The sequence below is a fragment of the Amblyomma americanum genome, chromosome 9 (assembly GCF_052857255.1).
Source record: "Amblyomma americanum isolate KBUSLIRL-KWMA chromosome 9, ASM5285725v1, whole genome shotgun sequence".
Classification (NCBI taxonomy): domain Eukaryota; kingdom Metazoa; phylum Arthropoda; class Arachnida; order Ixodida; family Ixodidae; genus Amblyomma; species Amblyomma americanum.
The window spans coordinates 61,408,189-61,479,860 of NC_135505.1; the positions used below are offsets into that span (position 1 = coordinate 61,408,189).

Genomic DNA, 71,672 nt, shown 5'->3' on the forward strand with positions numbered 1-71,672 from the left:
ATGGGCTTGGGCAGGGCATGTAATGCGAAGGCAGGATAACCGCTGGTCTGTAAGGGTAACGGAGTGGGTTCCAAGAGAAAGTAAGCGTAGCAGGGGGCGGCAGAAGGTTAGGTGGGCGAATGAGATTAAGAAGTTTGCAGGCAAAGGGTGGATGCAGCTGGCAAAGGATAGGGTTAATTGGAGAGACATGGGAGAGGCCTTTGCCCTGCAGTGGGTGTAGTAAGGCTGATGATGATGATGATGATGATCAAGCCTTTGCAAGCATCTCTCTTCCTTAAGTTTGTCTTCGGCTTAAGGTTTAAGTCACTATGTGTTCGGCTTGTTCAACAGGCAAATGCGCTGTTAGAACAGACTGCATATCTTCCAATATCGCTGCGAAGTTTTCGTGCCATCCATCTCTCTTCAGAATGGAACAAGTAATTTAAGTTGCGTTTGTGCGCCTGTGATGGTTCACATCTTTAACGTAGACGCATCAACGAGCACTAGCGGGGCACTGGACAAGAAATCGTGAGCAAAGACGCAACTGGTGAAGAGAGCCCGGGGTCCCGGGTGCAACACTATCGCTGAGCACGAAAGCCAATCGGCGAACAGTGTGTTCACATGTTCGCGTTTCGCGTCGCTGTGAAGTCCAGTGTTTCGCGGTTTCTAAGCAGCAATACATGTGCCTTATTTTGTCATCTTAGCTCATAAGTGGTGTAAGAGACAAGAATCGCGTTCTTAAGCGCTGAACAAAGGTTCCTTAAGCTGCCAGTGGCAGTGGCCGCTGCGTCCACTGGCTGCAATGCGATTCTTTCGAAGCCGTGTAAACGCTGAATGTCAGGTGGCGGTGTTTTCCAAATGCAGTGGTTATTTAACTCTTCCTCCCATGAGCCGGCTATGAGGCTGTCTTGCTCATTGTGCCACCTCTCTTCATTTTGTTATTTTTTCCTTAGCGATACAATTTAAACAGACACGCACTGACCCACTCGGGCGACGACGGCGGGAAAACCTTCATACAGCGGCAGCAACTCGTCAACTACATGATGGTTCACTAAGGGGAGCAGCCGTACAAGTGCTCTGACTGGAGAAGGTATTTGAACAGTGCTTCCAGCCTGAATCCTCCCCGCACAGAGTGGCATACTTTCGGTGGCACGTCTGCCATTTGTTGGTCGTCACTGCGGAAAGGGCTTTTCCCGGAAGCATTCCTTAAGAGACACGTGAAAACACACACGGAAGTAAGACCCCCCCCCCCCCCTCCCCCCTGGATTGCATGCAACTTCGGTACAGATTCCCGCACCGCAGTCGATCGAAATGCAAGAGCTGGATGTGCAGCCTCCGGTATCCTTGCACAGGACGCACTGCGATTTCTCCGCGGCTCCATCGAAAAAAAAAAGAAATCCCAACGCAACAATCGGCATTGAAGAAGCAGGTGCATGGGCACCCAGAAGAAATACAGTGCAGAAGTTTGCTGGTTGCAAGGCTGACATGAACGAAAAAAAAAAACAAATGGCGCAATGAAGTTCTGGTATTTTCTTCGTTTTTACGGGAAGTAATTATGCGCTAGTCAAAATCATGTCGACGCCCTGCGGCGATGGAGCGCTCTTTTGCCCGTTGAACCACTCTTCAGGCTTTTTCAAGAAATGAACGACATGGAACCGCTGCTCACTTCCGCTGTGGCAGGCTTGGCGGGCGGGCGAGTTCACGCGCATGCGAGGCGTTTTATCTGTGCATCTTTATTGCAAATGTCTAGCACGGCATAAGGTTGTGAACTATCAGTGTGTACCCTGTGTATCCTGAAAGTAATGGCCAACGGGCATGTGGAAAAGTGATCATCTCCCTTTGCTCTCTGCCCTTTCTATCTCTCCTGCTGTTCCCCAGCCCACGTGTAGAATAGGATGCCGGGCGCTGCCTAGTTAACCTCCCTGCCTTACGGTTCGTCTCTCTCTCTCAAGCACGGCACACTTTTGCACGCATATCGTGCTTGTGGTTCTGTGCGACTAATTCATGAAACGCCGGTCTGGCGTAAAATATTTCCACTTAGTGGCACGTCACACACTGAGCTCAACTACATGACTTAATTAGTTCATAGGCACACGCCTCAATTTTCACTGGAGACAACAACAACTCTGCTGAACAAACCTTCTAATTTATCTTTCACTGAGCAGCATTTTCACCTGGGAATCTCTAGTCAAGCTGATCTCATGGGTTGATCTAGCCAGCATGCAGAACGTACGTTTAAACAGCGGGTACTTTAGCAAGTTGCGTTAGAGCCAGGCTAATAAAAAAGCACGTGCGGGCTATCTGCTGACTTAGATATCCTGTTCGTACTCATTTGAAAACCGGTCTCGTGCGGCTTACCTCTTGAAAAATCAAAGTCTAAGGGAATGTGTCGTGGAACATGCTAGCACATCAGGGATGCTTCACTACGCTTACCTCTACTAAAGTGATGCGGCATTAGATAGCGCTGACAATTTTTTGTCATTGTTTCCCTGATCTCTACACTTTCGATGACCCATGTACGTCAGATGTTAGGCAAACTTGACTGAAGAAATATATGCCTGTTCAATCGAGTTTATTATTTTTTAATCAGAAATGCACATTTCAAAAGAAGGTTTCGGTGGCGCAAAGACTCGAAAAAATTTGCGTTACAGCCTTGTTCTGTATTCTCCCTTGGCCAGGCAGCTGCAGAACTAAATAAATAATTACACACACAAATACATTCTCGAATAAACAACTGACCAGACAACCGGGCTTTTATTAGATTTATTTCTTCCTGCCTACAGCCTATGGTATGGCGTTTATGCACTGCACCCCAGAGCTCGCAAGGCTCCTGTAGTCCGAAGAGGACAGACTTGTTGATGCCGTTTCCTATGTCCGAAATTCATGCTTTTATGTTCGCTGTTTGCTTGCTATTTCCAAGTTCAGAAATTCATGCTTTATAGTATTTTCGTTTTTCGTAACATGGCTATGCCATGTTTGGTTTCGTATTAGTGTTACTCTGTTCGAAAATTGAACATTGACGCTGTTGTTCCTCATAGATTCTGACATTCACGTTATATGTTGTCTTGCTGTCTTCTTCAGGAACTGATTGTTGTTTTCGTTGTTTCCGCGCATAAATTTAGTAGTTTTACAGGAGTCATTGATCGCATTCTGGTGGTTGCTAGTACAGACGCACCACGTTCTAGTCTAATAAAATGACGGGGTAGGATAACCGGTCTTCTGTTTATAACTATTTAGTTCATTATTTCATGAGCCAGCATGGATTCTTAGTTGGTTTGGGCTGTTGTCGCATAAAAGTACATTCAGTATTGCTTCTTGTTTGTGATCTCAGTACGAAACTTGCTGCTGGAGTTTTCGATTCTTACGGTGTTTTCGGTCTGCCTGAGCAAATATTGCTAGTAGGTACACTTCATCGTGAAATTTTGCTGCGATGCCTGCCGCACACCTTTGCGTCGTCGGACCTTTTTTTTAATGCTGCTTATTCTTTGTGGCTGTAAACAATTTTTGGAATTTGTTTTGTGTTTAACCTTGTGATCTCGCCAGTAAGAAGCCAAAGGATCACAGTGTCTATAAATAAGAAAGCTGTGCTCAGTGTCGCAATCATAATATGTATTTTACTATTTATTTCTTTTGTGAAACTTGCAGCCGTAAAGGCATTGTAGTCTTAAAGGAGACGAATGGAATTCGCTTAGCTATGTAACCTCTTAATGTTTATAATTTAACGGAAGTTCAATATAATTTATTTTTTCACATCATTTTTACATCAAATGTAAAAACTATTATCAGTTTTTCTAACAAAGTTACAGGCTGACCTATAATAAAGATATACGAAGGCAGCAGCTGCATGTTGTTATCAATGTGCTTTGCTGAATCTGTCAAAAGTATTTGCGAAAGCAGATATCTTAGATCCGGTATAAGAAACAACTTAATCGCAGATAAGGAGCCATCGAAATTTGGTGTCCCTTAGAACAATTTTTCTGGCTAGTTTAAAATTATGTGGTTCAATCAAATAAGTACCCCTAATGTCGTCGGCTATCCGCCTTTTGAGGAGCAGAATTCCGATAAAAAATAATTATTAGCACAGGCGCGTCTTATGATTGCGGTGGACGTAAACAGACTCGGAGGCATTTAAATCTACGGCAAAGGGCTTCCATTAACCTCTTAGCAATCGCGACTGTTCGACTGACAACAAACGACACGCATTGCAGAGACGAACGCTCTGTTACCCAGATCCTTCAAGAATCTGAATATTTCTCAATTTCTTCGTCACTGAACGTAGCCCAGAACAATGTAAAGAACATAAATTCCACGAAGGGACGTTAAAACTACCTTTTAAGCCCAAAAAACATGAGCATAAGGGCTGCAGAAAAAAAAATAAGAGGACATTTTTCATCCATGTTTTCGGTAGGTGATGCAAGATAAATAAAGAGCATGCTGGAGATAGTGACGACGGGATTCCACTGTTCGACTCATTAAATCCCCAGCCCTTGCTTGTAGCGGCCACCAAAATAGCAAAATAGTGGTATTACATTTGACATACAATCAGTACTATTATACTACTTTGGTTTTTTGCTGACGGTTCTGATGTCCATACAAAACACAGAAAATCAAGCTCTCCCCTTTCCACCTTATCCTCCGGCAAAGACACCACTTTTCAGCACGATGACACCACATTGCGGAGGGATGACATTACTTTTCCGAGCGGACCGGTGGCATTCATATGAGAATCTCTCATCGGGTCTGCAGGCAGAATTCCACCTCATACTCTGGGGGGATGTCGTAGTCGTTGTCCGACGGGTGCCTGAACCACGTTGCGTCTTATTCCCGGTCATCATCCATGGACGACTCTCATAATCATCACAATCTCATCATAATGTATAGATGATGAGAGTATTACTTCATTTTTCGATAAAAGACAAGTTTGTCATTGACCCACGGACTGGTGTATATGGGGTACCGCGTGCCGAAGGAAGCACGACATCGTGTTTTGCCCCTACTGCATGAAACACACCAGCGGTCTTCAGCTATGAAAGCAGTTGCCAGATCATGGTTTTGGTGGCCAGGATTGGACCGCGACATAGAACGACTAGCAGCAACATGTCAGAACTGTGTCCAAAACTTGTCCATGCCAGCCGTAGCACCGCCAGAGAGCTGGCCAACTGCTCGAGAACCGTGGTCCAGGATACATGTTGATTTCGCCGGGTCATAGGCGGGAAGCATGATTCTCGTTGTCATGGATGCGCACAGCAAGTGGATTGAGGCAGTCCCAATGAAGCAAGCTGCTGCTGCAGCTACAGTGAATTGCTCGCGCTGGACATCCAGCACGTTTGGCTTTCCAACTGCTGTGGTCTCTGACAACGGAACTCAGTTCACCAGTCATGAATTCGCTACCTTCATGAAAAATAATAATATAACGCATCTCCGAACGGCTGTCTTTCACCCACAGTCGAATGGGATGGCTGAAAGAGCAGTCAGAACGATAAAGGATGCCCTTAAGAAGATGGGTGCCGGAAGTTAAAATAACGACAGTTTCAGATTGCTTTTTAATTACAGAAGGACACCTTACAGCTCGGACAAGTCTTCTTCAGAGGCGCTTCTTGGCTCTCGTCTCCGGTCTCATCTGGACACATGCTTCCCTCCCATGGTTACAGATTCAGTCTCGGAGCCAGGTGAATGGTCAACACCTATAACTGGAGCTGCAGCGTATGCACGTAAATTTCGCGTAGGAGAAAAATGGCTTCCTGGACCAGTCACGTCTACTGGAGGGTCACCGTACAGACACCAGGCGGACCGGTCAGGTGTCACGTCGACCAGGTACGTGTTCGAGACACAACTCTACCACGTGGGCAGGATCACGACCGAGCGGAAGACAACGCTGTGCAAGCAGAGACGCCATCGTCGGTCTCGCACGACAAAGGAGTGGAGCGCGCGGTCCCTCGAGGAGATACCCCACCTCCAGTGTCTACATCACCGGCGAATTCGTCAGCAGCGCAAGAAGAAAAAGGCCACCCGCAGCGGCAGCAGCAGGAAGAAACTGCATCGGCGTAGTCACCATTCACGCCGTTGCCACTGCGACGTGCGCTTCTTCACCCCCCCCCCTCGATCGCTTCTTCACCAGCTGCGTCTTTGCTTATGATTACTTGTCTGATGACGCGCTAGTGCTCGTTGATGCGTCTGCGTTAAAGACGTGAACCGTCACAGGCGCACAAACGCAGCTTAAATCACTTGTTCTTTCCGAAGAGAGTTGGATACCATGAAAACTTCGCAGCGAAATTGGAACACACGCAATCTGTTCTAACAGCGCATTTGCCACACAGACTTAAGACTTAAGCAGAAGACATGCTTAGGCTTAGTGAAGAGAGACGCTTGCAAACGCTTGATAGTGCGCGTCTATTTACAGATAGCCATTTGGCAAACACCATTGCTGCATGTTTAGTGAAGCGTACATTTTTGCTTGGCCTTAGCACACATTTTTCTGCTGCATCTGGTGAAAAAGTTAGTCCAAAATGCATATAAGTCATTGATATTATGCATATGATATGAAGGTTCCCACTTTCTGCATTTTAAAATCCAACACTGCCTATTTCCGGTGTAGATATATATTTGTACCACGCAGAAACATGTCCGTATCATCTTCATGCTGCGGAGACCGTATGTCCATACCATATGGAAATTCATATAGCTTCCGTATTGTACAGAAATTCATGTTTCTGCATTATATGGAGCTCTATGTAGTTTCGGTATAATATGGAGTCCCTATTCCAATAAGTGCGTTTGAACGAAACTTGCGGAGTCCGTATATGCGGTTTTTTCCAGTAGGGTTATCACGAAAATACTGATATAGTACTATCAGTGTTAATAATAGCAGTCCAGATTCCATAAAAAAGGCCTAGTGTTCATTGTCGTTCTCACAGCAGGCACCTGACCAATAGCCAGTGTAAAGGAAACGAGGAACGAGTGGAGATAGAGCCAGGGGGAAGGAAGATAGGCGTACAAGAACAGAGGATACAGGCTTGCATGAAGAAAAATTACACCAGTAAAGATGCACAAGACCAACCATATCAGTGTGCGCAGAGGGAAACATTTGTCAACCTCATTTATCCTAAAAATGTGTTCTCATATACACTTGTGCTAAAATTGAAATCATTAATGCCATTACTGACTGATTGGAACCAAAACAGGGGCGATGGGCAGCGAATTAGCCCTGCGCATGATGCTTGTGCCTTCCTAATGGGAGGCGAGACAGACTGCTCACTCAGTTGAATATAAGGTCTCAGACACTGATAGTGCAATACTGGCAGAAAAAGAGACGTAGGAACATCCAACTATGCAATGTTAGCAGCTTCACATCGTTTCACGCACTCATCTAAAACATGCGTGCGTGATTTGCTACAGGACCGTGCCTCCTTCACTGGGGGTACGTGCTGGGGCAGTAGAGCACAGTCAGGTCAAAATGAAATGCGAACAGCGCCTATGAACAAAAAAGTATTTTACCTGTGTGATTTTCGCTACAGTGTGCAGGTAGCCTAGTAAATGTTTCAGGGTAAAAAATCTATCGCAGTACACATTTATAATTCCTTCATAAATGAATTTCTCGCTGCAAAGTAGAAAAGTACGCAACATGTGCGTTCGGCCTTTCATTCTGGCCTGACTGTACATGCAGTACAACATGAACTGGTGGGCGAGTTGGTCAGGCATAGTTCTTGTAAACCAGCGCAACGGCTCGAAGCCAAACAGAAAGGGACAAAACACAGCGCTGTGTTTTGTCCCTTTCTGTTTGGCTTCGAGCCGTTGCGCTGGTTTACAAGAACTATATGTGCATGCAGTACGTGTCTGCAATGAATAATTGTCACCAAAGGCTGTTACCTCACAACCCAAGGATATATGTGATACCTCCAAGCCTTCCTGGAAGGCACGAGTGTTTGTAGACAAGATGCTAAACACACTGTGAAGTATGCAGATTTTATATTTATCATGGTAAATAAATACTTCTACATTAATAGTGAGCACTTAGGCTTCTGGGGAATGCAAAAACACGCTAAAGTGCAATCGACAGGCACGACACTGCGTGCGTGCAATTAACGAGATAAAAAGTGAAGGCAATGCTGTAGCGCTCGTTGCGTTATTCAAGACTAAAATGACCAGGCATGCTGACGTAGCTACTTGAACAATATAAAATAGCGACTATTGCTTACTAAGAATAAATGCCTCCTCTGAGCAAGCAATGAAATAGGGATGTCACTCATGCAGCCTCTCGTCATTCCTTCGACGAAAACATCAATTAATAGCTTTAATGCTAGAGTCCCTGCCATAATAGAATTCTCTTGAAACCTGTTTATACAAGCCAAGTCTTTCACAGCATATACTGGAGGCATGTGTTCGTTTTGCAGCATCATCTAGTTGCAGTGACACAAAATATCCACTCCCCGCAGAAGCCGCTCAACTAGCATATCATAGAAGATATTTTTTACACTGAACAGAAATACAACATTATGGTGGCGCGACTGACACACGACAGGCTTTGGTTACAGTGCTGGACTATGATCAGAAATCCTGAACAGCCGAAATTTGACGCTACAGTGGCTAGATCCTTGAAAGCAGTATTATAACCGCAGTCTAAATGCTCTCGCGCGCGACATGTGCGAGCGCTTTACTGCGAGGCAACAGTAAAACTTTGCAGCTGGTTAATCAAAAGTGCGCATCATCGCACGACTTCCACCAAACTTTTTTGCCGCCAGTGGAACGAAGTAAGTACACGGGGGGCTCGAATGGGAAGGGGCCGCGGTGAAGCGTTGTCCGGGCAGTCTCCCGCAACAATAGCTCAGGGTAACTCAGGTTGCGCCTGGGAAGAAGACTGGAACGACGGAAAAGGCGCAATCGCTGGCGTATGCCGGAAAACCACTGGCCACCGCCACCGCCACCGCTTGGCTTAGCTTGGCTCGTTGAACGAACGCGACAGTCGAGGACAGAGGAATAGGCATGGCACGGTCAACCTTGGAAGGCAGTAAGATGGAAAAGCAAAAAAGAATACACAGCACGCACATTAAAGGGTTTCTGAAAAGGAACCCTTGAAGTTCGCTATAAAATGCTGGCTTTATGTTGAGTACAGGCCAACGAGCGTTCATGTCGCGTACAAGACCTCAAAAGCGAGCCGATAATTTCGGTACAATTTTTAAAACACCAGCTTCCGCGCCTAGAGGTGACCTGCGCTGCTGGGCTTTCGTCCGAATCCGCGCTCGTTACGTTAGCATTTGCGCTCGTTACGTCTGCATCCGCGCTCGTTACGCCAGCAGCGGACTGCTAGCATTGGTTCGCGCGTGTCGGCAGCCGTGGGAGGGGGCGAGTGCGAGGGGCCGCGGAGGAGCGCCGACATTTCAGCGTGCAAAAAGTGACGAGAGGAGAGCGAAAGACGCGAAGACGCGAAAATTCAAATTTTGACTACAGATAACTCAGCTTCTACAAAGCTCAACTAAATAATTCTTGCAGGATGATATTTGTGAAGTGGCGTCCTTTAGCATCCTAGGCAGATGGCATATTTGTTGAGATCCCCTTTCATAGCCCCTTTAGCGCCCAGCCGAGGGTGTGAGGATGATGCCCATTCCCGAACAACACGACCGGTGTTCTCTCTGCTCTCCGCTCGGAAGGGTTTCTTCTCACAACGGGCGCAACCCACAGTTCTCACAATCCGCTGCCCTGCGAACACAGCTTCCCCTCAAGGTGAAGCGGAAAGGAACTGGGCGCCCACCTACGAAGCAGTAGCATGCAACTGCGAGAGGCCCCAGAGAACAGTCGTAGTGAGCAATTCTCTGTGTACTGTTTGCCTGCTTTCCAATACGCTATAACTAAATCAGTTGGTAAAGTTTGGCGAGATTTTTAATTAACTGAAGACGAACGAAACATGTTTGCACAGTATTCTACTGCAAAGAACAACATCGTTTTTCGAAAGCTCCCTGGAAGCTGCTGCACTCTGTTCAGAAATCCCTGCGACGCATTAGAGCATTCCGTAGTAAGCGCTAAATGAACGCGAGATGCTTGTGGTCTAGTGGCAACACTTTTGCATACTAGGGACCTGACTAATTGTTTACGCTGGGGCACCGAGCGGTGCGCTCTTGAGAAACGACTGTCTTCGCGGAGAAATGTAAAATAAGTCTCCGGCACGGCAAATCACTCGATGCAGAGCAGTGGAATTACGCTTACCTCTCACACATCAGTCTTGCGTACGTCAAAACATACTTGGCGCCGCCAAGTCGGTGAAGATGGCAAATTGGCGTTGAAAAGAAAGCGAAAGTGGAGCCGGCACCACAGCTGTGCACGCAGTGGCATGGGAATTTAAAGCGAGTATCTCGATGATTTCGACGGAGGGAACGGGGGGGGGGGGGGGGGGGGGTATATGAGCACCAGCACAAGTTGCTCGGCTCTCTTTTTTCGTTTTCAGAGGTCGCAAATGTAGTATAGTCTTTTCCTGCTCCAAATTTTCAAATGAAACGTTGTGCTTAAGCCAACTTTCACATCTGCTATCAGACGGTAATACTTGGTACCCGCCTCAAATAATGGCGGCGTGCAAAAAATGAGTGTAACAAAAAATGTCTTAGCGTTTAAATATAGATTTCAGGGGCAATTTACCATTTTCAGAATTGAAGCCCGATAGTCATGCTGTAACCAAACAACCAATTTAAAAACCTTAGTATGTGCTATGGCCTGGAGTATTTCGGCACCGAAGCGACCGCTTGAGCCGGGGTCAGACTCGCGTGGCGCACCTCCTGTGTGGCGCACTCCAATGCCACCAGCAGCCTGGTAAGGGTGTCTCGATCACAGGGCCGGGCGTTAAGACTTGTGGAACGCGGCATTGTCCCGGCCCTCAACAGGCTCGGATGGCTGCTAACGTGCCCGAGGCTCGTGGGCTCCATGGGGGAGCCCCTCGGCGCGGAGAAGGCTTAGGCGTATCGAAGGAGAGCTCTCTTCGAGCGCCTCAACCGAACCCCTCTCGCAAAAAAACACGCGGCACAAGAATCTCAGGCGGCACCTCTTACGAAGTCACGAGTCAACAAAGACGAGACGACGCGGTGTCGACAGCTGTAGTATGCCGCAGCAGTAGCGGCGTTCTTTCCCTTTTGTTCCAGAGAAAAAAAAATGCGTTCCCGTTGACTGATGAGACGAGTGACGGCGGCGCCTGCACACAGCAGCGCGTGACTGCAGAGAGCTGTTCGCGTGCTAGTAAGAGAGGAGAAATATAGAATTGAACAGTGGTATCTCTTTACCCCCTTCAGGTTGAGGGGGGAGCACCATGGGCCTTGTTGTGGACAGAATTTTTCCCGGCTGAGGCCCACGAAGAACACTTGATCCAGCAAAGGTGAAGGACGGGAGGTCTTCAGTGAGGTGGGAGCTTTTTTTTTTTTGACAGTGTAACAAAAACAAAGTATCCTTCTTCCTCTTTTGCCGAAGGCTGACAGCTGCATGTGGAAAAAGTGAATTCCTTCCTTTGGCCGATACCCTAAAGAAAGCATATGGTCTGTTCGCAAGTGACGGCGGGTACTTCCTCTTAAGTCGGAGATTAAGTGTTCTAGCGTGGCCCCTCTATCCATGCCTCTAGAATTGCGTGGTTCCTTATCAATCAGAACGCCAATATTTTCGCTTTGTTCGTGTGCGCAACCTTCTTGAAGAATAAATGAAGCTTTCTGGAAATGCAATTAAACAATTTACACTGATAAGCCTATTTGCGTACATGTTTTTAGACCGTAACACCTGCTTGTAATGCTTGCGGCCTGTGACACGTTGGGACCTATAGGTATAACCTAGGGCGGAGTCATGGGGAGGATTTCTGGCTGGCGCTATTGATCCTCTGTCTTCCTTCAGGCTTCAGCCATAGGAATATACAGGTCAAGTTGATGAACTGTTAAAACAATTTTGTTTTTTGATATCTGGCGTCCCTCAGAAAAAAATGAATCAAGAAAAGGTAAACACAACAAAAACGGCCGAGGGGGGGCGTCTTGGCAGGAGTTCGCACAGGGCGCTGAATGAGGTAACGCCGGCCTTGCGACCGCGAAAGATCACCTAGGATCAAATGCGCCGTTGCGATCCGATGCCAGCAGCCACAGCATACGACGAACAGGCACCCGCCGACGCTGCGCTGTTCGAGCGCCTCGTGAAAGATCTCGAAACGACGCCGCTCGCCGCAGTGCTCCTACATCTCCCTCCTCGCAAACACGCACCTGGACACAGACCGGCGCACAGGTGCGGTGAACCTTTCCCGATGCCAGGCCCTGAAAGACGACACCATCCTACTCGGGACTACCGTACGCCGTGTAGCCTTCGAAACGCGGCTCAACATCGCCAAGGGCGGCTGCATGTTTCTCTGCTGTTTGCGAGGTTCAGAATCAACGCTTCTCCGCGCGTCAAAATAAGATTCCGGAGTGCCACCTTTTCGCGAGATTCATTTCAATGCATCAATCGCTCAGCGTAAGGACACCGAGTTTGGCGAACAAAATGTCTAATCAGCGGTCTCTAAACACCGCATTTAAAAATAATCTTAGGTGCGTGCGTTATGTCACGACGCGAGGCATGCAGGCTTCAACACGCAAGGCCGAACACCATGCCGAAAACCCGTTCACCACCACCGAGAATCACACTCGGCCACTCGGGCCCCTAGCAACAGCGACGCCGTGCGCCGCTGTTAGTGGCCCGACTTTTAAGCCTAACTTTTGACGTCACTTCCGCCCCATTTTCGCCAATGCAGTGGGAATTCGAAGGACCCTCGTTCCTTCATAATGTGCCTTAACCGCAAGCTCAGGCAGCCGCAACACGCAGCCTCAGCAGACAACCGAAACTGGCGGCTTAAGAGAAAGCGAAAGCGAAAACACGTTTCCTACCCTACGACGCTCTCTTTCCCATTTAGAACATCCGTATGCGGAATAAGGCCGTCAGATGGCGCTACGTGTCCTATCAAACTGTTTATCACCAACTTGGAAAACGACAGCGTCACTGCGCAATTGAGCCTTGTCATTCGGGTGTTGCTGGTGTATGGTGCTTACTGAGCCCCTGGAGTGCGATTGTCTTGCCGTGCAAGGTTCGCAGGAAACAATGTCCAGTGAGTTTGTACAGCCAGCCAACGGTACGTGTGTTGCTACGTTTAAGAGCCCCAGCATGGGCGCGACGTCGAGTGAAACTGGCATGAAACGCGTTCTCCACTACTCCGCGAGTAGGCTTAGGTCTGCGGGCACATTAGCGACTCTTCTTTCACGCGCCGCTTTGAGCTAGAATTTATTACGTTCGCACAGTTCAGTGTGTTCATGTATGAATTAAACTCAGTGACGTGTGCGCGGTTGTTTTGCCTCGAGTGTAGGCAACATTTCTCGTGCTTTATGAACGTCTCCAGTCATGTATTTGAAGTTAGCTGATCCCGGGGTCATCTACTCAATTGCGAACCGATCGTAGAGGAAGCGCCATGCTACTTACGCCGTTGAGGGAGATTTTCGTCAGCCCTGAGCTGCTTCCGCGCCTGCGTTCGCTCATGACTTTGGGGTGTTGGTGTCCTGGTTCGTAAATCTCGTGTTTCCATGGTTATCAGTCCGAACTTTTGAAGATGGCCCCTCACCACCCCCTGGGCTCTTGCATTGCTCGGCTCAGCTGTCCTGTTCGCGTAGAGGAGCCCGTCGGCCGCTCTTGGTGGCGAGCTGCTGCGATCGCGCTGCAGCGTTGTTCAAGGTCTCAGTTTTCATCGCGATTGCTTCGCTGGCCGCTCCATCGGTTGAAGGAGCCGCGTCGGTTGCATGAGCCTGGTTGGAATCGACCGCAGTGAATCAGTGCGAGTAGTAATGTTTGTCATAGCTGCTGTGCCGTTAGATTCCTCTTGCTTTGGTAGCCGAATGTATTGCCTTTCTTCTATATTAACGGGCGTGGCTGGCCTCGGCTGTACACGCCGATCTTGTGGACTTGCAGGAGGAGCGTCGCTATGTTCTTGATTTGACCGTCAACAAACTCTCAGCTCTCTCTTTTCTCACTTTCAAGAGATTTTTGTTTCAATTGCGCCCTGTGAGTATCGAGCGCCCGGAGGTCAGGGTTCGGCGAATGTAGTTTTGTTATGCCATCGAATAAGCTCGACGCCGCCATCATTACCCGCCAGTTTGAAGCAGTGAAATAAGCTGATATTTCCTCTCTACATGACGTAAGAAGGCGACGGCTGTCGCCTACCTTTCGGCACACCGCCGTAGAAAGCGACATGTCTTGGAGGCATGGGTACCAGCGGCTCGTTCCGGTAGTGTCGCTCGGATGCGGCAGCTTCAGTGTTCAGTCAACCCGCACTTTTAGACGGGGAGAACTGTGCGAATTGACGAGTAGTACATTGTGTTAAAGCCATTTAACAGTATCGTGTACAATTAAAACGGTGATGAGAATTCTTTCTTGGTGGTACATTCCATTTCTTAAATGAAATATATATGCCTGGAAGGCAGTGCACACTGGAGCCTGACGATACCTCTGAGCTGCAGAGACTTCCAGTCACTGCGAGACATACCCTACAACAGTCACTTGTGATACCCTCAATTGGCATCACGCATTCATTTGGGCTGGTCGACGCACAGCGAGAGGAAAAGAGGCACCGGATGCGCAAACAAGGAAGAAACTAAATAACTAATCGAGCTGCTGGTGCCTGTGCGACTCACCCAAGAGTGCGGAGGTTCTGCTGGCATGCCCTTCGTACTCGGCAACCACACGATCCAATGTTTTCCTCGGTGAAGGCTGAGAAAGTCTGCAGCAGTAGTGACTGCTACCGGTCAGTTAAGCACTCGATCGGCGGCATTGGCGGACGGGTCAGGCTTCGTCTGGGTCTTAGTCGTACTCGGCTTCGTGGTGGAAGGTGTTCGACTGCTCTCGGGTCTCCCCTACGGCGAGTCGTCACCTCGAAGCGGAGCGAGCTGGAGAGACCTTGCTGGCGTCCCGTGATTGCTTCTTTTTATCCCCTCGTCGAGAGTCGTCATCCTCTATCTCCCATCGGCAAGCGTGGCTGTCTGTTAATTTGGAAGTTTCCCTCTCGCACCGGCATCGCAGCCCTGGCTTGACGCGGCACATGCTGACATGGCACTCCCTAACGCATCCGGAACGCAGGCGGGACCCGATGAGGGATTGATTGCACACACGCGGGTTCTTCCGCTCCGGCTGTTTCCTCACACACGCCGTACCCATGAAGTCGGTCACGCTTGTCCACACTCCTGTGCCACTACTACTGTGCGTCTTTCAGTCCACTGTTTACATGCATCTTTCTTGACGTCGGCAGCTTCTTTGCTGAAACCGCGATAGGAGAGCAAACTTTGCTTGCAAAATTCTTCATAAATAACACACCCGCAATGCCGTCCACATTTGTTTAATTTCCTGGAAATCCAGAATTGAGTGATATCATAGGCGACGGCGGCTCGCACGTCGCGCAGAAGGCTTCGCGTGGCGCGTCGCCGCGCATTATCGCCTCATAGTTGATGTGCTTCATGCGCTTCAGGTTTCGTCAGAACATATGCCTTGAGAACTATAGTGTGGGTTGGCTTGTAGTACAACGCTTTGGTCCAAGACACGTTTACCAAACACTTCAAACCAAGGAAGCCGAGCACCAGGCCGGGGGAAATCGTGTACCGATTAGGAAACCGGTTTGTACCCAGCGGCATTGGGGATCGAACCCAGCTCCGAGTGCTTGGTGGCTCAGAAATGCCTCTGGATTTTTTTCAGGGCACTGAAGGCTCGTGTAGGCACCTCTGTTGCACCATATCCCAAATTCAGGACTGGTGCGTTGGGTTTGCTGTCACACCGCATTGTTCGCGACCTGCTTTCGAGGCGATCGGTCATTGGTCTCCAGCTTTATTCATCGCTAGCGAAATCTTGGAGGAAATATGCGTGTGTTGTTGTCGTCTTTGCAGCTCGCAGCCTCATCTTTGCAGCTTGTGTGTCAGCAATGACAAGATCAAGTCAGGACAATACAGTGGTGCTCATGCAAATATTGTTACTTGAGCGTGTTATGTGACGTCATTTTTCAGTGAGACATTTCTGGGCAAACTAATAGGTGTGTACGTAGTTAAGACGTTTTCTTATTAAACTTTGCCAATGCACTTGCCACTGTGACGTTTCTAGGTAAATTTTTGAATTCGCAGGTCGCTGAGGCTTTTCGGATTAAAATTATGACCGCGCACGTCGCTCAGAAATTTCAATCCAGCCAAAGGCGTTTGCAAACGTTTGAAGCAGTTTCAAAAGGGTTAAAAGCGTCTGTGTTTCGTTGGATCAGAAATTGAGGGTAATTCCGCTCGTGGCACTGCAGTCTGCCAGCCTTCGAATTTAGGCCCAATCAGAGCACCACATTGCGATGCATAGGCCCTATGGGCTGCTTTGCAGGTGGTTTTATCAAGGAGCTGCACCTCTGCTGTGATGTAGGAGCAGTAGAAATTGCGTCGTAATAGAGAGAGGGAAAGAGTGGTACTTTGTTGCATCAAATAACGATTCGGCGGGCCTCATTCAAGACCAGCTGTCTGTCGCTCTGGCTTCTGCCGTTGTGGTATCCAATCACAGCGCAGCGGGAGCGGGAGGGAAAACAGGCATTTGTGAGCATCGTGTTAATGTGTATCAGGTACCTCACGTTTTACTCAAAGCGCGCCGTTTGTTTATCGATTTTAGGTTACTGCTACAGTTGCTGTAAATACTTCGACTGCCGTCGCTGCATTCGAAAACACCAGAGCCAGGCTTCTACTCAGACTGAGAAGCTACATGAGGTAAGCCTTACGAGAAAATTGGCGTTAACTCATTTATAACGCTTTGCAAGACGTACGCTAAGCTGAGTTCATCCGCCAGATTACGGCGTACGATGATAAAAAGAAATGGGGGCTGGTTCTAAAAAGGATGCTGCGGGCAACTCCCATTACATTTCTGGCTGTAGCAGACGGCCTTTTTCTGGCTTCAGTGATGACCGTTCCGAAGCAAAATGCGTATTCATTCGTGACAAGTATGCAGTTGGGAAATGAATCCTTTTCAACCAATTCAAACTAATCTCAATAATTACGGCGTCGTGAGCTTTTAGACCGTGATTATTGCTAGGAAGCCAATTTGCCGTGGCGTGACGTCAGAGATCCGGAAGCAGGAGTACCTCAGATCGCCGCAGTCGCCTTGTAGAAACGACGATCTGGCCTGGAGACCTCTATTTTATTTTCTAGCTTTCCTAGCTAAATAAAGCTCCGCTTTAGTTTGAAGTAGCTTCTTCGCTTGTCATTAGAAGGTCGTAATCAGTCTCTCGAATCCAACCTTCATTTCTCTTCAGTCCCTCTTCCGCCCTTGGCATCAGGAACAGTGCTGTAGAATACTCGTAGCGGGGTAGCGTTCATATAAGAGGGAAGCTTTGGTGTGGAGTAAAATTTTGGCCGTCATGACGCCTTTATGGCGCTGTTCGTGAAAAGTGGAAAGGAGACGGCTGCGCATTCGCTTCACAGCCGCAATCGAATCTACGGCTAAAATCGTTTACGGTACTTGTTGACGAACAAAATTGCCTCTTCAGGAACTCAGAAAAGCGTCTTGCTTGCTTCTGATGTAGCGGCTGCCACCTCTCGACAACCCGTGGCACTGTCACTGCTTGGCGTACATATAATTACAAGCTGACAATTGAGCTTGTCGGTGCGGCAAATCTTGAAGCTTCAACGCGAGAAATGGCAAGGGAGGAGAGCATATGCAATAATAAACACTCGTGCTTAACAGGCCAAAAAAGTCGATTGCTGCACCGGCGGAGATAAGGGCGAGAATGTGTGGCTCCCTTTTAGCTTTTGTTGTTTGTGTAACCAGGTTATTAAGTCGCAGTTAATTTGGTGATGCGACGTCGTTGACAAATTACGATGTAATGTTTACCTCTCTCTTTACTTTCAGTTCTCACTCACAAGATTTCTCAACAGTCAGGACATTGCCGACGTAGAGATCGTCGTGCATTGTGCCCACTTTCCCGGTCAGCGGAGGTCAGCACCGAATGATCTTGGCTCTCCAGAACGACGTCTTCAGAGCCATGTTCTACGGAGACTTCGCCAAGGAAGAACGTGTGATCATCACCGACTTGCACCCGGAGGGCGTTCTTGGCCTCCTTCGGTACGTTCATTCAAGTTATTCTACAGTTGATCCACCGCTATGTGGTGTGACATGCGCCTTGATTATTGTGATGGTAAACTTGCCAATTTCAAGCGATTGTTTTTTTCTCACAAACGGCGCAACCATATCGTTTCTGACTCCACCGCGCAGTTTTTATATGCTTGAAGAATAGTCGCCAACATTAACAAAAGCATGAAGGAAATATAATGCAGAAACAAAGTTTCAGTGGCGTTGTTTTTCCATCGAGCAACCAAGGTTATCGGTTACGGCATCGTGTCAAAAGTTCTGAAACTTGTACAGCGCCGTGGTACTTGCATAGTGTAAAAAAGGTGCGAGAAAGATTGGGTACCCTGTACTTTGAGTCTCACATTTTTGAGACCGGCTGACTAAAGTTGCAGTTTGCCCGGCTTTTTTTTTTTTCAATGGCTACGTGTTGCATGGTACTCGTTGACCTTCAGAAATGAAATGGAAAGGCAGAGTTTAGAGCAATTATGGTGAAAGTTTCAAGCTGGTTCAGAAGTTTAGAACATATAGAAATTTGTTGGAAGGCAGTGGGGATTAGAGCTGGTATGAATGGAAACTACAATGCCTGTGGCAAAACAATTCACTCAAGCATAGTGAGTGGCAGTACAGTTTGCACTGCCGACTACTGTGAAAATCTAACTGCAAGTCTTCTCCAGGCAGCAGGAACAGCATCCTGTTGGGTCCGTCTCATTTTGAAAACGAGTAGAAATATGTCTTGTTTTGAATGGTTTGAATACATTTTAGCACAGAATTCTATAGAGCCAACTTAAAATTCATTTCTGACAGTTTTCATTTGAGGAGACCTCAATTTCAAATTTTTTTTTATCAGGTTATACATCATAGGATCTTTCTCGATAATCCACGAAAAAGACCAAGCAGTGCGTAGGAATCGTCATCAGCAGAGTGGTCAGTTGGACTTGTTGGCCTCAAGAAACAGAAAAGCTGTACCGCGAGTGGTGCACCCAAACTGCGTAATAATAGTATGCAAAAGTAGCTAATTAAGACGGCACTGCGCCGGCCATTTTCCACGTCCACGCACTGGGTTAACGGGTTAACATCCCCACTGTGTAGCTTCAACTAATATAGCCACTTTTCAAAAGATCATTAAGATCGCATACTACGGTGTAGGGTTCTGCAAAAATAAAAATGAAGATTATTTTCGCTCCAAATGTTAGCAAATAGATCCGCTTCTCCGGCCTTCAAGCATATGGGTAATAAATCAGACGACGAGGAACCGGTATTCCTTTTAAGTTACTGATCACAAATGCGCCAGATGAGGAAGGTGTTAATAAATAGAATACCGAAAAAAAGATCACGTAGAATGATTTCATATTTCGAGGAATTGGATTTTCATGCATTGGAAAGAAAGTGGAAGCTGTATATGTTCGAGAAACTGCATGTAATTCATTGTATAACATTTGTAATTCATTGTCTTCAATGCAGGTACTTCTACAGTGGCCATCTTGAAGTGGAAGGAGTGCATCAGGCCCTGTGCACTCGAAGCGCAGCTGTCAAGTACCTGGTGCCGGAACTCGCAGAAAAGTGCATTGCTTACGTGAAGCGTAACATGAAGCCGGAGGACGTGTGCCCGGTCTTGGACTACGCCATCACTATGGGTGAAGATCACAGTGACCTCCCTGTGAAGGATATCCTCCTTTCAGACAGTATCAGCGTGCTATCCTCAGAAGCATTCGCATGCTGTTCGGAGTACACGGCCGATTACGTCGTCGACCACGTAGTCGACGTGCCCGAGATCTGTCTTTCGAGCCCTCCACAGGTGGGCACAGGAGCAGTGGCTTCACACAGCCGCTGCCGTCGACGGAGAGCCAGAGCTCCGAACACTCATGCAGCCGTTCTTCACCAAACTTCGCTTCCTCGCGCTGACTGCGGAGGAGTTCGCTTCTGGACCGAACCTGTGGGGAATCCTGAACGACCACGAGGCTCGCGCAGTCTTCAGCAACTTACTGAAAAGTGGTTCGCTGCCTTTGCCCGATGGCTTCAGCAACGTCGTCTCTCCCCGAGCGAAGGGGAAGATCTTCCCTGAGGTGCGCCCGAGGTAGACGCCCTGCATCGGACGCCTACTGCAAACTTTCAAAGCCATCGCGTCTGACTTGTACATCTACGTGCCACGTTTAAACGCTGCTGCGATTCCGAAGAAAATATCTTCTGTGTTCAGATCGTTTGCCTTTTTGTTTTACTAACAGTTTAGATGACCACGTATTTTTCAGTATTATGTTTGTGGTCCTCTGCATCAGCAAATGCGTGAAGCTTTTCAAGCATTTTTAGGTTGTCATATATTTGTTTGCGGACAGCCAGGAATGAACACAGGCTGGACTGTGGTGGGTCCTTGTGGGTACATGAGCGGAAATAAAGTATTTTCGTGTTTTTCCTTGGTTTACTTTCCAAAAAGACCAGTGCTGGCCAAAAATGAGGACAACGGAGCGACGTGCTGTGCTGACAGGTTCCTTTTTCTTATGCCTTAAAGTAACAATGTGGAGAATATTATGTTGGCTTGTGTCGCTAGAATGCCAGCGCCTGACCACAAAATGACCGCTTTTACTGAAAACAAAGCTTCTGTAAGGTAGAAAAGGGGAAGTACTAACATAAAGGTACCGCCGCTTTCAAATCTCACAGGTTGAAGCCGGGTTACGAATTACCGAAAATCGTACATATCTGTGAGGCTGCCAGGTGAACGTTGCGAGCTTGGATATTGAAGTGTTTTGTTTTGAAACCTCTAGTCCTCTTTTATCACTGAACAATGAAGACTGAGAAAGACAACCTGAGTGCTGTCGGCGGGCTGAATTTCGGTATGTTTTGGTGCTTCGCAGCGTTGCGCTTCACGTGCCCACCTGGTTTCGTTATTGACAGGCCTTGATTTTCAAGTCCGGAATAGCAAAGGAAATTAAGTGCCCCTTTCAGAGCTGCTCGGGCGAAGTTCATGCCTGGGCTCGCACATCGCTTTTGAATCGAACAGCTTTACTACGCCAGCTATTCGAGCCGTCAGCGGGGCCTCAAGTTTGACCTTGAATGTTGTGTTGTGCTGGGTTTTATGGCGCATAGGCAACTAAGGCCATCATGCGCCAGGCTCGAAGTATAGGAGAAATCTCTGGATAATTTTATAGAAATGTGAAAATCGTCGGTGGTGCAGAGTGCTGAAATAGTAAGAATTACCTCATGATGAAGGAAAAGATTCTAGGAATGGGTACTATTAAAAAGTATTCAAGGGGGTCGGGTAACCTCAGCGGCCGTCTTTACCAGGGCAAGGATATCGAGGCTCCCAACCAATCAAAGACCACACTTTTTCTCAGGAATGAGAATGGCTGAGGTGTATCAGACAAAGTGCTGGGTCATGGTTTACACATCTTTAAGAAAACCAGCTTCTGTTAAAAATCTAAAAACGCAAGACATGTCCACAATTTCATTATCACTCAAGAGCAGTGCTGAATGAAAAGGTATGCATTGGTTATAAAACGGAGAAAACCTTTTTCCGTAGCTTTTCCAGTTTAGAGCATGAAATTAAAATGTGATTGACTAACTTCATCTCCGCATGTAGAAACTGGTATGTCTTCTTTAGCAGAAAGTTGTGTGTAATGTGTGAGTGTGACCTATCTGGAGATGGCAGATAATGACCTCCTTGAAACGTTTCTGGTGCACACATGACTTCCATTCACCTAGCACTGGTTTTATTACCCGTGGTTTGTTATTTAGTTCTTTATTCCAAGTGAACTGCCATTTTTTCCTTGCATTACTATGTAGTAAGTTCATGAAATCTCTGCACGGCATATTTATGTTTTTAATCTGCTTGTCGTCACAAGCATGAGCAGCGCACAAATCTGCTCATTCATTGCCGTTTATGCCGACATGACTTGGTACCCAGCAGAGTCTTATGTTCTGTCCTTGAGCTATGGCTGTTGTAATGTGTATGAGGTCGACAAGCAGCGAGGTTATTGCATTTCTAGAATGCAGTGCTGTGAGCACACTTAGCGAGTCTGTGTAAATAATACTGTTGGGGAGCTTCTCATTCACTATATTTTCTATGGCTACACAGATGGCGTAACATTCCGCAGTGAAGATGGAAGCGCACTGTGGAAGTCTTACTATTTTATTCCAATTTCCCTGTACAACTGCGCTTCCAACGTATGCATCTGTTTTTGAACCGTCGGTATAAAATTTTGCGAAAGTAGTGTACTTTTCCTCAAGTGTGAGGAATTCTTGTATTATATGTTGTTGCGGAATTTGTTTCTTACGGAACGTGTAAGAGTGAAATCACAGATTTCAGGAAAATTGTGCCATGGCAGCAGTGGACCTCGCCTTCGGGCAATGTTTGGAAATACGTCTAGTATGACAAGGCTCCGGCACACCTCTTCAAATCGTGAGAGGCCGAGTAGCTTGCGGCTTGCTGTTGAAGAGAGTTCCAGAAAGCCACTTTGTGGCGATAGGGTAACATAAATGTTCATGCAGTGAACGGATTTTTAGAATGTAGTAGCATGTGAGTATGGCTCTTAAACCTGCAAGCGATGGTTCATTGGTTTCTACATGGAGACTGTTTATGGGTGATGTCCTATATGCACCAGTGGAGAGACGCAAACCTAAATTATGTACTGGATCTAGCCGTTTGAGGTACGATGGTCTCGCTGACCCATACACTATGCATCCGTAATACGGGGTAGAGCGTACTACAGAGCGGTATATTTGTAAGGGACATGTCCTCTCGGCTCCGCAGTGTTTTCTCGACAGAAGTTATAGTATGTTCAGGGATCGAGAAGCCTTCTTTTTCAACGCATTTATGTGAGGCATGAAGGTGAGCTTTCTGTCGAATGTTATACCCAGAAATTTATGTTCTTTTTTCACGGCTGAGTCTATTTCGTTCAGGTGTAGGGTGGGATCTATCTGCATGCCTCGTCTGAGTGAGAAAAGAATGGCCACCGATTTCTGTGGAGAGAAACGGAAGCCATTTTGGTCTGCCCATATTGCCAGTTTATTGTTAGCTGTATCTGTCGTTCGCATGTCGATGCATTCGAGGATGTGTAGGCTATCTGGAGATCATATACATAGACAGAATGCATAACTGACCTTGGGATTATTTTCCTGATAGAATTCATTTTTACAGTTGTTGTGTCCCCTGTGCTGTGTCCCCTTCTTTCTTTCTGTTCTGTGTCACCAGTGTTCTTTTCTAACGGCCACTTGCCCCTCTTCGCGCGCCGTCGCAAGATGCCCCCCACGGCGGGCCCCCGCGCCCTCTTGTTCTGGGAAGCCACTCCCTCGTGTGGACGCCGCGCCGTCCCCTCTGTCCTTCGGGCGGCAGTTCGGCTTCCGCCTCGGTCGACGCTGGTCGCACCCTCTTTAGTAGTAAATAAACAATGTGAAATTATCGCGTGTCTTTTGCTGCATTGACAACAACTTCCGGACACGACAGTGGCGACGAGAAAGTGGATTCGACCCGCGCTACGCAACGCTATTGACAAGCCATGGCTACGCGAGGGTTTCCCAACCAAATACCAGAATTCAACGGCTCATCATGGTCATCGTGGGTTGGACGCCTCCAGTTCTACTTTGAAGCTAACATCACAGACCAAGCCTTGAAGAGGGCCAACCTGCTGACGCTGTGCGGGGAGCAGACCTCCGACACTGTCTGCGCCCTTATTCAGCCAAGCACACCAGCGGCAGTGTCTTACGACGACATCGTAGCAGCACTGCAAAAGCACTACAACCCAAGGCCATCCGAGGTCTACAGCCGGGCTCGCTTCCAACGAAGAGATCAACTGGAAGGAGAAAATGTGAGCGCCTACACAGCAGCGCTCAAGAAGCTGGCTGCCCACTGCAATTTTGGGACGCTGACCACAACAGCTACCGGGCAGGAAAGAGACGCAGCTTCTTCTGCTAACCCCACCATGCTTCCCTTGGACGTGATGTTACGTGACAGATTTGTGTGCGGACTGAGTGACGAGTCACTGCAGCAGCGCATGTTCGCCGAGAAGGATCTCACGTTCAACAAAGCTTACGACATCGCCGTACGAGCGGAGAGCGCCGGTCACCAGCAGAGAGAGATTCGACGGAACACCGAGCCGGTACACCAAACAAGCAACCAGGTACGCAAGCATTCTGTTGTTGCAAAATTGGTAAAGAAAGCACAACGCTGCTGGCGGTGTGACGACCAACACAACCCCCAGGAATGCCGATTCCAGTCAGCCACGTGTAATTTTTGCCACAAGCGAGGGCATATCGAGAGAGCTTGCATTAAGAAACGGAAGCTTGTCAAGATAAACTCGCCTTCCCAGCCTAATCACAGCGTATGTGACATGGACATGGTCGCCACGCCATCAACGGTCATTCGACGCCCTGAAAGACCTGCTTCGGAGATGTACAGTCCTCCGCCACTACGACGAAAGGAAGCCTCTGCTTTTGGCTTGTGACGCATCTCCGTACGGAGTCGGCGCAGTTCTGTCGCAGACTGACGACCAAGGAAGGGAAGCCCCTATCGCCTTCGCCTCACGTACGTTGTCGCAAGCAGAGCGCAACTACTCGCAACTTGACAAAGAAGGGCTAGCTGTCGTCTACGCGGCGACACACTTTCGCCAGTACATTGCCGGCCGAAAGGTGACGTTTATAACGGATCACCGACCGCTATTGGGCATTTTGGGACCAATAAAGCCTATGCCGTCGACGTTGTCTCCACGAATGACCCGTTGGTGCATCAAACTCTCAGCGTACGACTACGATCTGGTCTACCGCAGTGGGAATAAACATCAAAATGCCGATGCGCTGAGCCGCCTGCCACTAGACGCAACTGTTGACGAACCACCTCCACCTGGAGACGTTCTCATGTTCGAAGCGCTGCCAGATCCTCCGCTTACAGCAGCCACAGTTGCAGCATCTACGCAGAAGTGCGCAGCTCTCCGGCTGGTTTACACAGCTGTTCAGCAAGGCAACGTGCACAAACTCAAAGGGGACAACTTCGACGCTTACCGCAGGCGAGCTACAGAGTTGAGCACCCATCGCGGCTGCATCATTTTTGGGTCTCGAGTTGTGATTCCGAGAGAACTACGCGCACAAGCCATGTCTCTCATCCACGCTGGCCATAGGGGCATCGTTGCAATGAAAAAGTGTGCCAGAAGCTACATGTGGTGGCCTGGCATTGACCACGACATCCAAACAGTGGTCCGAGATTGCAAGCCTTGCCAGAGCAGCCGCAGCGCCCCGCCTAAAGCTCCTCTCCCAGAATGGCAAAAACCAGACACACCCTGGCACACCTTGCACATTGATTTTGCAGGACCAATTGAGGGCTGCATCTTCCTCGTGGTCGTAGATGCCTACACCAAGTGGCTTGAGATAAGAGAAATGAAACAGACGACTTCGGCAGCAGTCATTGACAACCTGCGATCACTGTTCGCAACGGTCGGCCTGCCTCGCAAGGGAGTGTCGGACAACGGAACACCGTTTGTGCCTGCGGAGATTCTCAAGTTTTATCGTGACAACGGGATCTCATCAGTCACATCAGCCCCCTACCACCCAGCAACAAACGGACAAGCCGAGCGCTACGTAGCCGGGCTAAAACGCGCCCTTGAAAGAGATAAAACAGGGTCGCTGCAGCGCCGCCTTGCGCGCTTTCTCTTCAAGCAGCACACGACGGTTCAGAGCACAACGAACCAGACCCCAGCTAAAATGATGTTTGAGCGCGAAATGCGAACCCAGCTCACAGCCATCCTCCCCGAGCCCAAAGCGGAGACGTTCCGGGAAGAAAAACCAATTCCGCGCTGCGGATTGCTTCATGAGGGGCAGCGCGTCCTCGCCCGGCAGTTTCTCAAAAAGCCACGCTGGGAGGAAGGTACGATTGTCAAACGCATAGGCCTGCGCTCTTGGCTCGTCAACATACATGGAACGGTAGCACGCCGACACCTCAACCAGCTGCGTGGATTTACGACGCCTGCTGACAGCGGTCCGGCATCCGAGAAAACACGAGCACCGTCTAACCACATAGCCTGGCACCTCTCCCCGGAGGAAAAGACCTCGCCCAGGGCAGACCTAGAAGACACAGCGACTAACAGCCAGCCTACAAGTGCTTCTCCCCCGAGCGCACAAAGCCAGCGCGCCTCCACGCGTCCGCGCAGACCCCCTGAACGCTACCAGGCAACTTTCTAAGGGGGAAGGAAGTGTTGTGTCCCCTGTGCTGTGTCCCCTTCTTTCTTTCTGTTCTGTGTCACCAGTGTTCTTTTCTAACGGCCACTTGCCCCTCTTCGCGCGCCGTCGCAAGATGCCCCCCCCCCCCCACGGCGGGCCCCCGCGCCCTCTTGTTCTGGGAAGCCACTCCCTCGTGTGGACGCCGCGCCGTCCCCTCTGTCCTTCGGGCGGCAGTTCGGCTTCCGCCTCGGTCGACGCTGGTCGCACCCTCTTTAGTAGTAAATAAACAATGTGAAATTATCGCGTGTCTTTTGCTGCATTGACAACAACTTCCGGACACGACAACAGTAAAGAGTGTTGTGCTCAAAATACATCCTTGAGGCACTCCGTTTTCTTGGATAAACTTCCTTGAAAGGGTTGAGCTTAGGCGGACATGAAATGTACGGTTAGACAAAAAGTCTTTAAGGCAGTTCAACATCCTGCTGCGGATTCCCAGTCCAGCCAGGTCCTGAATAATCCTAAACCTCCACGTTGTGTCATACGCCTTCTCTAAATCGAAAAAGACAGGGAGACAATGCTGTCTGTGTATAAAAGCCTCACGAACAGTGTTTTCAAGACGAACTAGGTGGTCGGTGGTGGAGCTAGCCTTTTTAGAACCGCATTGATGGGCATCCAGAAGCTCCCGGTCTTCTAACACGAATGATAGTCTGAGATTCAATACACTTTCAAAAGATTTCGCTAGACAGGTTGTCAGAGCTATGGGCCTATAGCTGCTAGGAAGGGTAGAGGGCTTTCCGGGTTTTAATAGAGGAACAATAACGGCCATCTTCCAGGCTTCGGGAAGTTTCCCCGATACCCAAACTTTGTTAAAAAAATTAAAAAGTGCCTCCACAGCGGGTTCAGAGAGATGATCCAGCATTTGATAATGTATTTTATCGGGGCCAGGTGCAGTTTGCTTACCAGCGGACAGTACTTTATTAATTGCTTGGATTGTAAGCAAGTTATTACAGGGTTCATTTGAACTGCCACTTGTCGGCAGTCTTTGTCTTTCAGCTGTGTTTTTGTATTTGAGGAATGATTCTCTGTAGTGAGATGAACTGGAAACTGCAGAAAAATATCCGCCCAAAATATCTGCCTGTTCTTCTAAATTTGTCTGTATGCCAGGGGTTGATAGAAACGGAAATGTGAATGGGGAGTAGCTGCCATTTATCTTCTTTACCATCTCTCACATTTGTTTTGACGTAATTGAGCTGTTTATTGAAGACACGTAACCTTGCCATGAAGTTTTTTCTGCATTATGGAGAATGTATCGAGCTTATGCTCTGAACTTTCTGAACCTAATAAAATTCTGCTGCGTTGGGTACCTACGGAAAATTCCCCAAGCTTTGTTTTGTTTCTTGTTTGCATCACGGCATTGTTGTGTTTACCAAATTTTGTGATTCTGCTTTACTACTCCAAATGACCGAGGAATTGCTAGGCGTGCAGCGGTTAAAATACAGTTTGTGATAACTTCATTCAGTTCATCTATGCTGAGATCATCTGAAACCATTTTATCTAAGCTGGCCCTTTCTCTAAAAAGTGCCCAGTCGGATAAATGTAACTTCCACCGTCGGGGTTTCGTTGGGGTGACTTGCGGTGGGGATGTTAGGCTTATTATTACAGGGAGGTAATTGCTGCCGTACGGGTTATCGATGACATCCCATTTAAAATCACAAAAGAGAGAGGGCGAACTAAAAAACAAATCTATGGAACTCATTTTTCCTGTGCTCGGAGAGCAGTATGTATCTTTGACGGTGTTTAGGAGGCAAACATTACTTAGAATAAAATCTTCTAAAATATGACCTCTTGCATCAGTGTGTGCACTTCCCCAAAAACCAGAGTGGGCATTAAAATCACCAACTAGCAGATATGGCTCTGGTAGCTGTTCCTAAAGGGATTCTAAATCATGAAGTGTTACTGTTAGGTGGGGCTCAAGATATATGGTACATATTGTGAGTGTTTCAAAAATGGATAGTGACTGCGATGGCTTCGTATTTGGTTTTGTTTGATCTCGCCGGTTGCTACACTATTCTGAACGACAATAGCAACACCTCCAGACTGCTTGCTTGCTCTCGGTCACACCGAAAGACATTGTACTTGTTTAAAATATTTTTTGTTTTGTACCTAAGTCCGTCTCCTGTAAGCATAAAGCCACCGGGGACATTGTGTTTAAAAGTTCTTTTATGTCATCGTAGTTATTGATTAGTCCTCGGCAGTTCCACTGTATAAGGAACGCCATGTTTGATGAGTGTAGTTAAACCTTCGGATACCGGTTTTTGGGGTGCCAATAATGGGGTCTTTTTTCTGTTTCGCACCAGGCAGCTGTGCCTCTGCTGCAGCAAAGGCGAGTTGTGTTCATCGCCTCACTAGAGGCTATGGACTTCCGCGGTGAACCCGCGGGTGAACGGTTTGTGGGCTTCTCCCGACTGGGGGAAGCCTTGCGGGCGGCCGACTGAGGGGCCGGCGGGCCCTTGTTCACAGATGGCAGGGCAGCCTTCGCTGCGTCTGCCGGCGGCGGGGGTGGCCCTGCCTCAGGCTATGCCTGGGCAGTGGTCGAAGCCTGGTGTGGTGTGCCGCCCCTGCGCACTGCATCGGCGAAATTTGTTTTTGATGTTAACTGGAAGGCTGAGGGGTCTTTTTTGTGCTTCTTGATAACTTATGTTTTCCTTTGTCTTTATGATTATTATTTCCTTCTCTCTCAGGTCGGGCACGACCTGGAGTACGCCGGGTGATCCCCTTCGCAGTTCGCGCACTGTGGTGAAGCATTGCAGTCCACGGATTCATGATTGTTTGACGAACATTTGGCACATGTTTGGCGGCCACGACTGCTCTGTGAGCCATGGCCAAATGTTTGACACTTGAAGCAGCGTCTGGAGTTTGGGATGTATAGTCTTACATTTATTTTAAGATATCCTACTTGGTTTCGGGAAGTTGGCTCGAGGCAAAGGTCAGGACTATGTCTTTTGTTGGTATTTCCTTGTCGTCTTTTCGTATTTTGATACGATGGACTTCAGTGACGTTCTGGTCTTTCAGACCCTCCAACATCCCTTCTTCAGAAAGCTTCAGGAAATCATGTTCAGATATTACTCCTTTGGCTGTGTTCAGTGATCGGTGGGTAGTTACTGTTACACGTATGTCTCCGAAGGACACTAAGGTTGGGAGTATTGAGTATTGTGCTTTGTCTCGGATTTGGAGGAGGAGGTCGCCACTGGCTAACTTCGTCACCTTGTAGCCAAGGCCCAGGGAGTCAGTAAGAGATTTGGAAACAATTAATGGAGAGATTTTTCTGGCTGGTTGCTCTGCATGTTCACTATTGTACAAAATGATATCTAGGGAAATGTTCTTTAGTTTTTGGAAACACTGGGCAGTTATGTCTTCGGTACGCACTCTTCTTAGAGCGCGATCATTTTGTGAGGGAGGTGGAGCCATAAAGTGTGTTTAATTTTCGGTCATGATGCCAGCCACCCACTATGGAGCCCAACTTGGGGACGGGACAGGAACTTTCAAGGAAGTCTTGCCCACGCCAGCTGTACACCCCAACTATAACCAAATATGACACAACCCATGGTAGCTGGTCACACAAGGTTAACCCTCGCCGCCAGGAAGAAGGAAAAAGTAATTAAGAGAGGAGAAGACAGGATAGTTGTGAGAAAGAAGATAGGAAAGTGAAAGATAGGAGGATAGGAAAAGGCGACTGCCGATTTCCCCCGGTCGGGTCAGGCCGGAGGTGCCGTCTACAGGGAGCTGGGGCCAAAGTGGTGTGTTGCCTCCGCCGAGGAGCCTTAAATGTCCAAACGCTCGGCATCGGCTCAACCACCAGGATCCACTTTTCCCCGGAAACGGCGATGCCACGCACGGCTAGGCGCGGGCGCTCGGGTCCGTGGTGATGCACGGTTCACCATCATCCCCTTGCGGGGATGTCCCTGCGGATGCTCGGGAACCCGTGGTGTCGCCACTCACCAACGCCTGCAAGCTGCAGACGCCCCCTGCGGGGATGACCTTGAATGTAGCTAGAGTTTTAACCATCAGCTTAACTGGTGGTAGTCAGGTTCGACACATGACGGCAGCTACAGTAGCAACACCAGCGGCTGTTACATCAACTATCGCGACTTTGATCTTGACCTTGACCTTTCACGGGAAAGCGTCTGCGCTCAACGCATGCGCAGTTCATGAAAGTGAGTTCGGCATAAAACGGAAACGCAACGGCACGTGTGTGCTGTGCAAAGTCAGTGCACCTAAGATCCCCAGGTGGTCGAAATTATTCCAGAGCCCTCCACTATGGCACCTCTTTCTTCTCTGTCCCGCCTTATCCCTTCCCTTGCGGCGCGGTTCAGGAGTCGCGCCAATATGTGAGACATACTGCGATGTTTCCTTTCCCCCACAGCCAATTCAATTCAAAACACTGGTGCACTTTGACGCGTTAAGCGGAACGCTAGATGTAATCGTTGCGACGCCTGCGGCGGAGAGCAACAGATGTGCGCTCCGTCACCGTGTTGCGCAGAGGTAGAAAAGAGGCATCCCAGGTGTTCTGCCTACTCCCTCCGTGACGTCACACGCCTTGACCGAACGCAGCGGGAAAGCGTCTGCTGGAATGGCATGCGCAGGGCATCAAAGTTGGTTCTGCATAAAACGCCGGTGCACTTGAATGCGTTCAGCCTAACACTAGGTGTGCTCGATGCGACGCCGGCCGTGGAGACCGCCAGTCGGTCGACCACAGTTATATCACCAGCCATTTTTTGTTGGCGTTACCGCACTTTACCCTAAGCAATAGCACAGCGCGTTGCTTTATGCCAGTGGGTGCGCCAATCACGCGCAAGGTACGCGTACTGCGTTGTCGGTTCTCCTTTTGATGGGGAGTTCAGCGCCGTAATATATTGTGACGTGACGGTCAGCCGAAGAATGAGGCGGGTTCAATGGTGGCAATGAGGTTATTTAATGGCCGCCGGCCTATCGCGAGCGCTCCGTCCCGCGCCGCTGCCAAATTCGTCTTCATCGTCACACTACCCGGGGCCACTTAGCAATCGTCCCGATCGGTGACAAAGAGGCGGGCGAAATAGTGATGAGCTTCAGGGGATGGTTCAACAGTAAGGAGAAAGTGGTGAGGTACTGGCCGCCACGATGAAGGAGATGGCTGAATGATTTGAGTAGATGAACATACTTGCCCAAGAACGTGTTCGGCTGAATGACTCCTGGCGCGCTTAGCTTCCGGGCGGCACGTCACCAGGAGCCGACGGCCGAGGCCCCAGGAAGCCCCAAACGGTATGGGCAGGAGAGCGGTGTCTCCACGTGTGGGCTGCGTCTCGGGTCTGTGGGGTCAGCAGGTCGAGTCTTTGCGTCAGGTTCAGTTCGTCGTGTCGAGTGGTCTGGGAGATGGATGGGGCGGGGGAACAACGGCGCGATCGGTTCGGGTCTGAAAGGCTGGTGCACGGCCAGACGACGCAGGCCAGAACTCACGGCCACGGCTGAGGTAGGACGGCGAAGCTCCAGGACCAGGATGGGGATGAACTCCGCACTTCAGACCAAAAGTTACGTGGCAGCCAGGCGAAGAATGAGGAGCAATGAACCATGGCAGTAAGGTGGCTAGAATGGCCACCCTAAGTGCAGTGAGTTGATGTTAATGGCCGCCGGCCTAGCGCGAGCACTCCGTCCCGCGCCACTGCCAGCATCGTCTTCTTCGTCAAACTACCCGAGGCCCTGCCGGGGGAGGGGGAAGAAAGCTGTGCTCAGCACCACCGACGCACTTCGTGCAATGCGAAGAGCACTTCGCGTCTACGGCAGTAACAATATCAACGAAGATGGAAGCTGCTGCAGAAAAAAGGTCGGACGATGTGACGTCGTGGGTTGTCCTAGCCAGAAATTGGCGTCCGTGCACGTCATGAGGATTTCACTGGATGAGGCGAGGGTGAGGGAGGATTAGAGTCCAACAGTTTGTGAGGGAGGGCAGAGGTGGTCAGGTGAGGAAGGAAAAGATGCAGGGCTTGATGGCGAGGGTGTCTGGCAAAGTGCGTGCCTAAGATTGCAAAACACTCGTGGACGCAGCGACAACGACTAGATCCAAAATTATGGATGGCACTCAAGACTATAGTTACGTGCTTTGCATGTGAAATCATCGTTATTTATCTTTATTTTCTTTTATTTTTGTCTTCCTTTCTGACCACGCGCCTACTCATTAGCATACAATCGTAAGGCAAGGCATATACTAGGCTCACCTTTTCTCACGAAAAAGCAGCGCAGTTATGTCGCCTATGGGTTGCGTGCTCGCCTCGCAATATGATAGTTGTGGGTTCAGTTCTCCGAACCTTGGTAAGTATTTTTTTCTTTGATACTGCGGTGACGTCATCTGGGATTTTTACACCATTTCTACGGGTTCCGTTGCCGCTGAACCATACAATGCTTTCGCGTTAAAACAACTGATACAGCTTTAGATATAGAATGAGTACAAATATACTACTTTGGTTTTCCGCTCCCGGTTAGATTTTCTAAATGGAGAAAGAAAATTCTGTCCCCCCTTTGCAACGCAACCTCCGGAGGTAACACCACTTTTCGGCACGAAGACACGAATTCACCGAGCGATGGCAGTACTTTTCCGAGCGCACTCCTGTTATTGATGAGACATTTCTTCATCGGATTCGCAGGCGCATTCCACGCGATACTCTGGGGAGGTGTCGTAGTCGTCCGACGGGTGCCGGGGTCGCGTTGCATCTTATTCCTCGTCGCCTTCCATGGGCTCCCCCGACGCCTTTGGGTCCAACTTGATCTACAATAGCGACGCCATGCGGTGTCGGCCGGGTATGGCCCAATGAATGCACAATGGAAGGTTGACCGACGTGAGCCATGGAGCTGCAGGCGGCTGCACAGGTATAGCAAAAGTGCGTGGCGAGTGTACCAGGAGGAAAAGTTACTCATATCCAGATAAGCGGGCCGGGCGAGCCAAGGTTTCGGTATGGGAACGCGGCGCCGCCAGGAAGGGGTGTGGCGCGAAGGCATCGAGGTAACTCTGTGGAGCAGCAGTGGGGGCAGGTGGAACAGGTCCCTCCAGAACAATGCGGCCTGCCTTAGGCAGCAGGCTAAGCTCGACACTCGCGCCCTAGCCACCAGTGATGGCGTCGATGGGCGGCAGTGCTGAATCGTCATCATTTTCCTTTTACAATGAAAATGTTTAAGCGGTATGCCGATAATTTTTGACATCTAAACAGCAAGCCGTTTTGTTCGCATATATCACTTCCCTCAGTCATTACAAAATTGATATGTGCAGATGAACGATCTAACATTATGCTATGAGGAAGCCTTTTATTTTTAACTTCCAGCCGTCCTTGCAGCGCTCAGATTTTAGAGCAGCGGATGAGATTTTGATGATCCAACAAATGACATAATATAAGACAACACAAGCTGCCTTTAAACAATTTCCAACTGGAAATAAAAAACACGGATGTGTCAAACACTGGAAACTGCAGATATGGTAAAGCACCTCGATCATCTGCTGTTATTTTTGCTACTACGCGTGAGCACTTTTGTTAGTAACTTGATACTGACAACGTTACGAATTATAAAAAGAGGGACGCGGCACTCGCGACCACAGTCGTGCACCTTCTTTCGGGCTTCGTGCGCCTGTGGTGATTGGCCATTAAGAGTGCAGGCTGTGATGGATGAGCAATCAAATATTCCTAGTCCGTTAGATCTTCGTACTCGAGTTCGTAAGCTCTCCGAGAATGGAAACAGTTCACCCGCTTCGCTCACGGTGTTCCCCTGCGATGCGGGCGATAGCCTCTTCTCTAAAAGGAGGTTATGGAAGAGCAGCGGATGAGTGTGCGAGTAAAGTACAGCTGGTCCCTGTGCCCTTACTCCACCGATCGCAGGTGAGCCGAGGTTTGACACTGCATTTGCGCTTTGAAATTCATTTTTCGTATAGGATGCGAACAGTGGTAGCGATAGACTGAAGCGAGCATCGATCAATGATTTGTGCTCTTTGGAACACGTCTACCTATAAATAGGCCCGCAGTACGAAGCGTTTTCAAGAAATTTGCTTCTCTAAGCAGGGACAGGAGTGTGTTAAGTTTGTCTTCTTTTCGTTCGAGAGGCCAATGCACTGTTAAGTATGATTGCATGCCTTGGCATTATACGACGAAGCTCTCGTGCCTTATCTCCCCTTTCAAATGGAACTATTGAATAAAAGAGCGCTTTTACTTCTGCGGCAGTTAACGTCGTTACGGAGACCCATCGACCTGCACTAATTGGGAGATGCGACATGAAACTAAATATTGCAACTAGCAACGCATGTAGTGAAGTGGCGCCCGTTTTGTTGCACAGACTGGCACAACTAGCGTCGCTGCACATGAAAGGGAATCGGCGAATCGTGTTCACTTGTTCGCATTCGCCGTCGGTGCGACGTTCAGTGGTCAGAAATGAAATTACGCGTCCGAGATATTTTATCGGTTTGTAAATATCAATGCATGTGTGTTTCTTATTCTGTCGTTTTATCTCCCGTATAATGTAACATAAGAGAAACGCGTTTTTGAGCGCTGATGACAGCTTCATATTGCTGCACCATAGATGTGGTTTCTGCTCCAACTGGCTGCTATGCTTTCCTTTTACAGCCAAGTAAAGGCTAATACATATATGTCAACCGTCTCGTGCAGTGTTTGTATGAAGGAATGGTTATTTCGCTCTTTTTCCTCTGTGCCGTCGATGAGGCTTTCTTGCTCCGTGTGTGAATTTTCCTCCTGTTTTCTTCCTCTCCCAGAGGCCATTTGAACACGCACGCACTTACCCACATTGGCAAGCGGCCTTTCCCGTGTGACTTATGTGGGAAGTGCTTCACACAGCGTAAGAATCTCGTCGTCCACTAGGTGGTCCACTCGGGGGAGAAACCATACGAGTGCGGCGGCTGCGGAGCTCGTTTCAACCAAGATTCCAACCGGAAGCGTCACTGCAAAGAGCAGCACTGTACTGGTGGCAGCGTTTCACCATTTCTTTCTCCTCGCTGCAGAAAGGGCTTTTCCCGGAAGGACAACCTTAAAGCACACCTTGAGATGCATCCGGAGGAGGGACCTCACACCATAATACATGCCGCTGCGGAACAAGTTCCCGAACTACAGCCAAGCAAAGAAGTATAAATGTTGAAAGTGCAGCCGCTGCTAGCATCTGCATAAGACACACCGTGATATGGGCTTATGTACCATCCAGAATCATTGACGCCATGCACATGTGCTTCCTCCACGGTTCCAATGAAAAATATGAACCCCAATGCAACCAACGACCAGCAACAAGGATAGAGCCGTCTGGAATCCACAAAAAAAAAAGGCAGCGGAGAAGCGCCTTGGTTTCAAAGCAGCATGCATGAAATAAATAAAAGCACAACAAACAACGTGAAGCCCTGCTATTTTCTACGCTGGTACAGGGAGGAATTATAGACGAGTATAAAGCATGTCGGAACCCTGCGGAGTTGGAGCACTCTGTGACCCTTATGTCTGACATATGTACAGGCGTGAGGAAAGGTGGCTACATCACAGAAATAGTGCCAGTATTCTGGAAGGCACATTCTAGCGCAGCGTGCATGTTTTCGAGGGAAACGCACAGTTTACCCTCCCTAATACGGTGGCATGTTCTTACGCGCAGTTCCCTCAGGTACGGCTTTTTAAAGAATTGAGTCACAAGGAAACGCCTCTCACGAGCGTGCTAACGCGCTCCAGGCGTTTTATCAGTATATATATTTAACTTCAAATTCTTAAGCTCCAGCCACCGTTGCACGCATATCTTTGTGACTACGCGCGACTAATCTGTGAAATGCAGGTGTGGCGTAAAGTGTTTGCGCTGTCTGCAACTTTCGAGATTGCTGAACGGCACCACTAAATTAGTTCGCAGGTGGAGGCCTAAATTTTGACAGGAGGCACCAGTCTGCAAGACAAACTGTCAAATTTAGCTTTCACTGAATAGCATTGTTACTTGGGAATAACTCCTGTCAAGTGAGGCCGTTAGTTGCTTTTGACAGAATGCTGAACCTACGCCCAAAGAGGTGCTACTTTAGCTAATTGCGTTACAGCATGACCAATCAAACAGGTCGCGCGTGCTATCTGGGGACATTGACAGCCTGCCGGTGCTGAAGTGAGGACCGGTCCCTGCTGCCTTATCTGTTAAAAATCTGTGTCTAACGGGAACGTGTTGGCGGCCAGGCTAGCACATTAAGGGTGGCTCACTGCTCTCACCTACACTTCTGAGACGCGCTGTCAGATAGAGCTGACAAATAGATGTGGGTGGATTTCTATGGTCTCCACGCTTTTGCAGACTCATGCACGTGAGATGTGATGAACGCATGTCTGATAAAATATGTCCCGCAAGACGGTTTTTCTTTATTGATATTTGCATATTTCATAACAGGTGCAGAGAACGAGCGTTAATTTTTCGGCGGCCTTTTTAGGTAATTGTGGTTTCAAAGGAAGGTATCACTGCAGCACAAAAACTCGGAAAAATTTGTGTTACACCCTTTTACTGCATTCTTCTGGGGGCTAGTGGATGTACATAGATAAATACATTATAATTCAGGGTTGAGTCTCAACGTTTTTACGTGCTGACACGCTCAACCATAAGCTCAAGTGATAATCTTAGGCGTTGTTGTTGTTGTTGCCTCAAAAGCGATGGCACACGTCCACAGAGGGGGATTGGCCAGAGCCGCTGTTCAAGCTTTTACTTGTCTTCTTCATCTTCTGACTGAGATCGCATTCTCTGACGCCGATCTAGCCCATTACCATACCTCCCCGCCGAAAAAGGAGCTATCTGACGACTTCCGGTGCGGAAAGAACGTGCGGGTCAGGGTACAATTTGAGGCGCTCAACATGGACAGGTTTGTGGCCGGGGGGATGAGGTTCCCAAGAAGACACGATGGGCTCGACAATGTAATTCATTGGGGTGGTTTGTTGAATAACACGGTAAAGACCGTTGTAGCGGGAAAGCAGCTTCGTTGATATACCAGGAGTGATAGGGGGGAAGACAAAGGTAGTTGTCATGTGGAGAAGAGGGGGAGAGTCGTTGGGTTTTCTGATGCTTGTCCTCCTCGGGGTTCAGTTTCGAGGTTTCCAGCTGAAACGCTCGCCTGCGATCCCTCAGTGATCCGTCTGAGGCATTCCTCCTCTTGTAATTGTCTCCGTCGGCTTCAAAGTGGGATCGCGTTCTTTGCCGGTCCAGTACATTACAGAATAATTTCACACACAAATACGGGCTTGCATAAGCAACTGCTCAGACAACTGTACTTTCATAAGCTTTGTTCCTGCCTACTCGACTGGTTTGAAATTCATGGTATGACGTCTGAGCGCTAGATCCCAGAGCTCGCAAGGCGCTTGCAGTCCGAAGAGGAACGACTTTTCCTGTTGCTTGCAAATTGTTATGTTCGCAGTTCTCTCGCACTTTTCATATTATAAAATTAATTCTTGATGGTGCTTTCGTTTCTCGTCACAGAAAGCGCTACGTTCGCCTTTGTAACAGTGTTACTCTGTTCGAAAATTGATATTTGACACTGTTACTGTCCATGGATACATTCTTTGATGTTATATGTTCTCTTGCTGTCTTGTTAAGGAAGTGATGTTCTCGTTGCTTTTGGGCTTAAATAGAAGAGTACTGCAGGAGTCTGACCACATTGTAGTAGTTCTATCTCAGGTGCGACAGATTACGGTCAAATAAATCGATGGAGGTTATCACAAGAGACAGTATGAATTTTTAGTTGTTTGGGCTTGTCCAGTACAAATCCTGTCAGTACTGCTTATTTTCTATGATCATAATGTCAAGCCTTTTGTTCAAATTTTTTATTCTTAAGGTGTAAATTTTTTATTAAGGTGTTTTCGGTCTGCCTGCGCAAATATAGCTAATAGGTGTACTTCGCTGTCAAATTTCACAGTGATGCATGCCGCAGGCCTTTGTGTTGATTGACCTTGTTTTAAATGTAGCTTTTTCTTTGGGGCAGTGAACACTTACCTGAGTTTCTTCGGTGTTCGAGCTTCTGACAAAGGCAGTAACAAGGATAAGGCTTTGATTATCAATAAATAACAAAGCGGAGCTGAGTGTAGTAGGTAAAGTAAAAATTTTATTTTTAATTTTCTTATTAACTTGGTAGCAGGGAAATCGTTGCAAACTTTTTTGGTTTATGGTTTAAGGGGATTTAACGTCCCAAGCAACTCAGGCTATGATGTACGCCGTGGTGAAGTGGTCCGGAAATGTCAACCATCTGGGGTTCTTTAACGTGCACTTACATGGCACAGCACAGGAGCCTCCAGAATTACGCCTTCATCGAACTTCGACCGCCCCGGCGGGGATTGAACCCGCGGCTTTCGGCTCACTAGCCGAGCGCCATAACCATAAAATAATAGAGTTCTACGGGAGTCATTCAGCGCATTGTTGTGGTTGCTATCACGGACGCTGCAGATTCCCGTCAAATAAATTGACGGAGGGCAATGCCTGCGGTTCAAGTTGACAACTCTTCAGTTCGCTATTGCAAGTGGCAGTATGAATTTTGAGTTTTTGGGCTCCTTGTTCAATAAAATTCCTGTCAGTACTGCTTCTTGTCTCTGATGGGAATGTGAAAACTTGTGTTCAATTTTTTCATTCTTAAGGTGTTCTCGGTCTTCCTGCGCAAATATAGCTAATGTGTGCACTTCGCTGTGATGCACGCCGTATGCTTTTGTGTTGTTTGACCTTATTTTTAATACTGCTTTTTCTTTTTGGCCGTGTACACTTACTGGAGTTTGGTCGGTGTTCGAGCTTCTGATTAAGACTGTAGCAAGCATAAAGCTTTGATTCTCAAAAATACAAAAGCGGATGTCAGTATCGTAGCCAAATTAATCATTTTATTTTCAATTCCTTATTAAAGCTAGCAGCAGCAAAAACACGCCCGACACGATGCCCGACACGATGGCCCATCGCCGAAAAACTATCGCTGGACCTCTGAGTATAACGGCAGTTAAACTCTGCATAACCTTTTCAGGTTTTCTTGCCGCATTCGCGGTTGGATTTGGAACAGAACTGTCTTCACCCTTTTTTTGCCGGCATTTTTCTCTTCCCCGCATCTGTGCATCTTAACTGGAGCGCGTTGGTTTGTGGCCTCATGCAGCTGTGCTCACAGATGGCTTTCGCTCTCAGAGCCTTCGATGTTTCGTGAGGGCACCTTCCTTAGGCGAAGTTTTTCACGTCTGGCCATTGAGAAGTTCCACATGTTGGGGGTTTCGCCGAATGCATTTGTTGTTTATTTTGTCTTGTTTTGTTTTTTGTTGTTTTTGCTCTTTTTGATCATTCCCCCCCCCCCCCCCATGCAGTGATGTTCTTTGCCGCACTACCCGTTTCGCGCCTCGCTCTACGAAACAAAATGCAAAGTATAAAGTCAGCCCCCGTCTACGTTTCCGCATGTCCTATCTCCTCCACACTGTATCTCTTTGGGAGCTCTAGCTCGAGTGACCGCGCACAGTTCCTGTAGATCGCCTTTCTTTACTACGTGGACACGGCGGCGGGAGAAACGCGAGCCGGATACTTTGCTTTGGAACAGGTCAGTGCCTGCGACCCGTGTGAGGTAAGCAACGGATGTGGCCGGAAAACGAGCCTCCAGACGGCGCCTGATGCGTTGAGTGCGGTAACGGTGGCCGCGAAGATGGTCGAACCAAGCTCACTGCATTCGCGACACCACACAAGCCCGACAGCAAGCATCTGCTGCCCGGCGTCGCATGTTGCGACCGAACGTAGCCACTCCGAAGATAAATTCACCCCGCTCTGTCGAACTCGGTTTATCTCCGTATGGTTAGATCTCTTTACCTCTTTACCTCTCTTGTTGTACTTTAGTACTGCTTCGTTCAACCGGGGAACATTGTGTACGTTTATGCATTTTTTATCAATACGCCATCATTATCCGTCTCTAAACTCCACAATACTGAATCTTTTGTCTCATCTATGCAATGTTGTAATAATAAAGCTGTAAGTTGGGCTAGTTGGTGCGGGCCCATGGCGAACAAAACTTTCCTGCGCTCAAAGGACAAAGACAAACACGCAAAAGGCACGGTATGGACGCACTCTCAGGTGATTTTGTTCGGACATATGTGACGAATATATACAAGAGGCCAAAGAAGTCCACATAAAAACATAGCGGCTTCGACAACAGCAATCAAAACGGTGACGCTGCCGTAACAATTCACGTGTGGTCCAGGTAGGAAAATAGACAGTCTTCAAGTGAAATACAAGCCACCTCATGCACATATCAGCTCTTTCATTGACAAAATAAGCCTCCTTGATTTCTCGTGTTAGGCGAACCTTATGGCCAAAAAGTATGTCATTGCATAAAACCGATGGATGGCACCGGCACCCTTGTTTTTTGTGCTTGTTTTTCCGTTCTTTGCACTCCCTCAAATGCGCCACAACATGTGAATAGGGCCCGTCAGATAAGTCTAAGTCCCCTAAATGATCCTTCACACAAACATTGATACAATGGTCCAACAACATTAACCTTCCCACATATTTAGAGGGAGGGAGGGTATGTGGTTATTTTGGCTTTTCGTGTACTGTATCCCTCGTGCATCATCATGAGCCTGACTACACCCACAGCAGCGCAAAGGCTTCTCCCATGTCTCTCCAATTAACCGTGTCCTACTGCCATCTGATCCCCGCAAACTTCATAATCGCCCACATTTCAGCCGTTCCCTGCTGCGCTTGGCTTCTCTTGGAATCCACTGCGTTACCACTAAGTACCAGCGATTATCATGCCTTCGCATTATACACCCTGCCCAAGACCATTTATTCCTCTTGATTTTCTACTAGGAGGTTGTAGCGCCCCTAGAGCCGCGCTCGGCTCGCAGGCTATGGAACGCAGCGCCGGACCACAAAGAGGAAGTTGGACAATTAAGGCCGCCGCAGCGCGAGCAGCGCAAATGAACAGTTCGAAACTCAACGGTATCGGAGCTGGTTGTTCCTCGCCTTAGCACCAACAGATTGGCGACCCGGCTTCGAACACGCAACCCCATCTTCTTCCATGGATTCCGCTGGCTCTTCCGCCCTGCCTGCCGGCGGCGGCAGACCTCCGAACGCTCAGCCTCTTGGTGTTTCGGTGGTCGCGATCCAGCCAGTCAGCGTTCCGCCTTATTGGCCCAATAGGCCCCGTGCTTGGCTCCTGCAGGTTGAGACGCATTTCCAGCTGCGACGTATCACCAGCCAGGAGACCAAGTTCCTCCACCTCGTGTCGCCCTTGCCTCGTGACGTCGCTGAGGACTTAGTGGACGTCATCAGCGCGCCGGACTCTACTCGACGCTTCGACACGTTGAAGGCAGCTATCATCGACCGCAAGTCAGCGTCCGAGCGGAGCAAACTCCAGCAGCTCCGCAGCGCTACAGAGCTTGGTGACAGCCGCCCTTCGCATCTCTTCCGTCGCATGCACCAGCTTCTGGGAAACTCCGCTGCTCAGCACGACCCACTTCTGCGTGAGTTGTTGCATCTGTGTCTTTCCCAACACATGGTCCCCATCCTCGCAGTTGCGGGTGGTGCTTCATTAAACAAGCTCGCTGAACTCGCTGACCGTGTTGCGGACTACTCACGGCTCCTCAACGTCAACTCTGTGGCCAGTCCGCCTCCAACTACTGCCCCAGACTCGCAGCTTGCCAGCATCGAATGTCGGCTTGATGATTTTGCCAGGCGGCTCGATGTCCTAGCGCGTTTGCCGCGCCGTTCCCCACCGAGGTTCAGGCCCCACCGCCGCTCCCCGGAATCCCAACCATCCGACGTGCAGCCAGCCATCATGTCCTCGGCTGTCTGCTGGTAGCACCGTATTTTCGGCAGTTCTGCCCGCGAATGCACACACCCGTGCTCCTTGTCGGGAAACGCTGCGACCAGCCACTGACGACAATGCCGGCCGCCTCTTTTACGTCTCGGACAAGATTACTGGCACTCGTTTCCTGGTCGACAGGTGAGCACAATTCAGCGTCATAGCGGCCTCTTGGGCAGATCGCCGTCGCAACGAACAGACCTCCCCGCTCCAAGCGATCAACAACTCGGCCATTCGCACGTACGGCCCACGGTCCCTGACGCTTAACCTCGAATTGCGCCGCATGTCTCGCTGGATCTTCATTATTGCTGACGTCTCGCAAGCTGTTCTCGGCGAGGACTTCCTCAGTCTCTTCAAGCTATCCTTCGACATGCATGCTCATCGCCTCATACAGCTCAGCACGCACCTCTTCGTCAATAGCGTACTCTCCACCACTGCGGCGATGCAGCTTCGCGCTCTCGTCCCTGTTTCGCGTATGCGACAGTTATGGCTGATTTTCCCAATCTCATAAAGCCGCATACCAGACAGTCACCGGTGAAGCACTCGATCACTCAGCGCATCGCGACTTCGGGACCTCCGGTGTTTGCTCGCCCTCGCCGTTTGTCTGGAGAATGCCTCGCTATCGCTCGCCGTGAGTTCCAACAAATGCTGGAACTCAGAATAGTACGCCCTTCCTCCAGCAACTGGCATCGCCACTTCAAGTGGTGCCAAAGGAAGATATGGGCGACTGGAGACCATGTGGAGATTACCGCGCCCTCAAAGCTCACAATTCACCAGACCGATATCCACTTCCTCACATACAGGACTTCGCATCAAATCTGGCTGGGTGCACGATGTTCTCAAAAATTGACTTAGTGAAGGCTTATCATCAAATTCCTGTGGAGCCGGCTGATATTCCGAAGACGACCCTTAAGGTGGGTTCAGACGAACGGACCGGATCGCGGATGGTCAGTGCGGTTATCGCGAAACATGACCAAGCATCCGCCAGTCGGTCCGGACGTCGAGCATTCGCACGAATGCAGCGGACAATCCGCGCGTCCGCTCTCCCGCAGCATGCTTGCGCGGCTCCGAAAACTCTGCGACCGAGAGTTTCAACATGGACGCCGAGCGAAAACGTCGTCTCGCTGCGCTGGTTGCAGCCACTGAAGTGTCTGAGGACGACAAGGAAGCCTTTGCGGCTAGAAAGCGGGTATGTTGGACAAGGCCGTGGTTGGAAAATAGCACGAGTAAAAACGCCACTTGCCAGCGCAAACTACGTCGGTGGCCCGGCCGCTGTTCGTCGCTCTCCATTTTTTACGTTCACTTCGATACGTCCGGCGCTTATTTCCAAACAGCGCCTCCAAGAATCCTGCGTAGGGAATCGTAACAAAGTATAATGCATCGCAAGCGCAAGTTCGAGAGCCCACTTTGCTACAAAGATTCAGTAAAATTTAAAAAAAAAACATTACGTACCGCTCGTGTACATGCGCACACGCTCAGACGCACAGTAACGACGCAGTGCAGCAAATGTGGAGTGAACAACGCAGGGGAAGAAACACGCAACGGAGGGAACACAATGTTGCATCGAGCTGCAAATACGGCGAAAAGCGCGCCGAAACGAAAGGCGCCAGCACCGAGCAGAGCCGACGTCATTTCGTATGCCTAGCCAGACGAGCGCTCGAGCCAACGTTGACTGAACTAGAAGCAAAAAAGAGCAAAACAATCCCGGTCCGCCGCCAAGCCCATACAAAAATGTCCTATGGCCGGCTATAGAATTTTGGCCCAAATAGCTATAGACCTTTCCTATTTCTGTCTATGGACCTCCTTCACCCCGCGACGTCACGAAGATGCGGTGGCGCTGATGTTAGCAGCGACTTTCGCATGGTAGGCAAAACAGGTTCCGCTTGCCCGTGCCTACCGCAGCTGCCGCAGCTACCGGCGGCTGCTTCAAGCCTGTGCACTGCAGAAGCAGCATGTATTGACCAGCTGCGTCACTGCTGGATCCGCGTAGTAGCATAAAAAATATTAAATTGGCCTCGATAGGTTTCTCGCGCATAAATTCCGCATTCGGAAACTGGCTAACAGGCATTGGGCCACGGTTGTAAAGCGCGAAGTCTGGGAGTCGATAGGCACTGCCACTCAATGCACTTAATAGCATGCAAGTTACTGCTTTCATTCACCTGAACTTCAGGATAGTAGGCTGATAATTGATCAAGGAAAAAAAAGACATATGTAGCTGCACACGTACTTATCACCTTGAGCCGGAGTGCACGGGGCGCCGACAGGTTCACTCGCCCCCAAGGAATGCGTTTTTTTTGTTAATAGCACACCATGTTTTAATGGTGCGTTTTATGACATTTAATATTTACTTGAAACTGTTTCTTGATATGACGACGTAATTATTTCATTCGAGTAGAAAGAAGTCTGGTAAGTTGTGTCAATCTTGCGCGGTCGCGTTGGTGTGCTTAGAATAGCGTACCTTAAGTGCGCTAAACGCCATATGCTTTTTCATTGCATCATTAATGTGTCATGTTTCATGAGGTAGTGCATGATAGCGAAGCTTGTTTGGAAAGAAGCAGCGGCAGGCGTGCTACTAACAGACATGTGACGAGATTGAGAGGGGACGCGGCAATAAAAAGTGTTTTCGTTATTCATGCATGCGATATGTAACTAAACTTGGTGCAAATATGAAATTCCTACGCTAGTTTCAGTAATTCCATTTATTTATAGCTATACGTGGTGCAGTTCTGGGTAATTATATTTAACACCGTCGTCAAGTCCCCCCAAGGTCTCAAATAATTGAGTAGATAGTGCGCAGTTTTTTTTATGCCAGCATGTACATAAAGCCCTGTTCTGTACGATGACGCGATTAGTTCTTTTAATATATGATCAGTACTTATGCATGCATAGTTACATGAAAACGTTTCTTACAAGAAATAACTAACACAGTACTGCACGTGTAGGGAAAAAAATCGAGAGATTTATTACGCTCCTCAACGTCTCAGGAATAGTTTGCGACAAATGGAATCATTTGATTTTCATGCCAATTACGAAGGTGAGTGATCCAGTCGCAGAAAATGTGAGAGGTCACAAAACGAACCTTAAAGTTTATTCCCTCGTTTATGGCATCTTCGCTTTCGCTTTGGTCAAAGAAATGCGGCACTGAAATCAAAGAAATTACCTCACAATTTTTGACGACCACACTTCTAAAAAGCGTAATTTATAAATTTATACTCAATATTTTGCTATAATTTTTCGTCACGAAACTAGACTTCAGGGCTAGGAAAGAAAATAATTCTAGAAATCAAAAATTTTCACCAAATCGACCAGCTTAACAAGACGACAAGTCGGCCTGGCTGGTGTGTGGTCATGCGGCTAAAAACAGCGCTAAGCGAGACAGGAGATCAGGGACACGACTCTGTCCCCACTTTTCGCACAGCGCGTCACGTCCGTATGTCAGCAGACGATGAGCGCATGTCTGCTCCGACGAAACAAGGCCAGCACTTCCCCTCACTATTGTCCCGAAGTAAAATCATTCCGGCTAGTGCAGAGTGTCAAAACTTGTTTTATTCAATGCCTAGCGCATAAATAAACGGTAGGAACGCTTTCTACATGTTTACTACTAACCATATATACAATACAGTGGCAAACTATTTCTCTTTATAGGCCGCACGTGGCCAATGCGAGCTCGTGTACTTCGAAAAAATACTAAGTTGGAAGCATCAACCATTGCTATGATTCGCAGAAACTGGAAACGCGCCTACAAGCCTTGAAAACCCGCGCTCAACACCTATCCGCGACGCCACTCCCAGACCTTTTGCCTTCCACGAGCTCGCTAGCGACTGCAGCGCCACCTCGTTTGTTTACAAACATGCAGGAGGTCTATAGCTGTATATACAGGCTGATATATTTTTCTATAGAGAGCTTAAGGCAGTTGTATGGTTCCAAAGCTATAGCTTTAGTGGCATAGATTTTTCAATGGCTGTCAATAAGCACCTCTGTGGGTGCCTACAGACGTTCATAAAAGGCCATAGGCCGACATAGCTTTTTCCACAGGCGACTATAGGACGTTTTTGTATGGGAGCCCGCGGACTGACAAAGGCGCTCGCCCTTTTCACTCGGTCCGCGGTCCGGGCACGGAAAAGTCCGCGCTGCCCGCTCAAGGTCGCTCAGAGCAGTGACGTTCACGTCACGTGGCACACGGACGCGCCGTACCATCCGCGATCCTGTCCGCTCGTCTTAACTCACCTTTACCACACCGTCCGGCCTCTTTGAGTATGTGCGGATGCCTTTTGGCTTGCGCAACGCCGCCCAGACTTTTCAGGGAGCTATCAATGAGGTAACGCGAGGCCTCGACTTCGTGTTCGCTTACATCGATGATCTCCTCGTAGCAAGTTCATCCGGTACTGAGCATGAAGCCCATCTGCGCGGCCTCTTCCACCGACTGGATGAGTATTGGCTCGTCATCAACCCGAACAAGTGCCTCTTTGGCGTAGCTACAATAGAGTTCCTCGGCCGCCTTGTCACTCCACAGGGCATTCGGCCTCTCGAAAGCAGTCAAAGCCATTCAAGATTTTCCCGCCCCCACGTCACTCAAAAAGCACAGAGAATTCTTGGGCCTCCTAAACTTTCATCGCCGCTTTCTCCCGAAGTGCGCCGCTTTTCTGAAGCCTCTGACTGATTTTTTGGCTACGCTGCGCCATTTGAGTGGACTTAGCACGCTGCTGCTGCATTTGCTGCTGCCAAGAACGTGCTCATACATCCAGTACCTGATGCTCTACCGCGCCTCGTCACCGACGCCTCGAGCACTGCCGTCGGCGCAGTTCTCGAGCAGCACGTCTCTAGTTGGCAGCCCTTCGGTTTTTTCTCCCAAAAGCTGAAGCCACCTGAGACTAAATACACCTTCGGTCGAGAATTGCTCGCTGTGTACCTCGCCGTCCAGCACTTTCGCCACTTCCTGAAGGGCCGGGACTTTCACGTCATCACGGACCAGAAGTCCTTGACGTTTGCCTTCCAAAGGAGCCACAGCACCTACACCGCACGTGAGGTCCGCCAACTGTGTTTGATCTCCGAGTTTACAGTGGATCTCCATCACGTCCATTACCCGGAGAATGCTGCTGCTGATGCGCTTTCCCGTGTTAGTGCCATGACGTCCGAATCACCAGTGGACATGGAGGAGCTACTGGCTGCACAGCGCAATTATCCAGAGCCGCAACGTCTTCGCTCCTCATAAACGTCCCTGTCCTTCGCCGACTGTCTACTGCCGTTTTCCTCCCATGTTTATTACGTGCGAGACATCCCTGGCGTCTCGCGCCCCCTACGTACCTTTGGCTTTCCGTCGCACCATTTTTGAAAAACTGCACCGCCTGAGCCACCCTGGTATTCGTGCAACCCAAAAGCTGATCACATCTCGTTTCCTTTGGCCAAGATCAATGCCGACGTCCGCCACTGGGCACGAATCTGCTTTCACTGCCAGCGCGTCAAAGTTAATCGGCACACCGTCAGGCCTGCCTCTCCTTTTCGGCCGCCTGATGCACGGTTTTCGCACGTTCACATAGACATTTTGGACCACTCCCGTTATCACGTGGTGCCTATTATCTCCTCACCTGTGTGGACCGTTTCACCCGCTGGCCCGAGGCGTTGCCCATTGCTGACACTGCAGCCGAGACCGTTGCTTCGGCCTTCATGGCCAGCTAGGTCTCCCGTTTCGGCTGCCCGTCTGTCGTCTCCACCGACCGCGGCCGCCAGTTTCAATCGGCTCTGTTTACTGCTCTTGCCAATATTCTGGGCGTTCGCCACATCCATACGACCGCCTATTATCCTTCGGCCAATGGCATAGTGGAACGTCTACATCGACAACTGAAGGCTGCCCTTACCACTTATCAGCCAAGGGAACGCTGGTCCGACCACCTTCCCCTCGTCCTCTTGGGCATTCGCTCGGCACTGAAGTCTTAGCTCGGCAGCTCTTCTGCTGCGCTAGGCTACGACGTTCCCCCGCGTCTCCGCGGGGAATTCTCTCCTTCCTCCCCTCCGTTAATTCATGACGCTTCCAACAACATCCGGCACCTACGCAACACATTTCGCCGCATTACTCCGGTCACCCATGCAGCCCGTCACCCTCAGTCCGTGTTCGTCAGCCAGGACCTGACCTCCTGCACCCAGGTCTTCACCCGCCATGACCAAGTCCGTCCACCCCTCACGCCAGCCTACTATGGACCATTTCGCGTCCTCCATCGTGCGCAGAAGACCTTCACGTTAGACGTCAACGGCCGAAAAGACGTCGTCGCTGGTGACCGAATCAAACCAGCCTACATTGCCACTCATCTGCCCGTCGGCCCTACACTCGCTCTCGCTTCGAATGCGCCACCATTGTGCGCAGGGTACTCCAAGCACATCCGCTCGGCGAATCCTGTGGCTTCGCTCTATGGGAAGGGGAGCCCTGGAGCGCCCCTCGCGCCGCGCTCGGCTCGCAGGCCATGGCACGCAACGCCGGAGAAGAAAGAGGAAGTTGGGCTCGACCGCCGCAGCGCGAGCAGCGCAAATAAACAGTTCGAACCTTAACGCTGTCGGGGCTGGTACTCCGATAAGCTCCGATAAGGTCATTATCTCGCGTTTGTTCCCTCACTCACTCTGTCCGCTTTCGGTATCTTAACGTTACACTTATTCTTCTTTCCATGGCTCGCTGCGTTGTCCTTAAGTTGAATCCTTTTTGTTAGCCTCCACGTTTGTGCCCAGTAGGTGAGTACCGATAAGGTACAGGTGTTGTGCTCTTTTCCTGTGCGGGATATTGGTAAACTCCCGTCCTTATTCTTCCTGTTATTTCCCTCCCATGATCCGGATCAGCTGCCACTACCTGCCCAAAGTGTCCTTTACCACTTCCAGCACCTCGCTGTCAATTCAGAACTGCTGTTCCCTTTCTAGTGTTGAACATTGACATGGTTTTCTGCATGTTATTTTTGGACCCACCATTCTGCTCTGCCCGTCTAAATTACTGATCATGACATGCAGTTTACCTCCTGGATGACTCAGCAAGGCAGTGTTAACAAACGAATCGCAGATTATTTAGGTATTCTCTGAAGCGCAACCTCATCTGACGAGCAAGACAACTCGGAGGATACGAGTCGGGGTTGCCCTAACTCCGGCTATGACACGCAAGTGGCCGAACTTCAAAAATTTATATTCCCGCCCCGGGTGTCCAGTCTGCAAGATCAGAGACTGTGAGGCGGATATCCACCGCCTGTTGTGTGACTGCCCGGCGCTGAAGCCGACGAGAATTCGGCACCTGGTGGCAGTGGGTTTCTCACCGCACAATCCGGATTGCTATATTGCCTGGAGACAGGGTCCATATCATTGTTCCCTTCTTCAATTCATCAAATCAGTCCACCTTTTTTAATTTATTTAAGCATCTTACTCATGTCTCACTTCATAGTTTTTATTCCCTGAGGCAATAAACATCGCTCAAAAAAAATATTGGTATTCTCCTTAACTCTTATCCTGAACGGCTACCAATTCAGGCCTCGGAATAGCTCCTGCAAACTGGCGGTGAATAGCATTGGCGAGATCATGTCTGCTTCCGTTACGCGCTTCCTAATTGGAATTTTATTGCTGACATTATGAATGACTATGCTACCTGTGTAGTTGCTAGTATATACATCTGCCGCCGCGGTGGCTGAGTGGTTATGGCGCTTCGCTGCTGGACCGAAAGACGCGGGTTCGATCCCGGCCGCGGTGTTCGTATATCGATAGAGGCGAATTTATAGAGGCCCGTGTGCTGTGCGATGTCAGTGCACGTTAAAGAACCCCAGGTGGCCGAAACTTCTGGAGCCCTCCACTATGGCGTCTCTCATAGCCTGAGTCGCATTTGGGACGTTAAACCCCCATAAACTAAACCAAGCTATATACATCTTCAAGTATTTTTACATAAGGCTCTTCTACACCCTGACTCCGTAATGCCTGTATGACTGCTGAGGTTGCCACTCTGTCGAATGATTTCTCGTAATCAATGAAGCCTATATATATATATATATATATATATATATATATATATATATATATATATATATATATATATATATATATATATATATATATATATATATATATATATATATATATATATATATATATATATATATATATATATATATATATATATATATATATATATATAGGGGTTGGTTTTATTCTGAGCATTTCTCTATCACCTGATTGATAGCATGAATATGATCTTTGTAGAGTATCCTTTACGAAATCCTGCCTGATCATTTGATTAATTACAGCCTAAGGTGTTCCTTAGTTTATTAGCGGTTACCTTAGCAAATAATTTGTAGGCAACGGACAGTAAGCTGATCGGTCTGGGATTTTTCAAGTCGTTCGTGTCTTTTTTTTATGAATTAAGATAATGTTTGCGTTTTTCCAAGCTTCTGGTACGGGTGACGCCATAAGGCATTGCGTGTACAGGGTGGCTAGTTTTTCTAGCACAATCTCCCCTCCGTCATTCAACAGGTCTGCTGTTACCTGATCCTCATCAGATGCTTTTACCCTTTGCATTGCTCCTAAGGCTTTCGTTACTGGCGGCATGACACATTACTGTGCGCTGCTTCTTTCTTGTTAAGGTAGTGATTACATTTGCTGCTGTATAGATTTGAGCAAAACTCTTCGGCCACATTAACTATCTTGTCCATGCTGCTAATGACATTGCCCTCCTTGTCTCTTAATGCATACATCTGGTTTTTACGTATGCCTAGCTTCCTCTTCACCGCTTTAAGGCTGCCTCCGTTCTTTAGAGCATGCTCGACTCTCTCCATATTAAACTTCCTTATGTCCGCTACCTTCCATTTACGACACATGAATAACAAATATTTATGACACATAAATAAATATATTCATTTATTTATTAACTTCGAATAGCTCTGCTTGTTGTATTCTGTTTGTAGGGTTATATTCCCTGATGTTTTGACGTTTCTTAATCAGATATTTCGCCTCCTGAGATAGCTTGCCGGTGTCCTGTCGAGCCGTCCTATACCGCATACTTCTACAGCACACTGCGTAATGATAGCTGGGATAATATCGTTCATTTTATGACCATCAAGCTCGTCTTCCTCAGTTAAAGCTGAATATCTCTTCAGCAACGATATCCTGAATCTATTTTCCCTCTTACCGCTAAGTCGTTAATGGACTTCCTCTTCACTTGCTTCTTTCGGTCTTTCTTCAAGTTTAAGCTAATTCGAGACCTTACCATTGTGTGGTTGCTACAATGCACTTTTCCGTGGACGTCCACATCCTGAACGATGCCAGGTTGAGCACATAGTATAAAGTCGATTTCATTTTTAGTCTCAGCATCAGGGCTCTTCCTGGTCCACTTGTTCTCTCGTTTGCGTAAGAAGGTATTCATGATCAGTAAATTATTTCAATCTGCGAACTCTGCTAAGAACTCTCCCCTGCTATTACTAGAATCTGTACCATAGTCGCCTACCGCCTGGTCGCTAGCCTGTTTTTTGCCTACCTTCGCATTGAAGTCTCCCATCAGACCAGTGTATTGTGATTTTACTTGAAGCGATGTCGTTAAAGTAGAGCGTCCGCCTCGCGTGCAAGAGGACCGTGGCTCGAATCCCGGGGCCGCGCAATTCTCTTCCGGCCCGAAAAAAAAACCTCCGCGTGTCTAAAGAATTGCATATCGAGGCCTAGGGCGCGGCAAAATCTACGTTGACCAGAACAGACACTGCACTCCCTCGCCACTACTGGTGTAGTGCTTGGCCACAACCTCCAATGAACAAACCAATTAACCCTCGGCCCTCAGTCCCCATCGACTGCGGACCAACTGACCACGGTGGTGGTCAGACGGTGGTGGGCAGCGGAGGATGCTAAGAGTTTCTGGCTCCGGACAAGCCGGCATTGGAATCTGAACCTCTCAAAGTTTGACGCTAGAGCCTTATCTAGTGAGGCTAGCCTAGCAGTGCTGTTCGAGGAGCTAGCGGTTATTAAATGGGATGTGTGAGGGCTTATTTTAGTTAGGAGGACAGGTGAGGAGTATAGAGAACTAAAGGACGGGCAAATACTGCGTTATGGCGGATTACAGGATAGATGAGAACTAGACTATAAAAATGTAGTTGTAGTTACTAACTTTCAGGGAAGTAACTGCTTGTCACGTCTGTTACTACCTAGGTACTATAATTGTATGTAGCAACTGCAAGGTAATAAATGTTGCAGCCACTCAGAGGTGGCAGAAGGAACTACGTTTAGTAACATTTACTACCCTTAGCGTAGTACCTTCAAGTCACCCTCAGTAGTATCTAATACCTCCGAACGTAGTAACAGCAACAACGTTTTATATCATTTACTATATACGAAGTATAGTTACAAGGACTATCTTTAGTAACATTTGCTACCGCTGAAAGTAGTAACACGAGCTGCCTTTAGTAGCATTTACTACCCCTGAAGGTAGTAACAGCGAGTACCTTTAGTTTCATTCAATACCTTCGAATGCGATTACAGGAACTACCATCACCAACGTTTACCTCTAGATACCGCTGACAGGAACCCCTAATCTGAATGTTTGGTAAGACGCACTCACTGCACTATAGCTGCAAAACTTTGCTTTGCAAACATATGACTCAGTTCAGCTAGAAGCAATAAGAACTAGAGCGCTTATATGGCTTCGAAAAAACCAAAATCAATGCAAGAAATGTCACTCCAAGGTAAAGCCTTACTAGCCCGTTAGTAAAGAATAGTGTTAAATGGTTTGTTCACAGAACGTAGCCTAGCTGTGCTGTTCGACGAACTAGCGGGCATTAAATTGGATGTCATGGGGCTTGCAGCGTCATAGGGATGTCATAGGGCTGGTCTGCGGGAGGCAGGTCACGCCAACTTCATCATCATTGCCGCTGGCGATGCTAGCGCCGCTACAGGCTCAGTGAAGTTAGGAGGACAGGTGAGGCGTATACACTGCTAAAGAGCGGGCACATACTATACTATCGCGGATTAGCAAATAATCGAGAACTAGGTGTGGATTTCCTCATTAATCAGGATATAGTAGGCGGCATAGAGAAGTTCTACAGTATTAATGAGAGCATAGCAGCTATCGTGATTAGGCTTAATAAGAGGTACAAGGTGAAGGTCGCGCAGGCCAATGCGCCTACATGCAGCCGTGGTGACGAGAGCGTTGAAAGCTTCAATGAAGACGTGGAATCCGCAATTAACAAGTAAAATCACAGTACAGTGTACTGATGGGCGGCATCAATGCGAAGGTGGGCAAGAAGCAGACTGGCGACCAAGCGGTAGGTGACTATGGGATAGCTTTTAGAAATAGCAGGGGATAAATATTAGTAGATTTGGCGGATAGAAATAATTTACGGCCCATGAATACCTTCTTTAATATAAGTTCAATACAGAGAATCGAGCATGCTGGAAAGAACGAAGGTTGCCTAAAAGCGGCGAAGAGGAAGCTAGGCATCGGTAAAAACCTGATATATGCGTTAACAGACCAGCAGGGCAATGTCATTAGCTATATGGTATGATATTTACAGTAGCCGAAGCGTTCTACGGAAACCTATACAGTAACCAATGTAATCAGAACGTTAATGAGAGAGACAATAGCGCACCGTAATGCGTAATCCCGCCAGTAACGAAAGACAAAGTAAAAAAGGCCTTAGGAGCAATGCGATGGGGAAAAGCAGCTGGTGAGGATCGGGTAACAGCAGACCTGTTGAAAGGCGGAGGGGAGATTATGCTAGAAAAACTAGCCACCCTGTATACGCAATGCCTTATGGCGTTGACCGTGCCAGGAGCTTGGAAGAGCGCAAACATTATCTTAATTGATAAAAAAGAGACATCAACGACTTGAAAAATTACAGACCAATCAGCTTACTGTTGGTTGCCTACAAGGCACTTACTAGGGCAATCGCTAACAGATTGAGGGCAACCTTAGACCACAATCAACGAAACAATCAGGCTCGCTTTCGTACAGAATATTCCACAATAGATCATATTCACAATATCAATCAGATGATAGAGGAATGGGCCGAATATAATGACACGTGTACTTATCTTTATCGGGCGACCACGTTTCGCCGCCTAACAAGTGTTATCGCACAGCGCGGGACACGCCTGCATCTATCCGAAGTTTCTGGCAAGTCATCGATGCTTCTATTCGCTGTCTGTTGTAGCCGAACCTTATGTTATCTGATTTCATCGCCTGACGCGAATGGTGTAGAACTTTGTGGAAGGCACGCGGGTCCCAACGATTAGTCTGGAACATTCGACGACTGCTATATAACAGCCGACGCGCTTGACCCGCGGATCAGATTTTCGACAATCGCCGACCGTGTTCGCCGACGATCGCCGACAATCCTGTGTGGCCGCCCGTTACGCTGCCCATCGCCTTCTGAGGCCCTGCTGCCCGTGCCCCGGTGCCCAGCCTGCTGCCGCGGTGTCCAGGGCTTGGTGAAGATGGACCTTCCGCCGCCTGCGACGCGCCCCACAAAGGCGCAATGCTTCAACTTTAACGTACCGGTACCCGTGCCGGCGGACGACCTGATCGATGCCATCGAGGAGGTCGTCGGTGTCGGGGGGCTGCAATATTTGCAGCACCTCGGCGGAACTAAGTTCCTGGCAGCTGTCAGTTCGATAGCGCAAGCCACGAAAATGTTGGCCGCGGGCTCTCTCTCGTGGCCGGTCATCAAGTGCCGCTGGTTCAGCTTGCTGCGCCAGTGGTGTTCGTAACGGTCCGGCGACTTCCACCAAGCGTGAGCGACGACGCGCTGAGCGACGACGACGCGCGGCAAGGTCAGGGCAGTCACGGAACCCGTTTTCAAGTCAAGGAGCCACGTTCGCAGCGGCGCTCGTCTGGTGAAGCTCGACATGCAGAGGGCGCCACCGAATTTCATCACCGTCGCGGGTCACCGCGCTACGTTGGAATACCGTGGAATGAGGAAGGTGTGCGCCCGTTGCGGCGTGGAAGGTCACTTCGGTGCCGCCTGCACCGCCCCGCGCTGCGGCCGCTGTGCTGCGTACGGTCACGAGGCGGACTCGTGCCAAGCAGCCTGCAAGCGGTGTGGCGGGTATCACGTCACGTCAGACTGCATCGCGCCGCGTTCCTACGCGGCCGCCCTCGCAGCTCCGAGGAGTACGCCGCAAGTCCCGCTCGGGGCAACCCCGGCTCCACGCCGGGACGAAGTGGACGACACCAGGTCCACAACCACCCTCGCTGAGGACTCGGGAGAGCCCAGGTCGCCTGACACTCCATTGACTGACGAGACAGACCAAACTTCTACCGAAAAGGGTTCGAAGGACTCTACGTCGTCAGATGGCCTGTCTGACTTGGAAAAACTGGAAGCTGCCTTGTTGCACGCGCAGCCAACTCCATCTGAGAGACAGCAGAGCGCTACGGAGTCCGAGTTGGAGGCTCCTGAGGTAGCGGACATACCGAGGGTAACCAATGAGCCCCAGAGCGCTAGCCCCGAAGCCCTTGCTCAGGTAAGCACCAGTGTCCCAAAGACGCAACGCCCGAGCCCCCGAGAGACTAGCGCCTGCCTGTCTCATAAGGGGCGAGAGCCCGATGAACCGAAGCGTCAGCGCTCCTCGTCGGACAGCGGTCCCTCTGCGACAGTTACCGCTGCCCCAAAGAAAAAAGTAAAAAAGATGGAGCGGAGATGGTGGTGGTGGTGGTAAAAACATTTATTAATTATAGAGAGAGGTGTTGGGGTCCGTGACCTGAAGGGTCACACCCTTACAACCACTAGGTGGGGATGCCTAGTCAGGCACCCCATTGGCGGTTGCCGCAGCCCGGGCACGCTGCGTTAAGGCCCTTTGGGCCTGGAGGGTGCAGCAGCCTGACAGGGTCGCCTCCCAGTCCTCTCGGGTGGGGTTTGGGATAGGGGGTAGGGATGGGTTCTGCTGGCAGGCCCACACCATGTGGTAGGTGTCCGACACCTCCCCACAGTGTGAGCACCGCCCGTCGAATTGAGGATCGAAATGCTTGAGAGTTGCCGGGCACAGCATCGTGTTAGTGAGCAGGCGCAGGAGTACCCGCTCGTTGGCCTTCCCCAGCCCTTTGCAAGGAGTGGGAAGAGTTTGGTGGGTGGATTTGTAGTAATCGCATATTTCCTTAAAAGTGTAAACCGGATTGAAATCGGAGTCCTGGTCATCGTAGGGTCCCGAGGGAAACGCCCGGAGAGAGAGCGCGCGGGCGGCGGCATCGGCTTCTTCGTTTCCGTGGAGGCCTTGGTGACCTGGAGCCCAAATAATAGATCGGTGCGCAGGATCGGAGTCTCGGCTACAATTTTGATAGATGCGATAAGCCAGGGGAGTAGCCCACCCTTGCTCGACGTTTCGACAAGCCCCTCGCGAGTCGGTGATTATGTATTTGGAGGAGGAGTCGGAGGCTGCCAGGGCGATGGCGACCTCTTCTGCGTGAATTGCAGACTGGGCCTTGAAAGTAAGGTGGATTTCTCCGATTTCGACGATTAGCGGCCATGTCTTCACCGAAGAATTTCCCCGGCCGCCCTACCTTCCTCGGCCCCGCCTTTATCGCGGCGGCCGAATTAGCGCCGCGCACCCGGCCAGCGCCGATAGCGACCTGCTCCCGTCGACACCAGCAGAAATTCCACGCGCCTTCGACGATGGACGTGATAAGGTGCCGGTGCTGTCACGCGGCGGGCCATAGACGACTGTGTCGATGTGTCCCTGCTGCATGTGTTTTCGCCACAAGTTCATCGGTTGGTGCAAGCACTGTTGGTGGCGGCAAGCCCAGGTGTGAGTGGTATGTGTTGTGTGTTCACCATTAACCAGAGCGCCCTGCGCTCCACACGAACCATGCGTGCCACGGACGCCTTTTATGGCAGAGTCAGGGAAAGACACTTCGCGGAACACAACCACGTAGCCTGTGCTATAGCGTCTACAGGGACTTATACCTACTATGGCAGCATCCTCGAGCCACCCAGGTCCATCGCCCGTTCTGCGACCACCGCCGCACCACACGACTTGTGAGTCGGTCAACGCTGCTCTTTTGTTGGTTGTACTATTTCCCAAGTGTTAATGGTTTTGTTCCTTTGGCCAAATATGGCTGAGATTCATTTCATTACCTTCAATGTCAGAGGTTTTCGAGCTCTAGCCAAGCAGCTAGAAGTTATGCACCTCGCTCGCTCAGTAGGCGCACATTTACTTTTCTTGCAAGAATGCAATTTTCGTACCCCAGCAGATGTGTCAGCATTTCGTAGGCGATTCCATGTCGACGCTTTTTTTTCGTTGACCACCTCTCAACCATGTGGGGTTGGTGTGGTTTTTATTACAAACACCTACAGGACGAGCGCACATTGCACTTTCGGTCTTGATGGTCACGCCATAATTACTGATATATTCATGGACAATCAGAAAACTCGTTTCATTAATGTATACGCGCCGGCCAGACGCAGTCTGACGAATGATTTTTTTTAAAACAATTGGTACCTATATCGACCAGAGCGTGCAGTGTGTGCTCATCGGCGACTTTAATTGTGTACTAGACTCTTGGCGAGATCTACGCGGCCCAGGCCAAGGTTCCTCATACTACAATGCCAGGGAACTCGAGGGTTTAGTGAGACGCTTTAAGCTAACGGATGCGTGGGTTGCCCTTAATGACGATGACTTTGTGACCACGTGGAAGCGAGGCCGCTCTGCTAGCCGTCTTGATCGAGTTTATCTCCCTCCTGCCCTCGTACCACTTCTCCGCGCATGCGAGACTGTAAGCCCGCCGCCAGGCGTCCAGGGCATCAGCGACCACGCATTTGTGTCAGTACACGTGAACGCATCGCCCGGAAGGTCGGCCGACCGGAGTAGGTGGAGAATGGACCCCGCGCTTCTGCACGATGAAGTTAGTTTGGCCTCCATTCGCCAAGCACTAGCAGAGACCCTCCCAAAGGTCGAAGACCTGACTCCGGACGAGTGGGACGAACTAAAAACCAGTTGGCGTGAGATTCTAGTAAGGGAAGGCAAAGCCAGGCGCGTTAGAATAACTGCCGAACTTAACGACTTGATGCGGCGCATTCGCATCGTTGAGGCCGGAGGCACTCTGACGCTCTTCATGAGCGAGTACCTTGAATCGCAGCGCGTGCGATATTACAGGCTCCTAGCTCTGAGCTCGAGTAATTCGCCCGACCCAACAACGTCCCCTCGAGTAGCGGCAGAAGAACTCCGTCGCGCCCGAGAGGGGGAACACGACAACAAAGGACTTTCACGAATTGAAGGCGTGATCTTGCCAGACGGCCGGCACTCCAGTGCCCATTCAGATATTGATCAAGTGTTCACGGCCCACTACGCCTCGTTGTTCTCCTCTGAGCACGCCAGCAGAAATGCGGATTTAAGTTGCAGGGTTCGGGACTTGTGTGGGCGATACACGTGCCCGGAAATAAATGAAGCAGCGCTCTGCGGCCCAGCCAGTATGGAAGAAGTGCGAGCGGCGCTAGCTCGTATGAGGGCGTCCGCAGCTCCCGGCCCAGACGGAATTCTTGCCGGGTTCTACTCCACATTCTTCGAGATTCTCGGCGAGCACTTGGCAGCCATAGTGAATTCAGTGCTTCTGGAGGGTGTGAAGCCGTCGTCCTTTTCATTGGGGCACGTGGTTCTCATCCCCAAGCCAGATAAGCCCCTCTCAGACCCAAGTTCGTGGAGACCAATAACGCTCATCAACACAGACTACAAAGTTGTCGCTACGGTTTTAACAGACCGCTTGAAGCCGTGCTTAGCCGATGTGGTCAGCCCTCTCCAGAGCTCGTCAGTCTTGGGTAGATCAATCTTCACTTCACTGGCTCTCACACGTGACCTTTTTGCGTGCGCGCTCAGGCAAAAAAAAAACTGAACGGTTGTTTCATCTCCCTCGATCAAAGCAAAGCCTTCGATAGAGTCGAGCATGACTACTTGTTGACAGTCTTGTCATGTCTGGGCCTTCCGGACAAATTTACTAACTTAGTAGGTGCTCTATATTCGGGGCTGTCTAGTCAGCTGGTTTTAAATGGGGCGTTGAGCGGGGAAATTTGTGTGACGCGAGGAGTTCGACAAGGTTGTCCCCTCTCTCCCGCTCTCTTCGTGCTCTCGCTGGACCCTCTCCTCCGTGCAGTTGAAGACCACCCAGCTATCCGAGGTTTTCCCCTTCCGGGGCAGGAAGGAATTTCTTTGTCTGCTTATGCGGACGACATCTCGCTTCTCTTGCGAGATGCGGACAGTTTCCTTGCTTTCTGGCAAGTTTTCAACGAGTATGCAGCCCTCTCAGGGGCGCAATTGAACACCACAAAGAGCCAAGCCCTGAGCTTTGGCACGTTTCAGGACCCCTTGCCCAGTGGAATCCAGTTCGTCGATGGTGTGCGAGTTTTAGGAATCGTGTTCACGCCAGCAGGTGTGTCACCGAGAACGTGGGACGACGCTATCGCTCGAGCACGACGGGCCATAGATTTGATTGCACACCTAGAACTATCTTTGAACGCCAAGACACTATTCTTCCGTACGTGCGCAGCTGCGTACGCTTGCTTCGTTGCGCGTGTAGCTTCACTGCCGCGTCGCGTGGCAGGGAAGCTGTACTCGCTCGCAGGACAAGTCCTGTGGAACGGAAAGCCTGCCCAAGTGTCCCGTCAAATGTTGGCCGCGGAACGCGATAGAGAAGGTTTGAACCTGCCCTCCTGGCAGGCAACAGCGCGAGCTTTCGCCACTAAAGCAGTTCTCGACCTACTAGCGGCCCAAATGTACAGAGGTCGATCACTAGTCCTGCATTGGTTGGGTACTGGGAGTCAACTGTTCCTAACGCAGCGACACACGGGGCCTCAAGCAGAGCAACCTATGCCCATTTACAAAGTGGCAACTGACTTTTTCCGGTTCTGGCTAAGCCAGTTCTCGGACACGGATATACGCGAAACACCAGTGACACGCGTTAGTGCGGCGGTTGCTGTTTTGGATTTCAGTATTGATCAGGCAGGAAAAACTTCTCCTAGAAAATGGCAGGCCTTTGCATCGAGCCTGTTGCCAAAAGAAGTACAAGACTTCGAATGGCGTCGCCGTTGGCAAGCACTGCCGACGAGAGAGCGTCTCGAAAGATGGGGCATCGTGCCAAACGCGCGCTGCCCCAACTGCGGCGCTGTTGAGACACAGCGGCACGCCCTGGAAGACTGCGTCGTAGCGCGTACTTTGTGGCTCCTGATCTACAGGATGTTTAGCAACTCGCGAAGGCGCTCATCCTTTGAGCGCCTTGTGATAGCAGTGGTTTTTTACGCGCTTTGGAAGCAGCGAGGCTTGGCCGAAGTGCGCGGAAGACGGCAACGCGCCATGTTTCCGCTCTTGAGGAGGGTGCGCCTCATTGTGTGGCAATTTCTAGAGGAAGAACTAACAGTGGGCGGCGAAGCGCTGTGCTTGTGGCGCTGGTCGACCCACTTTATTTCTGTACATTCTAACAAAGTGGTGCTCCCAATCATGCAATACTAGTCAATACTCGCTGAGTTTGCCCTGGGTTGGTCGTGGTAACGGGTATCATCAACTTACCCAGTTATGTACACATCTGGGAACAAGTGTTGTACGCGCATGGTAACTTTCCCCCTCCCTTTACACCCCCCCCCCACCCCAACCTTCCCCTCTTTTAAATCATCGCGTACTGAGATGTATGTTTAATTTGGAAACATGCCCCGCCATGGTATTCATTGTATATAGATTGTTGGCCTGTTCCGTTTCTGTTTGTATCTGTGCATATTGGTGACTCGTTTGCGCATATTTTGCTTCTTTTTGAAATTACATTATGTACTGTTCGTGACTGCCAGTGTTCTTATGTAAATGTGGTCTGGTGTACCAATAAATTCTCTTTATACCGTTGTGCTGTAAGTGTAGCCTCTTTTGTGGGCACAGGTTCGCCCAATGAAAGTTAGTTTTGTCTTTCACAGTATTGCTACTGTGTTCTTCAACGTCACCACCACGTCACATCTGGTGGAGGTGCTTCTTTTTTTTGTTCATGTACCGGACGCTCCCGACAAGCCGTGATCCAAGCCCGGACCGCAAAGAGAACACCAACGTAGTCCCGGACAATCGAGGAAGCCGCCGTCTTCAACAGCTGCCCCCGGAGCACGGACTTGTACCTGTGAAGACCAAGAAGATTGTGGCCTAGGCAACCCCAATGGCAGCCCCAGCGTCCCCCATCGTGCTGCAGCAGCCCAGGGAACCACCGACTTTCCGCGGTTCCACATTTGAAGACCCGGAAAGCTGGCTGGAAACGTATGAGAGGGCCGCTACGTTTAACAGCTGGGCAAGCGACGAAAAGCTGCGACATGTCTATTTCGCATTGGAAAACGCCGCCAGGACGTGGTTCGAGAATCGAGAAGCCACCTTGACGATGTGCGACCTGTTCCGAAGCAGCTTCCTGCAAGCATTTACAAGCGTCCTGCGAAAAGAGCGAGCCCAAGCTCTACTGGAGACCAGAACGCAGCTGCCGAATGAGACGATCGCAATCTTCACTGAGGAAATGAGCCGTCATTTCCGCCACGCCGACCCGGCAACGTCCGAAGAGAAGAAAGTCCGCCTACTGATGCGTGGTATAAAGGAGGAACTTTTCGGGGCAATGATACGAAGCCCACCGACTACCGTAGAAGAGTTCCTTCGCGGGGCCACCAGCATTGAGAAGACACTCGAAATGCGGAACCGACAATTCAACCGCCGCACGAACTCGAAAAACTACGCCGGAGTTCAGTCACTGGCCACCGACGACCTGAGCGAGACCATCAGGGCAGTCGTACGAGAGGAGCTTCAAAGGATCTTCCCTTCATCGCAACCTCAAGTGGCCTCAGTCGCCGAAATTGTCAAAGAAGTCCAGTGATCGCTGAGAGTTCCAGAGGTACAACACAATCATCGCAGCCCCAGCCAGAAGCGATGACCTACGCCGCCGTCGCCCGCCGTCAAGGTCCCCCTCCACGACCGCGCCAGGACCCTGTAACGCCGCAATTCCGTCGACCGCCGCCGCCAACGCGCCCACCTGTCGACCAGCGCAGCTACCCGAGGAAGACCGACGTTTGGCGCGCTCCTGACCACCGCCCGCTCTGCTACCACTGCGGGCAAGCCGGCCATGTGTACCGCCGATGCCCATACCGCGACCTGGGATTGCGAGGGTTCGCAGTGGACGCACCGCGCCCTCGGGGAGGCGAACGCCCTCGTGACATCGCCGACTACATCGCCGCTACTCAGTGCAGGTTGCTGTTCGTCGAACTGACGAAGATCCTCCGCCGCCGACGAAAACGACGCAGAGACCATCTCGCCGACATAATAACGGCACGCCGCCGTCCCGACGAAGTCAGGAAGCCAAGACTACACCGACGAAAGACGACTTGACGACGAGACGTTCCAACTTCAGTTCAACACGATGCAGCCGTGATCCGGCGCCAAGACCTAACTGCAACACCAGACAAAGAACCACCGACCTCGGCGTGCTTCTCGACGGCCACGCAGTTACCGCCTTAGTGGACACAGGGGCTGATTACTCCGTAATGAGTGGACACATCGCCGCCCAGTTGAAGATTGTTAAGACCGCATGGGAAGGCCCTGAAATTCGGACCGCTGGAGGACACCTCATCACGCCGACTGGAATCTGCACGGCAAGAATAACCATTCATAACCGCACTTACCCTGCCACCTTCGTTATCCTCCAACAGTGTTCACGAGACGTCATTCTCGGTATGGACTTTTTGAACCAACACGGCGCAATCATCGACCTGAAGTCGAAGTCAATAACGCTGTCGGAAGATAAAGCGATACCGCCGGAGAGCCCTCGTAGTCACCACGCCTTGAGTGTGCTCGAAGATCAAGTGATCATCCCGCCTCGCTCCAGCATTGTTATTTCTGTCGGCACCGAAATACCCGCTGACGTAGAAGGTGTCATCGAAGGCGACCAACGTCTACTGCTATATACCGTGAAATTTGCGTCGCAAGAGGTATCGCTCGACTGCATGGAGGGAAAACTGAAGTGTTGCTGACAAACTTCAGCCAGGAGTTCAAGCACATCAACAAGGGCACGACGATCACGTACACCGAGAAAATTCTGGAAACCAGTAATGCGTTTGTCCTCTCGGATTCCGCCGCATCTACCCCGACGACCATGGTTCCCGAACCAGACTACGACATTAATCCAAGTCTCCCCGTGATTAAGCAACAGCCGCTCAGAAGTCTGCTCCGACGATACAAAGGCTGCTTTTCGACGTCATCGAGGATTCGACAAACACCAGTCGCCAAGGGTCGCATAATCACCGCGGAGTGCGCTCGACCACTCCGCCAGAGCCTTTATACCGAATTTCGCCGCGAGAACGTGAAGCTATAAGAAAACAAGTAGACGAAATGCTGCGCGACGACATCATCCAGCCGTCGAAAAGCCCGTGGGCATCCCCTGTTGTCCTGATGAAGAAAAAGGACGGAACCCTCCGTTTCTGCGTCGATTATCGTCGTCTGGACTAGATCACGAATAAGGACGTATACCCCCTCCCACGGATAGACGACGCACTGGATCGGCTCTGCAACGCAAAATACTTCTCGTCGATGGACCTCAAGTCTGGCTATTGGCAAATAGAAGTCGACGAAAAAGATCGCGAAAAGACCGCCTTCATCACCGCAGACGGCCTCTACGCTTGGAAGGTTCAGGTTACAGCAGACCTGTTGAAAGGCGGAGGGAAGAGTATGCTAGAAAAACTAGCCACCCTGTATACGCAATGCCTTATGGCGTTGACCGTGCCAGAAGCTTGGAAGAGCGCAAACTTTATCTTAATTCATGAAAAAAAGAGACATCAGCGACTTGAAAAATTACAGACCAATCAGCTTACTGTCGGTTGCCTACAAGGCACTTACTAAGGCAATCGCTAACAGATTGAGGGCAACCTTAGACCTAAATCAACGAAACAATCAGGCACGCTTTCGTACAGAATATTCCACAATAAATCATATTCACAATATCAATCAGATGATAGAGGAATGGGTAGAATATAACTAACCCCTATGTATAGCCTTCATTGAATAGGAGAAGGCATTTCACCCAGTGGAAACTTCGGCAGTCATACAGGCATTCCGGAATCAGGGTGCAGAAGAGCCTTATGTCAAAATACTGGAAGATATATGTACAGTACTCACGGATTGAAATAGGACATTCGGAGCGCTAGCCTTGCAGTGCCACGCAGGCATGTGGTAAACCACAGGCCGGCTGATTGGCTACTGGAAGGAACAATTCTGCTTTGTAGATGTTCTCCCTCTCACGCCATACCACAATGCACCACCTTGGTTCCATGAGCGTCTACGGGCGGCGCTCCATGAAGCGACGGCCACGCGCTCCGAATGTCCTATTTCAATCCGTGAGTACTGTACATAGCAACTGCGCAGCAACCATAGCCCCCCCCCCCCCCCCTAAAGTAAGCAAACTCCAATTAGGAAAGGCGTCAGGCATGGAAACACGATCTCGCTAATGCTATTCACCGCTTGTTTACAGGAGGTATTCCGAGTCCTGAATTGGGAACAGTTGGAGATAAGAGATAATGGAGAATACCTAAATAATCTGCGATTCGCTGATGACATTGCCTTGCTGAGCAACTCGGGAGGTGAACTGGAAATCATGATCAATTGGTTTGACAGGCAGAGCAGAGCAATGGTCTTAGAGTTAAAATGCACAATACGAAAGTAATGTTCAACAGTCTCGCAAGGGAACTGTAGTTCACAGTTGGCAGCGAGGTGCTGGAAATGGTAAAACAATACGTCTACTTATGGCAGGTAGTGAGAGGTGATCCGGATCATGAGAGGGAAATAACAATAACGATAAGAATGGCAGTTTACCAATATCCCTCAGCAGAAAAGTGTACAACAGCTGTATCTTATACGTACTCACCTACGAGGCAGAAACGTGGAGGCTAACGAAAAGGGTTCAGCTTAAGATAAGGACAACGCAGCGAGCCATGTTCTTGGTCTTGGTCTACAAAGTGTACCGATTATTTGTTTTCCAAAGTTTCGGTTAAGTAGCGTGCGATGCTGGAGGGAAGCGGAGCTGAGTGCATTCCCTTCTGAAACAAATGTACCTGAATAAAAAAAAAAGCACCGAAAAGCGGGGGGGGGAGAGGGGGGATGCTGCGTACTACGTCACTGTTGTTTTTGCAAAGCCATCCATGTGATTTTGACAATGCTAATCGCCTAAGTGCGTATTCAGTTCCGATCACCGTGGAAGCAGCCGACTCCAAGCTCTCAGCCTTCTACCCCGCCGCTGCTAAAGTACAAAGCTCAAGAACGTGCCTTGAAATTGCAGCGCACGCTAGAACAACGAAATACTTGGTGTCGCGGTTCTGTGGTCTGTGGGAAGCAGACGACGCGCCTATCCTGGTCTCCGTCGATACTGGAACGCTGCGCATGAGCAGAGAGCACTACTCCCACTGGCTGCGCCATCGTCCAGAGACTCCCAGAAGGCCTTGCGAAGCACGTGACTCCGGCACACTTTTTGTCATGCAGCTCGGATCACCAATCTCCACTTGGGAGCTGGATGGCGCATCGGGCGCCCGAAATTCGTGCCCGGAAGTAAGCGGCCAAGACCTGGAAGTCAGTCTTTGGCAGTGCACGAAATGGGACATCAGCATGACGTTTCAGTTTCCGTTTTCACCTTGGTAATTCGTCTTTTCGGCTTTCTCGTCTTTCTCCACGACAATGCCTTGTTGAAGCTCCGTCGTCTGCTTGAGGACACCAGCGAAGTCTTCAGGTAAGACATCTCAAAAAGACGTGTCCTTTGCATTGCAGTGGGACGACACAAGCAGACGACAGGACATCACTACACACAGAACATACGAAGCCATGTCAACTAAGCTCTGTGTAGTCTCGTTGCGCTGAAGTCGTAAACGATGCGCTTTATTCTCAAGCATGTTCCCGCGTTTCAAGTCGATGTTATACCAGCAATGAGGAAAATATTCAAGAAAGAATAGGTGGAGACGTAATATTACTAGGAAGTGGACATGGACGACCCGCAATAGTGAGACAAAAAGGGATGGTCGATTTGCGTAGTTAGGCCGACTGCCAATTAGGTGCGCCAGTAGTTCGGTTTTCATTTCGGTTGCGGTGTTCAGATCTATAGTTCGTATAGCGATGACAGTTCTTCGTATAGCGATAATAGGTTAATGTCCATAAATGCGGAATTGGTAATTCTCTACATTCATAGATCCCTGCTAGTCTTCCTGGCACCCCTACCACAGTGGTGCAGCTGTCAAGCGATGCACCGCTCTTCTATGGCAGGTTCTGCCATCAGTGGGATTTAGGTTGCTTGGGTTGGATGGCGATCGAGGTTGTTCTTAGCGAGCAGCCTCTAACGATTAATTCAGCTCCCACCTGGCGCGGTGGGCAGGCTTCTCATGCTCACCTAGAACGCCTACTGATCAGTGCCAAGGCCACAGCTGCCAGCGTTACTTAGCCCGGCGGTGATACATCGAGGTCCCTGTTCGAACGTTTGTCTGTTTCCTACGAAAGGGTGCTGCTTTGGTGTTCAGTTATGTGATTTAACAACCTAGGATTAATAGTTACAAAGTTCAGTATATTCAATATTCGTTATCAGCCTTGTGGTCACCATGTCCTAGCAGTATTCTGATGTATACACCACTCACAATGCTACACCTAAAAAGGCGCTCTTGTATTTCAAAATGCCTATTATTAAAGATTGAGCTCGAGCAAGAGCAAAGAGGGGGCGAAAGTATGCATTTGCCAACGCTCGTTGTGCTTAGCAGACCATAGGAGTCAAATGCTTTACCAGCGTCAATAAGGGCTAGAATGTGGACCTCCCATTTAGTTTTTTTCTTCTTTGTGGTGTCGGGTTGTAAAGGTGTGGTCATCGATTCAGTAATACGAGGTCGTTAATAAACTAGTACATAATCCTCACCTCTGTCGTTTAATGTCAGTTATCTTTTTAAAGATTACTCAATGAGTACATAGCCGACGTAGAGATCGTCGTGGATTGTGCCCACTTTTCTAGCCTGCGGAGGTCATTCAAGGCGCACCGAATGATCTTGGCTCTCCAGAACAAGGTCTTCAAAGCCATGCTCTATGAAAATTTTCCCAAGGAAGAAAGGGTAGTCATCACCGACTTGCCCTCGGAAGGGGTTCATGGCCTTCTTCGGTACGTTCACACAAGTTATTTTACAGTTGATCTACAGCTATGTGGCGTGAAATGTGCCGCGATTGTTGGGATGGTAAACGTCTAGCATCCTTAAGCGATTGCGTTTTGCTCATGCCTAGCGCAGTCATATTCTTTCCTATGCCACCGCGCAGTTTGGATATGCTTGAAGAATAGGCGCCCCAAGTGCCGAAATCATGGAGGAAATATAACGCGGAAACAAAGTAAAATCATTGGCGATGTTCTTGCCTCAAGCAAACAGGGTTATCGCTTACGGCATCGGGTCAAAAGTTCTGGAACATCTTCAGCACTCTGGTACTGACAAACTGTAAAAAATGTGCACCAAAACTTTCGAGGCGCCTTGCTTTGGCTGTTTTACCTTTTAAAAGACGCTGTCGAGACCGGCTGACTATGCTATTATGCAGAAACCGTTTCGGCTCGAACGGCTTGTTTTGGGCATCGCTAAGTTTTGTGTCATTCGCATTATAGTCGGTCATTGTCGGAAATGAAATGGAAAGCTGATCTTCAGCACAATTATTCTGAAAGTTTGAAGCGGCTTCACAAATTTTGAAGATGCAGAAATTTGAAATGCATTGCTGTCAATGCAGGTTGTTCTACAGCGGCCAGCTTGAAGCGTAAGCATTGCACCAGGCCCAGTGCACTCGAAGCGCAGCTGTCAAGTACCTGGTGCTGGAACTCGCAGAAAAGTGCATCGCTTACGTGAAGTGCAACATAGAGCCGGAGGACGTGTACCCGGTTTTGGACTACGCTTTCACTATGGGCGAAAATCACAGGGACCTCCCTGCATTGGATCTCCTGCTTGCAGATGGCCCCAACGTGCTGTTCTCAGAAGCGTTCGCATGCTGTTCGGACTGCACGGCCAATTACTTCATGGAGAACGTCGCTGACGTGCCCGATATTTTGGTCTTTCGAGCCCTCCAGAGGTAGGCACAGGAGAAGCGTCTGCGCAGAGCTGCTGCCGTCGACCGAGAGCCTGAGCTCCGAACGCTCATGCAGCCCTTCTTCCCCAAACTTCGGTTCCTCGCGCTCATAGCAGAGGAGTTCGCTTCTGGACGGAACCTGTGGGGAATCCTGAACGACCGCGAGGCTTGCGCAGTCTTAGGAGCATTGTGAATAAAGGTCCGCTGTCTTTGCCCGATGGCTTCAGCAACGTCGACTATTCATCGGACGAAGAGGAATAATATGATGCGCCCGATGTAGGCGCCGCACCTAGAACGTCTACTGATCAGTGCCAAAGCCACAGCCGCCGGCCTTACTTAGCCCGGTGGTGATACGCCCAGGTGCCGCGTTTGAACGTTTGTCTGTTTCCGAAGAAAGGGTGTTCCTTTTTAATCTTCTATTCAGTTAAGCGATTCCTTTTACACATGCTGATAATTTTCCTACATTGCGCTTTTGCTTTGCCGCATCAGAAAAGGCTTGAGCAAGTGATACACTCGTTGAGCCACTCGCATGTTTCGTTTGCAGGCAACCAGGAGAGAATACCGGATGCAGCGTGGTTTTTCTACTGGGCTCCTGTGGCATAATAAAGTATATTAGTCGTTATTTCTTATTTACACTGCACTTTTCAACGAGATCAGTGCCGGTCACAGTCAAAAATAAAAGAGAGGTGCCTTTTAGTGGCGTATACACGCGCTGTTGGGTATGTGCCTCTAGCCAACCTCTGCCACCAGTGCTGTTGACGGAAGTGCCCTTGGGTTTTCTGGCTCGGTCAGCCCTGCAGGCCCCGGCTCCGAAGGACGACGTCGGACTCCGTTATGAAGGAAACTGCGCCGTAGGTTTATTTTTACATTTTTAGTCGAGATACGACGGTCTCGGTAACGGACCAAAAACCCGTTAAATACCCTTCGTAACCCCCAGATCCGTTGTCTGGGGAAAGATGTTCGGTGAACGATGTCCAATGAGTTGGGCAGTTGTGGACACTGGTGGTACGGCCCTCGGCAGGAGGCAGTACCGATGCCCTCTCGCAGCTCATTCTATAGAAGGAGGGTCATCGGACACTGTCCTCTCGGTTTCACCGCTGCGGCAAGGTTTCTGTTCGGTTTCTCCGCGGGAAAGAAATTGCACGCCGTCTCCCAGCAGGTGAATGAACGACCTCGTACTCCCGCACCACCAGCTTTGACATCATTTAACATCACCAGCTTGACTTTTCAACCGCATCTCTGTCCGGTGAACCGAGGGCAGACTCGGCCACTTGACGCCGCCGTCATGGCCGCTGCTTCCGCCTCTAACGCCAGTCCTCGCCGTACAGTTGCTTCGTGATGACTCATCCACGTCTCGGTCTGCTAGGAGTTCTTCCCAGTTCCGATTTCGCCGATCTCGACAGCATGCTGTTTCCCTTGCTTTAAAAGAAAGCTAAAATTTTCTCTAAAAGTGAATGAAGCTCTTGTAGGAGTGGTCTTGTTTTGTTCATCGGAGGGCTAAATACTTTTTCTACCACGTTTTGTAGAGAACAACTGATGGGACAAGAAGAGAGTGGATTGTGTTCCAGCGCAGCATCTGACTTCAAACCGGTCATATGCCTGCAGAGAAAGCATCAGGGTGGCTAACACATGAGCGTCTATTTTTCCATCTGGCGAGTCTTCGAGAAATCTGAGTCCTGTCCTACTGTATGGTCTATTCAAAAGTGACGACCGCTGGAGATTCCCAAGATGCCGCACCATCCACTTCAGTGTCGCAGTTAAGTGTGGTCCACCCTGTGCATCATAGTCGTGTGTTGAAGATCATGGAACTGACTTCAAAACAAAATTTAGGAAGCATGCCGTATTGAGCACCCAGCGTTTTTTTTCCTTTCACAAATTCGCAGGCAAACTGTGGTCTGTTGTTTAGCCCTCTCGACGAAGTTCGTAGTAAGAATGCCGCTGTTGTAATGGTACGGTCTTAAATCATTGCGCTATATAGCTGACAAGGAACGCAATATTTCAGCATCACTTCATTGACACACAGCTATATCACTCACCTCGACACCGCATTCTGGGTAACAATGTTAGCGTGCTTTTTAATACGAAATATGATTGCCAGGTCAGCTGTGAGGCATAATCCACTTTCCAAGTTGCTACAAATCTCTAAAAGATTTCCACGCAACTACACGTGGCCCGAGTCAGTCCAACATTGAGAGCAATCAGGCTTGGTATGGAAAGCTCCATACTCAAAACAAGAACCAACCCACATGGGAGTATAAATGATTGGCCCCACCCTTTATACTACATATGCGGAAACATTTACTGCATCGATATGAAGTAGAAATGTGTTAAATTACGTATTTTACTCCCTGCACTAAATAATGGTGCATAAAGTAGGAGTATCTTCCTTAAAACTCACATTTTTAATGGAGTTTCTTGGTCTCAATGCGCCCCAAGTGATCAAGTAAAAGAAACACAATTTCACGCCATCCGCTCCGCCACCTAGCGTCTCGTCTGCTTCTGGTCAGCCGCCTGATAATGGCGGTGAGTGACGACCCGCTAGTTATAATCATCCTTCCCTGTATCTGTCCTGACTACTTGGCATTCACGGGCACCTGCCGCGATACAAGATATCGGTTTGTCGCCGTTTTCTGCTGCAGTAAGCTACATAATTGAACTACAGAAAAAAGGTTAGTACTGCGCGAATTAGACACGACAGGAGAACAGGAACAAACACGACAACACAGGCGTAGTTTGTTTCTGTTCTCCTGTCGTGTCTAATTCGCGCAGTACTAACCTTTTTTCTGCAATGAACCAACTAGCCCGAAAGAACGTTCTACTTCGTCATAATTGAACTGCTCTTGCGAAGCCTCCAGTGCTCTAACCATACCTGACCTTCTTCTGTTAGTGTCGCCACTCTGTTAGAGGTGTCGGTTAGACCTGATTCTCACAGATTTTTTCAGTGTGGCTCTCGCGGTGTGCTGTAGCAAATTATAGTGCGCTGCATAACGCGGAAGTGTGATAGAGCATACCTCCAACGCTGAGCTCTTCATTGAGTTGATGAGGCTACTTTTTTCCTTGGTCATATTGAAATGCCAAGCCTCAAAGAAGTGAATATGAAAGCAAACACTGCCATGCCAAACTACCTTCAGGGGTGTTTTCATTTTCAACTTATTCTGCTCTGGTTTTTAGTCAAAAATAGCGTGACATATAGCCGTGAAAACTACTCCATGAGTCCATTACAGATTTGAACTATTGATTCTAATGCTATATCCTTTTATCTACGAACATAACCAGCCAAACAAGCTCGTACAGTAAAAGCATACGACAAGCAGATGACCCCTGCCGCCTTCGCCGCCGCTGGGCTTGCAGACGGCGAAGAGCGTCACGCGGAGCCACATTAGGGCAGCGCAGTTTCCGACGCTGGGTTGCCATCGGCCCCCGCAGCTACTCCCCGTTTCCGCCGCTGGAACTGCAGTAAGAATGAACCTGAATGAGGATAAACAAACCCGACGCCATTTTTGGGCTTCATTTCTGTGGGTAGTAAAAAATTGCACCCTTGACAATAAGGGAGTAAAAATACTCCCTCTATATGGAGTAAATAAAACCTCCTTTTCGGTTCGCACTAGACCCGGAAAAC

At 49.4% G+C, this 71,672-nt stretch overlaps 2 protein-coding genes across 2 annotated transcripts; both read left to right on the forward strand.

Annotated features, from left to right (window-relative positions):
* Positions 1-11,233: 11,233 nt before the first annotated feature.
* LOC144104061 (BTB/POZ domain-containing protein 6-B-like) lies at positions 11,234-20,449 on the forward strand. The gene is made up of 4 exons (XM_077636847.1): positions 11,234-11,355; positions 16,624-16,718; positions 17,857-18,069; positions 19,537-20,449. The coding sequence occupies exons 3-4, from the start codon at positions 17,954-17,956 to the stop codon at positions 20,135-20,137; spliced, it is 717 nt and encodes a 238-aa protein (XP_077492973.1). The 5' UTR covers positions 11,234-11,355; positions 16,624-16,718; positions 17,857-17,953; the 3' UTR covers positions 20,138-20,449.
* A 3,112-nt stretch (positions 20,450-23,561) lies between these two features.
* On the forward strand, positions 23,562-42,025 carry LOC144103375 (uncharacterized). Its single transcript, XM_077636112.1, has 3 exons — positions 23,562-24,182; positions 24,745-25,918; positions 41,739-42,025. The coding sequence occupies exons 1-3, from the start codon at positions 23,562-23,564 to the stop codon at positions 42,023-42,025; spliced, it is 2,082 nt and encodes a 693-aa protein (XP_077492238.1).
* The last annotated feature ends 29,647 nt before the right edge of the window (positions 42,026-71,672 follow it).

Coding starts and splice junctions, on each gene's coding strand:
- LOC144104061 (XM_077636847.1), top strand. CDS start 17,954: ATGATCTTGGCTCTCCAGAACGACGTCTTCAGAGCCATGTTCTACGGA. Junction 18,070..19,536: donor GGCGTTCTTGGCCTCCTTCG/GTACGTTCATTC, acceptor TCTTCAATGCAG/GTACTTCTACAGTGGCCATC.
- LOC144103375 (XM_077636112.1), top strand. CDS start 23,562: ATGGCTACGCGAGGGTTTCCCAACCAAATACCAGAATTCAACGGCTCA. Junction 24,183..24,744: donor TACACCAAACAAGCAACCAG/GTACGCAAGCAT, acceptor GGACCAATAAAG/CCTATGCCGTCGACGTTGTC. Junction 25,919..41,738: donor AAAGCCACGCTGGGAGGAAG/GTACGATTGTCA, acceptor CCATCCTCGCAG/TTGCGGGTGGTGCTTCATTA.